The 71,761-nt window shown below is 33.6% G+C and overlaps 7 protein-coding genes across 8 annotated transcripts; 4 read left to right on the forward strand and 3 right to left on the reverse strand.

Annotated features, from left to right (window-relative positions):
• Window positions 1-6,280: 6,280 nt before the first annotated feature.
• Window positions 6,281-10,856, reverse strand: LOC116137096 (thioredoxin O2, mitochondrial-like). Of its 2 annotated transcripts, XM_031422784.1 has the most exons (7): window positions 10,512-10,856; window positions 9,308-9,373; window positions 9,165-9,215; window positions 8,944-9,023; window positions 7,985-8,029; window positions 7,317-7,411; window positions 6,281-6,645 (listed from the first exon to the last, which is right to left on the reverse strand). In XM_031422784.1, exons 1-7 carry the CDS (start codon window positions 10,747-10,749, stop codon window positions 6,636-6,638), a joined length of 585 nt encoding a protein of 194 aa, XP_031278644.1. In that variant the 5' UTR covers window positions 10,750-10,856; the 3' UTR covers window positions 6,281-6,635. The 2 variants fall into 2 exon arrangements, with proteins under 2 accessions (XP_031278644.1, XP_031278645.1); XM_031422785.1 differs by lacking the exon at window positions 6,281-6,645 and having other exon boundaries at window positions 7,313-7,411.
• Window positions 10,857-17,994: 7,138 nt separating this feature from the next.
• Window positions 17,995-25,572, forward strand: LOC116136937 (copper-transporting ATPase RAN1). Its single transcript, XM_031422617.1, has 9 exons — window positions 17,995-18,340; window positions 20,719-21,333; window positions 21,631-22,060; window positions 22,284-22,609; window positions 22,957-23,015; window positions 23,716-24,058; window positions 24,341-24,541; window positions 24,651-24,908; window positions 25,096-25,572. Exons 1-9 carry the CDS (start codon window positions 18,218-18,220, stop codon window positions 25,570-25,572), a joined length of 2,832 nt encoding a protein of 943 aa, XP_031278477.1. The 5' UTR covers window positions 17,995-18,217.
• An 8,655-nt stretch (window positions 25,573-34,227) lies between these two features.
• Window positions 34,228-35,084, forward strand: LOC116137155. Its single transcript, XM_031422839.1, has one exon. It carries the CDS (start codon window positions 34,334-34,336, stop codon window positions 35,012-35,014), a length of 681 nt encoding a protein of 226 aa, XP_031278699.1. The 5' UTR covers window positions 34,228-34,333; the 3' UTR covers window positions 35,015-35,084.
• Window positions 35,085-35,214: 130 nt separating this feature from the next.
• Window positions 35,215-35,553, forward strand: LOC116137079 (uncharacterized mitochondrial protein AtMg00820-like). Its single transcript, XM_031422768.1, has one exon. It carries the CDS (start codon window positions 35,215-35,217, stop codon window positions 35,551-35,553), a length of 339 nt encoding a protein of 112 aa, XP_031278628.1.
• A 15,046-nt stretch (window positions 35,554-50,599) lies between these two features.
• LOC116137102 (peroxidase 27-like) lies at window positions 50,600-51,899 on the reverse strand. Its single transcript, XM_031422790.1, has 4 exons — window positions 51,642-51,899; window positions 51,363-51,551; window positions 51,103-51,268; window positions 50,600-51,006 (listed from the first exon to the last, which is right to left on the reverse strand). Exons 1-4 carry the CDS (start codon window positions 51,861-51,863, stop codon window positions 50,600-50,602), a joined length of 984 nt encoding a protein of 327 aa, XP_031278650.1. The 5' UTR covers window positions 51,864-51,899.
• A 2,240-nt stretch (window positions 51,900-54,139) lies between these two features.
• LOC116136915 lies at window positions 54,140-55,713 on the forward strand. Its single transcript, XM_031422584.1, has 2 exons — window positions 54,140-54,890; window positions 55,686-55,713. The coding sequence occupies exons 1-2, from the start codon at window positions 54,140-54,142 to the stop codon at window positions 55,694-55,696; spliced, it is 762 nt and encodes a 253-aa protein (XP_031278444.1). The 3' UTR covers window positions 55,697-55,713.
• A 12,875-nt stretch (window positions 55,714-68,588) lies between these two features.
• LOC116137170 (APO protein 4, mitochondrial-like) lies at window positions 68,589-69,956 on the reverse strand. Its single transcript, XM_031422858.1, has 2 exons — window positions 69,626-69,956; window positions 68,589-69,312 (listed from the first exon to the last, which is right to left on the reverse strand). Exons 1-2 carry the CDS (start codon window positions 69,874-69,876, stop codon window positions 68,589-68,591), a joined length of 975 nt encoding a protein of 324 aa, XP_031278718.1. The 5' UTR covers window positions 69,877-69,956.
• Between the last annotated feature and the right edge of the window lie 1,805 nt (window positions 69,957-71,761).

Raw genomic sequence — 71,761 nt, forward strand, 5'->3', positions numbered from 1 at the left:
TTTGGCCATCGCTGACGGCCAGATCCACTATGGATCTGACTGAAAAATGTCAGATTGGTGAATTACCAGCCAGTTCCAGTCGTTTATACATTGTTGTGACAGATTCTAGTAACCACCGACGGTGGTTGCTAGAATCTGGCAATTATGGGTGGGTGGAGATATTTTTGTTAATTTTTAAACTTTTTTCTAGGGATGTTTAATTAAATTAATAAATTTAAGGGGTCTAAAAATAATTAATAAAATAGAATAGTATTTCCCAAATAATTAAACAAACAGATATTTTGAGAATATGATAGGGAATAGAGTATGAAAAAAATAAAACAAACGCACCAATAATTCTTTTGAAGCAAATATTGTACTCACATCACATGATGTGCTTCCGAATTCCTTTCTTTTTCTTCTTTTTTTTCAGAACCTACAATTGACATTTAGATGTCTTAACAAGTACTCTAGAAAAATAAGTGTACAATTCTGATAGAAAAATAAGTCTTTGGTTGGCCCCAAAATCTGTACCATCTTTTAAATTATTGAAAACTTTTTAGATTAGAATTGGCTTTGGTTTCAGTTGGATGCCATCTCAATCTCTAGAGAAAGCGATTCATGCAAAGAAATCGGAACATGTTTAAAAAGAAAAAGAAAAATGAAATGCATTACCACGATGTGGATCTTTAGATTCAGAACTTTGATTAAGCTGTTACACACCAAATTTCACTAAATCTTCTTAGAAAATTATGGTAGGTATATTAGTGGGATAAGATGAGAGTCTTGACCATGAAAAGCCCTAAGAATTGGGCATGTGAGGATCGGCCAACTTCTGAAACCATCGAGAGAGGCTTAGTATCCCGTTTGGTATCAAACCATATAAATATATATAGTTGGAATAATTTAATTATGAGTAGGAGATAGAACAAAATATTAGAGAGAAACTATAAATCTATTTATGTTAATTTAATGATTAAATTCATGAAAATAAATGCATATATTTTTTTACCTTAATCTATTCTCTACTTTCAAAAGATTTTGGATAAGTACAATCTGTATTATTTTATTCTTCCAAGTATATTTCAAGTCCCAATATATATCATATTTAATTACCCTTTAAAATCAATAAATTATTCATTTTACTAATTTAGCTAAAAATTGAAATTTGATATAAAATCTTTAAATAAAAAATTAAAGTTTCTTCTGATTTTTTTATTTTTTTTGAGTTGAAGCATGTCAAGTTTATAATTTGACAACTCTTCCTAATTAAGGCTAAATTCACTCCACCCCCTAATATTTATTACAATGTTTTAAAACCCCCATATCTTTAGAAAATTTTTATTTATTCTCCCATCTTTTAACATGATGATGATTGGCAAAAATATTTGCTCATGTTACCAGTATTATAATCTAGCGATCAATATTATTTTTTTATTTTGGAGATATCATCTAATATGATGTAGTCATGAAGTCATAATAATAATAATAATAATAAAACTTATAATAATTAATAAAAATATCGATCCAATAACATTACGGAAGATATATAACAAAACCTCGAACATTCTTAAACATCACGAAAGATACATAACAAAACCTCGAACATTCTTAATCGTTATTATGTGATTTTATATAACAAAAAAGACTATTCATAAACAGTGTGATGGGGAATGGTTGAGCTTAAAGTTGCCAATGATTGATTTGTTTGTAAAAGAAAAAGAAAAAAAAAGGGGGCATGCAGCCCCATGAAATCCTGCAAAATCTGAGAAGAACTAGTTGGCGATGAGCTGATGGACTTTTAGGAGACATGAAGAGAAGGGAAAATAAATTAATAAAGAGAAAAGGAAAAAAAAAATTTCCTCAAAAACATTTTCGGTAAAAATGAGTTTAATTATTTTCAAATACAATTTTCAGATATAAACTTTTAAACAGGAGTAAGATTAGCTTCGTTTTTTTAATTTTTCTATAGCTTATAATCTAAAAACAAATTGTAAATACAGTTTCTTGTTTTTGAAAATAACGGATGCAAAATGCCTTCTGAAATCATGTTTAACCCAAAAAAAAAAAAAAAAAAAAAAAAGGTCATTTGAACATTTTCCGAAAACAGTTTTCGGATACAATTTAAGAACCAATGTAGGATCACAAATCGACTTTTAATAGTTTTCATAGTAGTTTATATATCTATAGATTGAAACAGTTTTTAAATATTATATCAAAATATATTTTCAAAAACAGGTTTCATATACAATCTTAAAATTAATGTAAATCAAACCAACAACTTTAACTATCACTGGGTGATTCAACGGTCAATTAAGACTCTTGGATGTATTATTCAAGAGATTTTAAGTTTGATCTACTTGAGTTGTTAACAGAGGTGGTTATTGAGGGGATTTATCCGGTTGTCAATTTCAAAGTTTCGAGAGATTAATTGAGATATGCATAAACTGACTTGGATATCCTGATCACTAAAAAAAAAAAAAAAAACTTTTAAATACAATTACATACATACAACATACAGTGTCTTGTTTTCGGAAATAATGGAATAAATTACCCTTTGGGAGTATGTTCAAAGAAAATGAGTTAGGTGATTTTCGACTCCTAATCCTTTTTCACTTTTTTTTTTATATATTTTAATTTGAAAAACAATTTTTAATATAATATAAAGTATATATTTTTAATATGAAAAACATTTAAATTAAAATACAAACCAAACCGAGACAATTTTTCTTGATCTAAAATTCTAAACTGCAATCACAGCCCATCTCCAGCATACTCCCTTCACTTTGTCAGACTTTTAATTTCAACTTTGTGGCAGGTGCTTCAGAAGCAGGAGCCAGAAGCCAGAACCAGAACAGCTGGTTTGTCATACAAATACAGCAATAGGTCTTTTCATTTTCTCTCTCTTTCTTTCTTGGCGGCTTTTTTTTTTTTTTTTTCAGGATACCTTCTTGTTACCATTGGTTTTTTACAAGCTTTGTCTCCCCCATTTATTTATTTATTTTTTCATAATTTTGTTGACTTACTCTCCACTATAGTGCGTGTAAATTCGCCTCCTGACTATTGAAAATTCATATTTTTTTAAAATTTATTTATTTATTGAATTTGTTTTTAAGATATATGAGGTACAAGGCCCACGTTAGAACTTATCTAATCTTCAAAGTCACGGAATATGATAAATATCTCTCATACGACTCGAATACAAATTTTTTTAAGTATAGCTAACCCTAAGGGGGCGTTTGGTTCAGGAATGTTAGATTACTGGGAATGTTGGATTACTGGAAAGATAGATTACCTTGAAAGATTATTGGGAATCTTTAAGAAAATATGTTTAGTTAGTTGGTGGGTATGTTATATTAATATATTTGGTTATGGGAATAAATTGGTGGGTATGTTATTTAAATTACTAAATTGACCCTCTTTTAAATATTAATATAATATTATTTTTATTATTAATTTTTGAATAATTCTTTTAACCCCCAATATTTCAGATTTAGCTAAAACATCCCCACTTATAAATTTTTTTAATTTATGACGAAATCACCCCCACCTCCTACCGCCGCCTGCAGCCACAGCGAACCACCGCTGGAAAATTGCCGGAGCCCCTAAAAAAGAAGAAAATTCCGTGGGACGCTCCGGAAGGCTTCGTTATGGCCGTTTCCGGCCATATTGATGGCTGAAAACGGCCATATCAGGCCAGATTTGGCCGGAAATGGCCAGATCTGGTGGTTAACGGCCAGATCCCTGGCCATTATCGGCCAGTTCTGGACCAGGTCTGGCTGTTAACAGCCACGGATCTGGCCGTTAACGGACATGCTATACTAAAAAAATTAACGGACATGTCCAATAATTTTTTTAGTATAGCTAACCCTAATGGTTAAAGGGTTTGCCCTTCAACTATAAGGGAGAAATTATTTATTGAATTTTTCTAATCGATTAACGATGAACTTATAAGATTCAACCGAATTTAGTTAAACTCAAATTATAGTGGGTTCTCTTTAATATATATTTCAATGAACTAAAAAAATTGATAATATCTGTATTCCATATATACTATCTACATTATAAAAGGTAAATTTGGTTATCTATTTAAGCTTCTCTTTGATTCTTTAAATTTGGATGTCATATTTTGATTATTTTCCATGGTCCGTATTATGATTTTGCCAATTTATGCTTTGAAATATCTCTTCAGTGAAGGAAATCAATCATATAACATCTGTTATTGGCATGCTATACTTAAAATTCAATCACTCAAGGTTGAACAGATTCTCATTAATAAGACATATATGTGTCCATCCAATCATTTAACACATATCTACATACTAGACTTATGCACTTTTTCTGCCAAGACTATTCTTTTACTCTATGTAAATATATAGACATAGATCGGAGATGTGCATTAATGTTGACCATAATATTTTATAAGCTTATCAATTTCTAATTATCAAGGAATATCTCTATAATTTACTCTATCATTGGATACAAAACCTTCAACTAAACTCTAATATGTTCAACCATTTGTAAGCAACAAATATAAAGCAAATATGAGTATTTTTACGTTCTAAGGGATTAATTAAGGTGCGTGTAAGTTTATCCAGACACTAAATATGGATAAATTTCCTTGGTTATTAAGAGAAAGCCTTTTGTGCATCCAGTGGATATACAACTAGCCAATAAGAAAATAAATTACACTAATACGTGCAAGTAGAATATACTTATCTCGTCATCGGTTGATTGTATACACTAATGATACACAAAAGAGGAAAAAGAAAGACAAAAGAAAAAAAAAAAATTAATCCCAGAAAGTGGAGAGTGGAATACACACACAAGAGAATGAGATTGAAATGAGTAGAATTGAGTTATAGATCCATTAATTATTGGGGCATCCATGGAACCTTTCATTATAGAGCTTCTTCAACAGTGGTTACCTCCTTTCAACACTAAATCATCAACCAAGACATAAAGTAGAAGAGCATATAGCAAGTGACAGGAAATGGTTGCTCAGAAAAAAGGGAACAGAAAAAAAGTTTTTGCAAACCACATCTTCACCGATCACCACCGTCAATCTTTTTAGCAATGTAGGGTCATATATGACCCATGCTAGGTAGGATTTGAATTTTTTTTTTTTTCCCCCCCTTTAGAGTGATTTACATTTTTACCCCTTGTTTATAGATTAAGGACAAAATTATCCCTTATGTTTTAGAAACTAACTACATGACCCTCCTTGTTCATGAAACCTGAAATATCTCTATATTGTTGACTTACAGATAGAGCATGTACATTTTTACCTTTTTCTGTTGGTCAAGGAAATTTCACCAGCAAACCAAGGGTAAATACTAAATACTGCAAAACATCATATCAATTTAATGTTTAACGTGTCCATGAAAGGACAATATAATTCACTTATTATCGTCAATGTGGACATGTAAGAGTAGGGCCGATGTTGTACTAATCGAGAATGAGCTATATTTTTTTAAAATATTAGTATATTTAGTGTATAAAAGGGATTTAAAGAATCTAACTATGAACTTATAAATGAGAAACCAATACATATTATTAGGTATTTTTACGATGGTATAAAGTTTGGGATATATCTGGAAATGTATGACATAGACATTGTAGTCAAAAGTACTTGCAAAAAATCATAACAAATTGCGATGGGAATGGACCCAAAAACTGTCACAAAAACAGAAGTTTTCAGGCTCTATGATTGTCCCAATCCTTTGACCAATTGACTACCTGTTGCTATTCATCTTCTTCTGAAACTCTACTTGTAGGCCTAGCTCTAGCTGTATTCCCCATCTTCATCTTTAATCAATCAATTATTTTATTATTTTGATCTTCAACAGTTCAACTAGGTTGATGCCTTATCTTGCTACAACTAGTATCACTTCAATTCAGGGTTTATTTCTTTCTTATTTTCATGTGGGATTTTTATAAATGCCCTTCAATTTATTTTAAAAAAACTTCATATTCTTTTGTCTTGTTTTTTTGTTGGGTTGAAAGAATTTACAATCACCAATCTCTTGTTATAAGAAAATCTTAGTTTAAACTCATCTTTAAAGAGGCATGGTTTCCAGGGCCCAATGAGAGCCCATATCCATAACAGATAGGAGTCATATTTCTTAATTTTCATTTTATGTTGATATCTTTCATTATTATTATTTTTAAAGAAATCAATAAGATTTCATTAATAAACCCATGATAAAAAAAAAAAAAAAAATTGAAAATTGAGGCATATTCAAGAACATGATATATTACTTTCATAAAACTCTAATGAATGCATATAGTTGTTCTCATTTTCATAGCATTATTTCAGGGAAATGATACCGAACGCATTCTCAGATCACGAAACACAAAATAATCTTCTTGTTTTCATTTTTTATGACCATTTTTACCAAATCGATTTGGCAAAAAAATACCAAACTCTTCTAAATTCTTATTTATTCACTCTAAAGTATTCTTAAGTAGTGAATTTACTGATGATTAAGAACAACTCTGTATATAATGCCTTGAAAGGCCAAAAAAGAAAGCCAGCCTGAACAAAAGCAGTATCTTACCATCATTTCCTCAATCTTTCTGTCTTGAGAATATTACAAGCTCATCTAATAAGAAAATCTTTGCCAAAAGTACTTCTCCAGAACTTCTTTCTTCATTCAGTCCTTCCTGGAAAGAAATGTAGAAAGAAATGCTCAGAAAAAAAAATCAAAACCAGACAATTGCTAAAACAGCAACGATGAATCCGCAAAAACATTTTGTGATCAATTTAGGATGATGCAAGCTTAAGCCAGCAAATGTAATGCATAGGCCCTGAAGAAGGACCAGAAAAAAGGTAGAGAGAAGAAGGGAGAGGTAAAAGTCTTAGAGATATAAGTTCTGGCACTGAATCCAGAACAACAGAAATGACTCAACAAGGGGAAAAGTTTCTGTGTAATGGATGCACATACAACCAGCCATTGAGCGTATCAGTGTTTGCCGTGTTTGCAAACGGTTCGCTAAAGCATATAAAATTGTGAATTCCTGTCAACTACTTATGTAAAAGAGTATATGACCATTTTGTTTTTTAACAAACTCCTTCCAAAGGAGTTGAGCGTAGACATTGAGAAAACGCTGAAGTTAGCATTTGAGAATTCTTAATCGCTGATATTCTATTAAAGTTGATCTAGAAATAAGAAACAGTAGTAATATTTTATCAAGACTCAAGTTGCAACGACAAAGCCCGAATGCTAAGTACCTTGGTAAAAAAAAAAAAAATTAACACATGCATTGCATTAACAAACAGAAAAATGTATAATCTTGCGGTTCCACAAATGCAAAGCAGGAGGGCAAAGTTTTACTTGTAAAGTTTTTCCATAGTGTCCTTCAACCGTGCAACATCGGCACCAATTACTTCAGCTGCTTTTTCCCCATTATTAAAGAAAAGAAGTGTTGGCTGCAGCACAAGTTGAAAATTATTAAGAAATAATGAAGTGTGACTAGTTAGGCTAAAAATGAAATGGCCAACCAACATTCAGCAATGTCCATATTATTTAAAACCTGTAATTATGATGTCCTATTAAATTTCTATCCATCAAGAACACAAAGGATGGAACAAAAGATTATCATGTAATGATGAAGAAAAGAGCGCAGCAGCAAAAGCAGCTGTTATCTTCTTTTCATTGAAAACAAAATATAAATATTAAGGAAAAAACCAAAATAGGATATGATACAAATATAAATATATACTGAGCAGAACTTTAAAATTCTTGTCAATTAGCTCAGAAGATAATTTTTTCCTCCACTATTGTTAATATCATGTAATTACCTAAAAAGGGTGAACTTTGAAGCACATTTCTCCTTTGAGTAAAATGTCGATCAACGGATAAATACAACATAGAGAACAGTAGACAGTTCAAGATAAAACAAAAACAAATACACACTCACTCAAGCAGTCTGCTTCCTGAGGCTATACATGGAAATAATAATATTCAAACAGTAACGCAAAAGAAAGAAACAAGTTATTCACCACAGCAGTAATATTTAGCTTGCCCAATGTGCTTCCAAGGCCTTCCTGCAATAAAATGACCACATTAGTTCCAGCAACTTTTTTGAAGGACAATTATACTACTATCAAGTAAATAATCTTAAATCCTTCACAGGCAGCTTCACATTGAATGATAACTGAGACAGGGAAACTAGAATAACCAAGCTCCTAATGTAAAATTCATCACATACATTGCTTGCTATAGCACTCTCTAAATGCTGGGTTAAAGAAAGAGATTACAGAAGAGCTTTCAGCCACTCCAGCAGACAGATAAAAAAACTTGTTAGCCATTCATTATGAACAAATGATCATTGTTGAATATTAATCCAGGTACAATGATTTTAATGATGATTCCCAGTAGCAAGGATGGCTTTCTTAGGAGGAATATAGAATTAAAATAAAATATGTAAAAACTAATCTAATATGGTCTAAAACAATAACCTGTCTAAAGTATATAAACATCCAGTCCCAACCTTCAGTCCTATATAAAAAGTAATCAACCTCTCTAATTTAATAATTAATCATTTCATATTAGTCCCCAATACATGGGATAAATACAATTAGAATCAATCTAAGTAAAATCTAATTTTTCACAATCCTGTACTTCATGTCACAAGAGAACTTCCGTGAATGTATTAGGTTTGTGTGATATTAAAGAGTACTATTTTTACTGTGGGAATAAAAAAGATCCGCTTACTTTGCTGCACATAAGGTAAATAAATCAAAGGCAGCAACATGACAAAAAATCTATTAATTTTACAATATGTCTAATTTAATAATCTATACACTCACGATCCCAGCAACAGAAGGCAAAAAGGAAGTGTGAGGAGAAAATCATGGATAAATATTATTTACAGCAAATATGATATAGACCTCCCAATGAAAAAAAAAAGAAAAAAAAAAAAAATTGAACAATTATATAGCAGTAACACGGATCCTACCTGATCAATGTCAATCTTATATGTCTTTACATGGGGGTATTTCGCACTTAACTCTTCTATGACAGGAGATATAAACCTGCCTGCACAGTTAAATATACTTTTAAACAAGTTCAAGAAGGTCATTTTTACAACTGAAAAAAAGATAAATAGCTTAAAAGAGAATCAAAGTATAGTTTACAGTGTATCACTCCAGCCAAAAAACTAGAAAAACAAGAACTTACAGGGCCCACACCATACAGCAGTGAAATAAAATAATGCCGGCATAGATTCATCTATTCCAATGAAATAAAACAAAATTGTGAGCAACAAAATGTTTTTAACCGTTGAGCAATCATAAATTTCAAATACAGAAAAAGAAACAAACCTTTAGCTTTGCTAAGTGAAGTATTAAACTCTTCTCCTGACTTGATGAGGACAATATTGGAGGAACCTGAAATGATGTCCAATGCAAATCATTGACTTGGCAGTAGTTATAATCATTCAGCAACAGATCAACAACTTACTCCTATTTTATCAAACTTTTTATCAGTTATTCTTAAAACTTAGCACAAATATATACCAAAGATGGGAAAAAAAAAATTCACAAATAAAAGACAATCTAGGGGTCCGACTATTACAGATATCTGCAACTTAAAAGGCCCAAGTTAACTAAGCATCTAAGATTTTGAGCAACATTGTACCGCCTCAAACAATCAATGAGATCTGAATCACTCGTGAATATCAGGTATGATACAGATAATATAACAAGCTAACAAAATTCGAAATCGTTTCGGGACCGTACAATTAAAAAAAAAAAAAAAAATTAAACCTATTAGTGCAACTTAAATTGGAAATGTCTTCTCCTCTTTAAGATGCAAGTTCAACATCTCTTTGCCCAGAAATATATGACAATTTACAGGTATTATCACATATATCTACTAGAGAATAAAACCAAAAGCCAAAAATTCTCCACCGGAAGCATACTTTAGAGAAGATTACCACCAACATTTAAAATGGGATTACCATACATAATTCAACAATTACTACAGGCTTTAACATCTTTGAAAGCTGACGGATATATTCATGGTATGGAAGTTCTGTGATGATGCTGAACAGTCAATGATACCATCCGTTTCTTTAAAGACCTGATTGAGATAACAAAAGTACTCAATTAAAACATCCACTGAAGCCATTCAATTTCTTGGTTTTCCTACTCTATGATTGCAAATTATTCTAGCGAAAATAAATAGCTGGCAACTGAAACAAAAGGCACCCAAGTAAGCAATGCAAAGTAGCCATTAAATGTCTAGTAACTGGCAACAATGGAAGCCAAAAAACAAAAAGAAGACATAAAGCACCAAGTAAAACATACATTGAAGCCATTCAATTCCTTGGCTTTTCTACTATAAGACAGTCATATTCTCTAACAGAAGCGTAAAACTGGCACAATGGCAACAAACCAAAAAAAAAAAAAAAAAAAAAACCAGAAAACATGCAATGTAGCCATTCAATTATTGGTTTTCATACGTCTAAGCTAGCATATTATTCCAATAAAAATGAATAACTGGCAACAACATAACACAGGGTACCATCTGGGGATGAGCAGAGGGTTCTCTGGAGCTGAAAAAATGGGAACTTTTGAGTGGAGGAGGTGGAAATACCATGACTGGAAATGGGTATTTTGGGAATTACAGAGGTTGATGATGAGAATGATTTTGAAGTTGAAACTAGGGGTTTTTTCAGCTGTGATTGTGAAGAACCCAGAAATGAAACTGGGCGTTGAAGAAGAAATCTTCGCAACACAATTGAAACTGAATTGCCTCTCATTTTCTCTGTCGCCTGCAAAGCAAAATCACTGTTGAATTGTCTTCTACACTAGGGTTCTGGTGAGAGGGTTTATGCGTTTTGAGGTTCAGTTACTTCAGTAAGTTCCCATTAAGTTATGGGCTAGTATAAAAAACTTTTAATTTTTAGGGTCTTAATAAACAAAATTAAATTATTAGGGGCTTTTGAAAATACTTCACTCAACAAATTCTTGGCCGTCAAATTACATGTTCACCCAAATGTTCCAAAACATCATTTCTACACCATCTTCACCATGGCGGGCGTGTGTCAATTCAAACGCTCCCACTTACATCTTCTTTTATCATGGCGACCGACATACTAAACACAATCGATAATCATACCGTTGAGTGTGTCGAGTACGAAAAATTCAACTATCGTTTTTTGGAGTATCGTTTTTACTATAATCGTCCCAAAACAACTAAATAGAAAAGTCGGTAATGATCGAAAATGTTGTTGAAATTATATTTTGGTAACATGCAACAATACTTTGGTAACCTAAAACATCATATCAATTAAATATTACAAACAACGTTCAATATTATCAAAACATAATTACATGTTATAAATCGATAATACCACATTATACATTTCATAATTTTTGAAAACGATCTTTATAATATGAAAAGACATTACAAATGTTTTCTAAAATAATAAAAGATCTCTCTTAAAATTCTATAAAACTCGTAACAGTAACATTACCGTTATGGTACGGTAGTAAATCCCGCCAAATAAAGCATGGCCCAATTCAACCCAATTTGAATCCTAATTTGGGCCCAACATAGACTAGCCCACTAAACAGAAAGGCCCAAAATTGGGTCAAGTCTTAGATTTTGCATGATTTAGTATGTATAGTCATTGTCATGAACAAAGCTTTCAAATCTTAACTTTTTCAAAATCTCTAGATTTTACTTTGCTTTTATTTAATTTTTATTATATGATATGATATTGGGGCATCATATCATATCATATATGATTTTGCTTTTATTTAATATTAAATTAAATTATTGGTTTTGATTACAAGGCTTTGCATGTTGTTTTGTGCTTTAAACCTCTTTCCATTTGTGGAAGACTTATGGATGTCAATTCTCGTAATTGAAATCAACTGTTTTCTTCATCTTTAGTAACTCCAAATCTCTTCACTAACATTGAAAGATATAATTCTTTAATGGCACTAACATAAATAAATAATATTTATTTATGCGTCGAGTCAGTAAAACTTATTGAGTAGATAACTGATTATATTAATGATTATGATAGATAAAAGAGGAAACAATTCATTGATCGAGCATAAACATATAACTTTTTCTTATCGGTCATCAACCTTTGGTCCATACTTTTTAAAGTATGGAACAAGGACGGGTAACTAATCGTTAACTAAACAAAATACAAAATCAAAGTTGATTACCGATCATCAACCCTGGCATAGAAAAAGGATATTATAGGATAATTTTGTTTATGAATTTTGCATACCCTTTTCATTTTCCTTGCATTGAAATTGACAAATTTTCTAGTCGTTTACCATTTTTGAAAAATTTTAAACGGAAAAGAGAGTAAATGATAGGGAAAAAAAGAGAATATGAACCCCACTTTTACATGAAAATTATAATTTTGAATAAAGAATTATGTATTCTCTTTTTGTTTTTATATTTTTCTCATATCTTTCCTGAAGCAAAAACTTTAGTTTTAAATTAAGATAATTAGATACAAAATTACAAACAAAAATCAACCGCTAAAATATCTAAGACAAGTTATTTGAGGTTAACAAAATAAGTAATAATTTAAACTGGTTTATCGGTTGTGAAGATGATTAATTTCATAATTTTAAGCAATTTCTTTCTTTTTTTTTATTTGTGTTCAAACGAACATGTTTTCATTTTTCAAAACACTCCAAAAGTATTTTCATTATTTTCATATTTTCCAATCATTTTCAATATTTAAAAAAAAAAAAGAGAGAAAACATAAACAATAAATTCATAAAAAAACACACCCGTAATTTTTTTAACGACGTATACAACATATGCATTTCAACATAACATTGACATAAATGACTTGAAAATGAAGTTAGTAGGCAAGACCAAACCAAACCAACTCTCACCTAAAGAACCAACACCTCCACATTCATTAGATGAACCCATCACATTGCACATAAATTGTTTGACAAAATGCCAAGCAAATGCAAACAAATATATGATATATTGTTTGATTGCTTGCTTTCAACTCAACAAATTCTCTCTTCATTTGGTAATTGACTCTAACCTTAATTGCCCATAAACACCATATAACTAATCTTGAATTTGGTCACTGACCTTGCACCAAAAAACTTAACTAAACTCAACCATTGAAATTGACATTATTCTTTAAAATGACTAAACACCAACAAGTGATTGCAACATTTTCAATGGATTAGCTGTTTAGGGGAGACTTTCTTTTTACAATATCTTTATTGTATTTATTTATTTGAGTTCACCTAATTCATATTTCTCACATTATCTATTTTAACCTTTCCCAATCTTTGTACTTTGGTAGTACAACTTCAACAATAGATACACTCTCCAAAAGAAATATAATTTCCCAACTACATAAGGGAAATGCTATGTTGTTGGGAGTTGTTAGGCAATTTGCCAACAACTATTTTTAGTTTTTAAGAAAATTATGAGATTTATGAGTTATATCGATCCCGTAACGTTATCAGATTGTACTATGGTAGTACACAATTAAACCGTTTAATAATACTTGTGAAAAAATTTAATGGAAGAATTGATATGAAATTGGTGATTGTTGAAATAATGAATTTTAATGACATGAAACTAATTTTATATAGATAATGTAAGAATGTCGTACTTATAATATAGTCTATCAAACTTATAAATAATGTCTAAATCATTATATTTTTCATTAAAGATGAATTAAAATATTCTTTGATTATTATCTTTTATCACCCATCATCATTTTCATATCAAACTTCCAATTTTCGGACAGGTACCTCGAATATAGAAAATCACTTTAAAATATGTCATTTTCGATGATCCATAAATAAAACATTTATTGATAACATAATTTATGATTCTCATACGTACGTAATTTACATATTCGATAACATTATCAAACCACTAAATAAATAATTGTGACCTTCTAAATAACGAAAGAGTGAATCATACATGAGGTGGTCCAAAATTCAAATAATGCACATATGGATGCCAAATCATGCCCACATTTTACCCACAAAAATGGTGGAAACAATAAGGATATCCATTTTGATATGATGATGATTAGTTGGCTTTTTCTTTTTAGTGGAAGATTTATTCTTTCTTCTTCTTCTTTTTTTTCCTTTGTTTTTTTGCATTGGGTTAGTGGAGAAAATGTCATCTTTGCAATAAGAATATCCCTATAGTAAAGCTTTGGCTTGATGAAAATTTTGGATTCATTTCCTTGTTTGTTCTCTTTATTGACCAAAAAGAAAGTTTTGGTTATCCATGGAAGCTTTGTGTTGAGTAGTCAATTGTGATTAAAGTTGAAAATGAATGAAATTATAAATATATATACCTAAAACACTTAAATAAAGTTATTGAATGGTTTGTCAATTATAAGGGTACCCATCTCCACTGTAGTGAAATTGAGTTATTTGAAATTTTTAATTATATAAATAAATGACGTGGTTGATTAAAAAACAAAAAAAAAAAAAAGTTGTTAGCGTAGTTTACTTGTTATTTATATACATGGTTCGTATTCAAAATTAATCTTTGGTCAAATAAGTCTGTCCAATGACTTAGCGTGTAAATATTTACCTAGTTTACAAATAGACTTTTTTTTTGGTAATTGATTGTGTCTGAACAGCTTACAAGTACCTTAACTAGTTTCTCAAGACCTAAAGTTAACTATTGGATAAACTTTTAGTGACCATTCCTATATCTTATAAACAACTTAAAGGAATCGAACTCAATACTTTTAATAAATACATCCAAAATCAAACTCAAGATTTTTCCTATAATCTTATTAACAACTTAAGGAATCGAACTCAATACTTTTTGAATAATCATCCAAAATCAAACTCAAGATTTTTTAAATAATACACCCAAAAATGTCAATTGCACCACTCCAACACCATCAGAGGGATGGTTTATAAATAGATTTTCTTAATGCATTAGCTTCCTCAACGTTAATGACTTTTTACCCTCAATAATTGCAACAGAATAAAGTTTGGCTATACTAAAAGAAAGACTTTTTCAAAGGGAAAAAGGGGCTTCCCAAATTGTATACGCATAGCTTAAGCACAGGCCGGTCAGCCGCCTTTATCTGTCTATGTCTCTGACCGCTGTCGTTTCAAGAACAAAACTACCATACGAACGCTATTCTTTTACGCAAAACCAGCAACAAAATTTCACATTTCCCAGAATACCCTTTCAGTTGAATCTTATTTATTTATTCATTTCCCACGTAATCTTATTTAAACGTAGGTTCAACCAAACCCATCTTGCCTTAATTTAATCTAGTTTCCAATGTAATGTAGAACATGAACTAAAAAAAAAAAAAAAATTAGAAAAAATTACTTAAATATATAGACAGATTTTATGATAATGTAACGATATTGATATCAAAAAAATATAATGTTATAATATAAAATATCAAAATGAAAAACTCGTGAATTAATATAGAATTTAGACAGACTTATGTAATATTTTTATTCATGTTGACAAAGTTGGTGTTCTCTCTATTATAAGATATAATATATTTACAACTATTTAAACCGTATTTAATTTATACAAATTGAACAACGATTGTTTTGATAGGTTTGCGTTATTTTGATAACTTGATTTGATCCATTAGTAAAAAAATAAAAAAAAAAAAAAAAGAATGAATAAATAATTCTATAATCAGCATATTCCTTACTTTTTGATATAAGTCAAGATAAACATTTCAAAAAATTGATAAATTTTGATAAGTCGATATTATAAATCTCAAAATAAAATGTTAGAAAATGACCAAGAAAATTATTATTGATATCAATTAATAATAATGATGATATTGTTATAATATTTGATGAATAGTTTAAAGACACTTCAAAACTCCCCCACCATTAATTTGTGGCTGAGTTAAGTATAAACATTTTTGGTACCTAGAAATTAACCTAAAATTAATTGAATAAAGCAAAAGAATTTGATTTCTTGATTGTTGATTTGTTTCCCATTTCCTTAATAGTAGGGTTCGGTGAGAGTCCGATTTCGCACTCAGATTCATAAAATGAGTGTGAAGAATTTGATTATAACATATGTTATTTTTATTAATTCACAAACACAAGATGTATAATATACTTGAAAACAAGTGGACACTAATTATTTATCAAAAAAACTAATTTATGAAGTGGTGTTGTCGTTATCTCTAAATTATAATATTAATCTATTTCTACTTTAGTATGATTGATTGAAATCAATTTATAGACGATTTTGCGACTTTTATGAAATTGATAATCTAAAAATTAATCAAACTCTAAATAAAATGGGATTTTGACACGTGGCGAGCACCCACATAGAATTAGAATATACCGTCCTTTAAACAACAAAATTACCTCTAATGAATCAATCGATGTCAAAAGGATGAAAGAAAATTAAACCTTTTTAATGATAATCCAGTGAAAAAAAAAAAAAAATATAAATATGAATTAAAAAAAAAGGTGTTTCCAGCTGATTGTCCCACAAAACTCATCCCCATGTTAGTAAATAGTAACTAGTGCAAAGCCACCCAACACTTCTTTCACCAGGTAAGATTTTGTATTTATTGAATTATAAATAAAATATAAAATGAATAATTAATATATTTAATAAAATAAAAATATTGGATGTAAAGTATAGTTTAATAATTAAAATCCGACCCATATTTATATGTATTAACATATCTTTTTAATATCGTATTGCATTGATAAATTTTATCTAATGATGAATCTTTAAACTCTAAATACAAGAATCTATTATAACATTCTTATATGGTTATAATATTATTTCCGATAAATTACCTGATATCACCAAATATCTTTCTAATATTGGATTGCATATTCGATAAATATTTAATTAGTCGATGAATCTTTAAATCCTAAATACAAGGTACCTATATATATATATAACACCACGCGATCTCTACATCTCTCTGTTCAATCGGATATATTATTCCACAAAAAGATCTTGTCCAACATAAAAATTCCCTATATCTAATCAATTTCCACCATCGCCAAATTGAACATTTGGCAATTTCTTTTTTAGCAGACAACCGATATCTTTCTAATATGTGTACAAGTGTTGATAGATACCTAACCTATCCGAAAATCTCCACATATATATATATATATATCAACTGTGATTCATATTTACGAGGATATTTTACACATATGATTTCATTTGAAGTAAAAATTCTATATCTAATCATTTTTATTCGACATGGATTAAACATTCACACATTTCTCGCTTGCGTGACAAATTTCACTTCCTAATACAAGATTACCCCTAAATATAATATTTATCATCTAATTTTGAAAAATAAAATAAGAAATAGATATCATATGGTGTGGTTTGTTTTATTTGAGTAGATTTTTAAAATTGAGTTGGATTTTATTACAATAGAGGATTTGAATTTGAAAATGTGTGGTAAATATTATTTTAATCTCTTATATTTGTTAATTTAGTTAAACACCCTATAATAAAAGTTTTAAAATTAGCAAAAATATTCCACTTATCTAAATGCTTATAGTCGACAACTGGCTTCTGAGAATATAGGGTAAGTGAGAATTTTTATCAGTTTATAATTTATTTTTTGTGAGGTATTTAGTTTAATTATATCAAATCTAAGAGGTTTATAAATAGTGAAATTATAAAATTAGATTTAGAATAAAAAAAATAAATATATATTTTAGATATGATGAAATGTGATAAGGTAGGAATATTAAAAACAAAATAAAACTTTCATTTTGACTCGGCCCCCACAAAACCTCATGTGCAGTACAAAGACCAATTTGTTAGTACAACTCCAAAAAAAAAGAAAAGCAAAAAAAAAAAAAAAAAATCCTAACTTGTAAGAAAACCGAAATTCGAGGGGCAAAAAAGTAATTGAAGAAATCCCACCTTCTTTCTCTAGTTAAAAAATTGCTGTCTTCACCAGCTCCCTCGGAAACTTTCTCTCCCTCTTGTTTCTCTTTATTTTTTTTTCGTAAATCCCTCCATTTCTCTCTCTATCTAACTCTCCTCATAACCCTCCCTTAAAAGCCCTCCACTTCGCATGCTCAGTGGTGTCTTTTCGTGCTTTGAGATGGCGCCGAGCATCAGGGACTTGCAGCTCACCCGGGCAACGGGTCGCCCGGTCCGATATTGACATGGAGGACGTGAGGCTTCTGGATTCTTACGACGAAAGTGGGAAATTTGATGAGAATTGAAGAGGGTATGAGCGAATTCAGGTCCGTGTCACGGGGATGACGTGTGCCGCCGCTCCAACTCCGTTGAAGGAGCCTCAGGGCGGTCAATGGAGTGGTCAAAGCCTCTGTTGCTTTGCTGAGAAACAAGCTGATGTCTTTTATGATCCCAATTTGGTTAAGGTGAGGTAGCTTGAAATAGGCTGCCTTAGTTTTGAAAATAGATACAATTTGAAGTTGTTTTAGAGTTTGATTGGGTTAATTTATTTCTGGGTGATTAAGCTTGGTGGATTACGATAACGGGTTAGTGTTAGTTTGAAAATTGGAGCTTTATGTGTTGATGTTAAAAGGTGGTTACTTTGCTATAAAAAACGTTCGTGGGGTTTTTTTTTTTTTTTTTTAATAATTATCTGAGAAATGATAAATTATGTTGCTTTCATGCGTCTTAATTCGGGTTAGTTTGTTGTTTTGGAAGGTAGTGATGACTTCGATTTGTGGTTAATTTTCGTTGTGATTCATTGTTTTTGGTGCTAGTTTTTAAAAATTGGAGCTTAATGTTGTTAAAGGTATATCTTTTTTTTTTTTTTTTTTTTTAACTCTTTTTGATGATAAGTTAGTGTTGTTTTCATGTTCTTGCATTTGAGTTTGTGTTTTTGTTCTGGCTGTTGTGCCTTATGCGTTGGATCATGGATGGTGGGCTAGCGTATGCATTTTGAAAATTTGGAGCCGAATTAGCTGTTTTGAAGGGATGTAAAGTCTCATTTTCAGGTGTAAAGTTAGAATTGGTTGTTGCTACAAGTTGATTTAATCTGGTTAAGTTTTGTTTTGTTGTGGTTTTTTTTTGTTTTAGTTGGATCACTTTTTGGTGATTTATTGGATAATGGCTTAGTGTTGGCTTATGATTACTAGGTCCTGTCTCAGGTTTTTGATATAAATAAGCTAGTTCTGGTTTTGCTTGATCCTTGAAAATTAAATTAGGTTGGATGTTCATATGTGCTGCATTTCGATAAGTCAATCGTTTTATGTTTTAAGGTTGGAGCAGTATCTGGGTTTTTAGTACTGTATTTATGTCTTAGTTTCATGTATTCGATTTCGTTTTTAACGTTGACCAACTTTTTTCCACTTATTATTACAGGATGGATTGGACCATGATTTTGTTTATTTTCTAATATAAAAGCTCTTAATTGTAAATTTGGGTTAGTTTAGCTCATTTATCTATAGATGCTGGATAGGTAAATTGGTTGGGTTTAGCTCTTAGAAAGTAAAGTTTTGTGAGATGTCTTCTTTTTTGATTAGTACATTTGTCATAATCACATAGTTTTTGGATGAATGTCCAGTAATCGTGTTATAACTTGGTTTAATTTTTTGATTACAGGTAAGTTATGGGAATTTAATCAGAATTAAGGTTTCTTGAGCTGGATTTCCAGTTCATTTATTTTCTGTTGATGCCTCAATCTCATATGATTGTTTGATTATCTATGGATTATAATTTTTTGTCATGGATTGTCTTGCTTTGTTGCATTGGAGGTTGTGGTCTAAAGCTAATGTTACTTGTTACTGTTTAGTTTTAATCTTTAATTGGAGTAGAGTCGGTGTTGTCGATTGTTGAAAGAATGATTATGGATTTGTGTCTCTTGGATATTTTTGTCATCATGCTTGTATCCATGTGTGTGAGTGTGTGTGTGTGTGTGCGCATACGTGTGTGCTTGCATGCTTGCTTACATTTGGGTTACAGTCATGATTAATATTAGGATAAAGTTTTCCTTAATCATCAAAACTCTCTTTTTAACAGTTATTAATGGACTTGATGGTGTTTCTTTTATGTTTTTTTCTGTGTTTAACAGTTCTAGTGCAATCATGTTTAGCATTAGGCAAAAGAAAGTTACTTTTGTAAATCCTATTCTTTCCAAATCCCAAATCCCAAAGAACCAAAAAAAAAAAAACAAAAAAAAAAATGTAAGGTTACATCTTTCACTTCTCTTTGGCGCTATATTTTCCTTTTAGTCAAGTCAAAAGAGGGGAACGTCGGAGATAATATCAAACCTTTGAGACATATGATTTAGTAAAGTTAGTTAACTTTTTTTTTTTTCCCCTTCTTTGCCCCTTTGAATATGGTTAGTCATAGACCTTAGCCCAGTCCGGCTCCTTGTTCACCCATATAAACTGTTGTTAATGGAGACTAATGTCTTGAATTCCCAAACTAGACATTTAGTCGGGTGGGATGGAAGGGCAATGGTACGTGGATATGGTTTTGTCGTGAGAGGAAAGATTTTAAAGATTTATGCACAATTTTAAAACATAACATTTGGATTAGTATTGAAACTCTATGGGCATACAATCATATAGTTTATCATACTCCATTCGGGTTCTGTCTGGCTGTCCTGAATACATTTAAACACGTGCACTGATCATCTTCTATATCCACTTTCGTCCATGCGTGCTAGGGATGAGAGAATTTCTGGCTATCTGAAGAGTTATGCTGGCCTTTTGTTTTAACCATTGATTGTCTTCAAACATTGGATGTAGTTTTTTTACTGATATATCTTGACTGCTTACTTTAGGAAGAGGACATAAAGAATGCAATTGAGGATGCTGGATTTGAGGCCGAAATACTAACTGAACCAAGTACATCTGGTCAAAAGCCACTTGGAACGCTAATGGGGCAGTTCACGATAGGGGGTATGACATGTGCTGCCTGTGTGAACTCTGTTGAAGGTATTTTGAGGGATCTTCCTGGTGTGAAAAAGGCAGTAGTTGCTTTAGCTACTTCATTAGGGGAGGTTGAGTATGATCCTACTGTAATTAGTAAAGAGGATATAGTCAATGCAATTGAAGATGCTGGTTTCGAAGGTTCATTTGTACAGAGCAGTGAACAGGATAAAATAGTACTTCGGGTTACTGGAGTACTCATTGAGTTGGACGTTCATATCTTAGAAGGCATACTTGTCAACTTTAAAGGAGTGAGACAATTTCGCTTTGACAGAATATCAGGAGAACTGGAAGTTCTCTTTGATCCTGAAGTCGTCCATTCAAGATCTATAGTTGAGGGGATTGAGGCAGGAAGCCTCGGAAAGTTTAAATTACATGTTATGAACCCATATGCAAGAATGACTTCTAGAGATGTTGAAGAAACCTCACATATGTTTCAGCTTTTCACCTCGAGCTTGTTTCTCAGTGTGAGTATTTTCTTTCGTCCCCTCCTTACCTAACATACATAACTGCGACGTGTATTCTGTAAACATGTTTGATTGTGTGGGGCCCACTGAAAATTTTGCTTTAAAGAACATATAGACACCACATTTTGGCTTTTACCTTGATAAGTTCAGTAAGAGAAGGCATTAATTCTTTGCAGGAATTTAGCATTGTAAACAATCTCTTTATATTGTATTAAAAATAGATCATTAATATGTAGCTGGTTTAATAGATCTTTTTATTTCTATATTAACTTTTTGCTCTTTATGTATTGGGTCCAGATTCCTGTCTTTCTCATACAAGTAATTTGTCCTCACATACCATTGTTGGATGCCTTAATACTCTGGCGATGTGGACCCTTCCTAATGGGTGATTGGTTGAAATGGGTATTGGTGAGTGTTGTTCAATTCGTGATTGGGAAGCGCTTCTACATTGCCGCTGGCAGAGCTCTTAGAAATGGTTCAACTAACATGGATGTTTTGGTTGCATTGGGAACTTCAGCTTCTTACTTCTACTCAGTTGGTGCACTTCTATATGGGGCACTTACAGGGTTTTGGTCTCCCACATACTTTGAAACTAGCTCCATGCTTATAACTTTTGTTTTGTTGGGGAAGTATTTGGAAAGTCTTGCAAAGGGGAAAACATCAGATGCTATCAAGAAGTTAGTTGAACTTGCTCCGGCAACAGCACTGTTGGTTGTCAAAGACAAAGGTAAGTTCTTTTTCTTTCTTTTTGTCTTTTTCTGTCTTTTTTCTTCCCTCAAAACTGTGGTTAGAGTTTCGTTGGACTTTCATTATCTGATATTGAATGGTCAAATTTTAAGTGAAATTAATAAGGATGTCCAAGCACAGGATAGATTTATTTTGATCTACATGATGCCGAAAAATGGAATTCGAATTCAAAAACTGAGCAATATGATTTATTGGTTTTCTAGGAGGAAAGTTTATTGATGAAAGAGAAATAGATGCTTTGCTAATTCAACCTGGTGACACATTAAAGGTTCTTCCTGGTGCAAAGCTTCCTGCTGATGGTATTGTGGTATGGGGCACAAGTTATGTTAACGAGAGTATGGTAACTGGTGAGGCTATACCAGTTCCAAAGGAGATTGATTCGTCAGTTATTGGGGGTACAATAAATTTACATGGTGCCCTTCATATTAAAGCTACCAAAGTAGGATCTGATGCAGTTTTAAGTCAGATTATTAGTTTGGTTGAGACGGCTCAGATGTCAAAAGCTCCCATTCAGAAGTTTGCCGATTTTGTAAGTTCACATATTCAGTTAATTCACATCGTTAGTTTTTGAAATAGTTTGCCTTTCATATAGGCACAATCTGGACATTATTATATGTCAATCCCCTTTTCATGCTTTGGTTGCAAATGTGAATAATTAAATATGTCTTGAATGTAACCTCAGATATAGTAGATATATAGGAAAGATAATTTAATATTAATCTTGCTATGTAAAATGGAGATGGAAGAGTAATGCTGAAACCATCTGTCAAAAACATAAGCATCAGTTCTTATATTTTTAAATGTCAAATAAGTTATAGCTAACCGTTATAAACTCAATTTTTTTTTCTTATATCATGGTTTCTTTTTGACATGCAGGTTGCAAGCATTTTCGTTCCTACAGTGGTTGCTTTGTCATTGTTGACCTTTTTCGGCTGGTAAGTTCAAATAACATTTTTGAGCTCTTTCTTTTTCACTTAAAAAGTTCTTGGGATCAGTGGTGTCTCAAAAGTTAGATTCATCAGAATTTCTTGTGTTTATATTCTTGTAGCAAATTGAATTTAAACACAAAGCAAGTTGGCCATATCTTTGAACCTGTTTGCATGTTTTGGATTCACTTGACAAGTCTGTTAAAATTTAGCCTAATACATGAGGAGTTTCTGAAAGTTAAATTACTGCTGTTTGTGTCCTTTAACATAAGTTTAAGCTTTTGGGTTGTTGGTTACAATATCTACACTGTAATATTCTAGCATCTTCTCCTGATAGTAGATCTGTGAAGTTGNGTGTCTCAAAAGTTAGATTCATCAGAATTTCTTGTGTTTATATTCTTGTAGCAAATTGAATTTAAACACAAAGCAAGTTGGCCATATCTTTGAACCTGTTTGAATGTTTTGGATTCACTTGACAAGTCTGTTAAAATTTAGCCTAATACATGAGGAGTCTGTGAAAGTTAAATTACTGCTGTTTGTGTCCTTTAACATAAGTTTAAGCTTTTGGGTTGTTGGTTACAATATCTACACTGTAATATTCTAGCATCTTCTCCTGATAGTAGATCTGTGAAGTTGTTAGCATGTTTAGACCACCACCATGGTATAAACGTCCCGTTAATTGTATTTTTTTTCTTTTAATTGTTTGTAGGTATATTGGTGGAGTTGCTGGAGCATACCCAGAAACGTGGTTGCCTGAAAATGGCAATTATTTTGTTTTTGCTCTCATGTTTTCTATATCAGTAGTGGTAATTGCATGTCCATGTGCTCTTGGCTTGGCCACTCCTACTGCCGTCATGGTTGCAACTGGAGTTGGGGCTAATAATGGTGTTCTCATTAAAGGAGGTGATGCTTTGGAAAGAGCTCAGAAGGTTAGGTACGTGATATTTGATAAAACAGGCACCCTAACCCAAGGGAAAGCCACCGTCACAACTGCAAAGGTTTTCTCGGGAATGGATCGTGGTGAATTTCTTACACTTGTGGCTTCTGCAGAGGTAACTTCTGTTAGCTTGAGTAACCTTTTGCCTGTCCCATCTCCTCTTTTTTTGCCAAAGATCTTAAGTCTGCTATAAATTAGAGTGACGTGCTGCAACAGCAAGCTGCCCCGTTCAATTTAGTATTAAAAGGGATTCAGATCTTTGTTTTGATTTCTTTCTTGAATATATTTACTTAAATACGATTTAATTTTGTGGTACTAAAGGAGGGAAAACCTTTTTGAAATAGTAGGCAACAGAAGGCTGTCAACAAAAAGTAATATTTCTTCTTCCATTTAATAGGCTAGTAGTGAACATCCATTGGCAAGAGCAATATTGGAGTATGCACGCCATTTTCATTTTCTTGAAGATCCCTCTCCAACAAAAAATACCCAAAATCAAGGCAGAGTTTCCAATGTTTCTGGATGGCTTCTTGATGCGACGGAATTCTCTGCTTTGCCAGGAAGAGGCATACAGTGCTTTATAGAAGGAAAACGGGTTTTGGTGAGTTTTTTGCTCTAAAAAGATTGCTATTGACTGCAGTTTGAGGTTGAGAAATTTTCTCAATTATTTTTTGAGGTTCCTAATTGGAGGCTATATGTTTCCTGAACAGGTGGGTAACCGGAAGTTGCTGATTGCAAGTGGAATCACTATTCCAACTCATGCAGAAAGTTATCTTGTAGAATTAGAAGAAAGTGCACAGACAGGCATACTTGTAGCATGTGATGATAACTTAATCGGTGTTTTGGGGGTTGCGGATCCACTAAAGAGAGAATCTGCTGTGGTCGTGGAGGGCCTTATGAAAATGGGTGTGAGGCCAGTCATGGTGACAGGAGATAATTGGAGGACAGCTAGGGCTGTTGCTAAAGAGGTTTGTGTATAGTCTTCTATTTGTTGGAACTTTAAATGCCATTTTCGGAATTTTGACTTATATGATATTTCATTCCGGCTGTAATTAACTAATTATTGCTGGGAATTGGTAACCAATGTCTAACCTGTATTAAAAAAATGTTATAATTTGTTTGAAGCATGAATTAAAATTATCTGTTTTTCGGCAGGTTGGCATTCAAGATGTGATGGCAGAGGTTATGCCAGCGGGAAAAGCTGATGCCGTTCGTTCATTTCAAAGAGACGGAAGCATAGTAGCAATGGTTGGGGATGGGATCAACGACTCGCCTGCTCTAGCTGCTGCCGACATTGGTATGGCAATTGGGGCAGGTACAGATATTGCCATTGAAGCAGCAGACTATGTTTTGATGCGGAATAACTTAGAAGATGTAATCACCGCCATTGACCTTTCCAGAAAAACCTTTGCTCGTATTCGCTTGAATTATGTCTTCGCCATGGCCTACAATGTCGTTGCAATTCCTGTTGCTGCTGGCGCTCTCTTCCCGTCGCTAGGAATAATATTGCCGCCGTGGGTGGCTGGTGCATGTATGGCTCTCTCTTCTGTTAGTGTTGTATGCTCTTCATTGCTTCTTAGGAGATACAAAAAACCCAGACTTACAACTATACTAGAAATTACTGTAGAGTAAAAAAAGATTTAAAAAAAAAAAAAAAAAAACCCTCTAGCCATAGAAATGAAATTAAAATGGGATAAAATGATGTGATTGAATCTTAATTCCCAATTTTTTTGTACTTTTTTCTTCTATACTTCTTCATTTTCGTGGTGGGGTGTAGTACTGCCCCATTAAATGTAGGGATGGGGGTGTAATTTTCACCATCCCTTAAATGTAAATTGTTGGTTGTTGTACAATATCCTCATTATGCTCCTTTTTTCTCACTTGAATGAGATCCAGCCTCACTTTCTCCTCCCTCTCAAAAATCCATAGAAATTTTCTTTTGAACATATAATTTTGATTTTGTTCCAATATTTGGTTTATCTTTGTAATGGTTCTCATTTATTGTATGAGTGATTAGTCCGATGGTTAGATTGGTGATTGCTTTTACAAATTGTGCGATTAGAATTTCGGGAGCGAGTTGGGATTTTTGGAATTTTTTTTTTTTTGTTTTAGGAAAAAAATGATTTTATGCTTCTCTTTTAGTAGTTTTTGGTATATGCTATCGTTCGCAATGCGAATTCAGAGATTTCTTGATTTATATATAAAAAAAAAAAATGATTCTCGTTTAGTAGTTTTTAACCTAGTTAGTAAAAACCGTATTATATGCGAATTGTACGGACAACCGTATAATTCACGTATAAAACATGTGTATACGTATTTTGTAAAATCTGTCGTATAATTCGCGAATTTTTGAAGAAAAAAAAACAAAATCTCACACCCCCAAAACACTCGTTTTGTGGGTTTATACAAATTTAAAACAGATCTGGTTCAGTCATTCTTCTTCAGTTCTTCGCAGTCAGCAATACGCCCCAAACAACCATCAAATTCACCTTGAAAATGAACAAATCCATGAAAACATTAAACTAATAGTGAGAGAGGGAAAACAAGAATGAAGAGAAAGAGAAGAAATTAGGGAGGTGGCCTTGCTAGAGTTCGTAGTGGTTTCGAAAGATGATGAAGGTGGGGCGCTAGGGTTGTTAGATTTTGGGGATGAGGGAAGGTGCGTAGCAGGTGTGAATTATGAAAAATATTGGGGTGGAGGATTTTGTGGCGGTGGGGTGTGGGAGAAAGATAAAAGGGCTGGGGCAATTTTATTTATTTTTATATTTTTTTTTTCTTAATTATTAAAAATGGTTATTTATTAATTTTCATACTTTATTTTATTTTATTTTTATAAAACTTAACTTTTCTTTATTTAATAACCTAATTTTTAATAAAAATAAATTTTTAATAGAAATTGAAGATAGAGTTTAAGTGACTAATTTCCAAGTTAATGAAGGTAATTACCATCTATTTGTATTTTAGGGTTGTAAGTAATTTAAATTTATAATAAAATTTGTGCATACTAGACTAACGAATGTCTTTTAACCATTAAAACTAACTTAAGAATTTTAATAAGGGTGGGATGGAATTCGCCAAACTTTGGGTTGAGAAAATGTCATTCAGCCTATTAAAATATGTGACTCTCTATTATTTAATTGTAAAATAAAAATTATTTCTTATATTCAAATAAATAAATATACTATATAATCCAATTCTAACCAATAAATAAATATACTTCAAAATAGTTTGATTATAGTACTAGATTAATTTTAACCCTCTTATCCCAAGGCCTGAAAAGCAGAAGAGGGCTCATCACTCATCAGTAGAGTTAAAATTATCACATCTCATAACCCAATTCTGTTATGACTTATGTGTTTAATTTGACACTATAGTTGAATCTTGGCTAAATATTGTGTTTGAGTCTGGAGACTATAATTTGAATATCAGTTATATATTGTGTATTTGTGTTATTGGTTAATTGAATACTTTGCATTTGAAATATTATGTTGATTTTAACCAGGTAGTCCATAAAAGTGTTAAAACTAAGATTGATATTGCCGTATTTTTCAAAACGTATTATTGACAATACACCGTATTAAATCCGTATATACCCGTACCATATTTTTCCCGTATTCGAATTTTATGGCCGAATTTTTATAAACGTATTTTTTACTGTTTACCGTATTATACCCGTACCCTTTTTTTGCCGTACCCGTATTTACTAACTAGGGTTTTTGAGTTAATCGATTTGATCTTTTATTTCATTTCCGTTAGACTATAATAAATGTGTGATCATAAATTTGTGTTCTAATTTAAATTATAAATTTAAGTTAAACATACCATCCTTCATTTTTTATCTGATCGAGGGTGTCTGAGCCAGTTTATGTGTACCTCGACTAATCTTTCGAGACCCTGAAGTTACCGACCGGGTAAACCCTCCAGTGGTTACCCTTATTAACAATCGAAGGGAATCGAACTCAGAACTTCTTGAATAATACATTTGAAAGTCCTTATCATCTCACATGATTACTCAGGGTGGTTAATACCATCCATTTTTTTTTTATAATATAAGATCATTATTTATTGATATTAATTAAAAAAACAAAAAGTAGAAGATGACATTTGTAACACATAATGTGAGATTCATAAAAAGACGAAGAATACTAAATTTGTAATATTGAATGTAAAACTTGTAATGTGAAATTATAAAAAAAAAAATGTATTTGATTCCAATTGTGGGGGATTTTTTTTCTGCTTTATAATTTCTTGAGGAATTCTTTGCATCATTTGTTATCTACTTATCTATCAAAGCTCTGGAAAATGTTTGATTCAATTCAATGTTATTTGTATTGTGGCTTTGCGGTCAAATTGAATTGTCCAAGTCAAAAATACTATATTTAAATTTGACTGACTACAAGATTCTAAATTTATGTCCTCTATGAAGATAATGGTCCTCCTTTAGAGTCAATTGTCCTTTCTATTTGTTCATCTTTGACCAATTTATATCTACTAAGTTCTTTGTCATGCCAAACCTTAAGTCCATTCACACTACATTTTGATTTCATAATTTGTTTTCTTAAAAAAACAATCAAGAATACATCACAAGTATTATGTCATTGATTTTAATTCATTAATCAAGAAATTTTTGATGTATTCTACCTAGAGAATTATTATAATTTTTTATTTTAGTAATCGGGGTGTTTAGACAAATTTGTGTGTACTTTAACTAATATTTGAAGTTCATTGAACACTTTACAAGTCCAAAAGACTAGGTAAGTTACAATGTTATTATGTGTAGGTGGCACTAAGATTTTGAACCTAGAAACTCAAAAAAATAAGTAAACCCTATTGACCGTTAGATTAACATTTTGAGGTTACTCTACTTAGATAATTACTTTACCCTATGGGGTTTGGGTCTAGTAGTCCAAATCATATTTAACCGATGTTAACCTATGTTTGGGTAGAATGAGTGTGTGTATATATATATAGGCAGAATGAGTAACTCACTCGTCTTTGTGTAAAAAATGTTGTTTTAGAGTTTGAATTTGACTACCGATTGTAAATTTAAGGGGGGTAACCTCCTCAGGCGGGTTTAAGTGTTCTTTTTGTGTTCTACACTTATTTCCTATCCGTGGCCCTATATATACGAAGAGATTATGGAGAAATTATGAAGAAAAGATAAAAAAAAAAAAAGGTAGGAAAAAAGAGAGAACATTCTCTCTTTATTCTTGGAAAAGGAAAGCTTGTCAACCAATAAATCCTTTCAATGCTCTTAAGGTCACCTTATTTAATATAAAATTTTAAGCTATACTCAAATCATTGATCTTGATAAGCTTTGTGACCCTTTTTATTTTTATTTTGTAAAATTCTATATGAAATATTGGTCAATTTCCGTATCCGACGTTTGAAAATTTCAACAAATAATCAAAGATTAGTAAAAAATAACTAACTTTTCGAAAAGTAAAAAAATCAAAATTAGCGACTACTTACTGACCAATCTAGTTTTTGATTTGCATGTTAAAAACTTAAGATTTCTACATGTAAGACAATGTTGAATGCTCTATCAAACATGATTTTTTATTCCATTTACACGATATTTTATTGAGAAAATGACTTTTTCCCATCCAAGGTTTGCCTTAAAGACACTTTTTCATCCAAAAAGTTTCAAAATACCACTTTTCTACCCAAAGTTAATATTCTGTTATTACCTAAAGCCGATTTCGACGACAAAAATTCTCCCCGTCACTACCATTTGAACCTCCGGTCTTCTCTCTACAAAACATCTTTCACTCCGTCACCTGATTTATTGTTGATTATCGGCCACTACAAAGCTAGGGTTTCCTATCCTTAGTCGATTTTTGGCTAATTCTGGCACTGAATATTCAATCGATTACACCATTTGATCCACCAGCTTCTACTCTACAAAACCTCTCTTATCTTGGCTCCAGAGAACTCGCCGAATGCCGACTGAGAAAGTAAAGTATATTTTGCGTATTAACAGAATATAAACTTTAGGTGGAAAAGTGGTATTTTGAAACTTTTTGTGTAGGAAAGTGTCATTAAGGCAAACCTTGGGTGGGACTCTATTTTATTCTACTCTTTATGTAGATCAAATTAAGATCCATTTTGACTATGGTTTGTTGCCAAATGTGATTTCAAATTTTATATATATATATTTTAAAATATCATCTCAAACAAACATATCAAACGTACTTTGATTTTCACATCTTCTAAATATTATTTTAAGATAAACATGTCGAACGTGTTTTCGTTTTCTGTAAATGAATTCTTTTTATGTTTTTAATATTCTCCAAAATCACAAAGTTAATTTATAAAACATCATACTCTTAATTGCCAAGTCAATCAAGCAACAAACTTTTTAATTTAGAAAATGATGTGAATTGTTCAAAGGATTTTGATAACAAATCTCAAAGTCAAAATCATATCTACAGAAGACTTGCTCTACAAGATCAAGATTTTTATTTGTAGAAAAATTTAAAGGGTCCACCTAGTTTTCTTCATAAAATGCTTTCAAGTTGAATAATATGCAACTTACAATTTGGGTCATTTGTTAATGTTAATATATATATTAGGATTTTGACATTGTACTTANTTTTTAATATTCTCCAAAATCACAAAGTTAATTTATAAAACATCATACTCTTAATTGCCAAGTCAATCAAGCAACAAACTTTTTAATTTAGAAAATGATGTGAATTGTTCAAAGGATTTTGATAACAAATCTCAAAGTCAAAATCATATCTACAGAAGACTTGCTCTACAAGATCAAGATTTTTATTTGTAGAAAAATTTAAAGGGTCCACCTAGTTTTCTTCATAAAATGCTTTAAAGTTCACATTGGTATTTCAAAGAAATAATAAAATAAAATACAACTCAACATGTAATTGTCAAGTTGAATAATATGCAACTTGCAATTTGGGTCATTTGTTAATGTTAATATATATATTAGGATTTTGACATTGTACTTAAAAGTATAAGATGCTCAAGTACAAATATTGTACTTTTCAAAAATATTATGGTGATGTGTTAGCATGCTGATTGAATTAAATTCCAATATTTCTTATAAATCACAGGGAGATGTTGGCAAACATGTTTTCACTATTTTCATTTTGATATGTTGTTTTGAAAAATATACTTCAACTTATCTTTTGGGCCATGAATTTAATGAACGAATAAACCTTTAGTGACAATCATTATTAGCAAACGAGATGAATCAAACACAAAAACTCTTGAATAATAAATACAAGATCACCTATTCGACAAAAAGGAAAAAAGGAAGGAAGGTTTACGATCTCATTTCATCAGTATGCTAACATGATAAAATTGTCCATAAAATTATATATATCTCTCAAGATGAGTATGCAATCTATGACTTCTCTTCTTAAACTTCCTTGTAATTCCCTTCGTGAAGGAAACTTTTTTGTTTTTTTTTTGTTTTTTAAGTTTAAGAAGTTTGTGCCAGTGTGAATGCAATGAATAAATTAAAAATATATTATCAAGGAGAAAAAAAAAAAATTCCTGAAGTCAACTTCAGGTTTTATACATGAAAAGGTGTGAATATTAGTATAAACATTTTAATTATCTAATAACTAGAAGAAGCATCTACAAAGAACTTCTAGATCACATCAAAATAGAAAATAAAAAATGATGTATTATTTGTTTATAATATAGCTGGCATAGCAATTATAATAATTTCAATACTTAAAATTTGAAATTGACAAGAGTTGAACTTTCCATTGTGGAAATTGCAGGATTTGTCCTGAAGCATATGGGGTGGTTGAAGCAAAATCATGCAGATAATTTTGTTTATAATAAGGCTAAGCACAACTCTTCACCAGCATAAAAACAAAGATAAAATTAATTAATTTGCTAGATGAAAATGTGAAGATAATTTTACACGTTTAATTAATTAACAGAAGAATCAAGCAGGAATTCCAGGGTACAAATGTTTGGTTGGCATCATTCTTGGAAACATATACACTTTTGGGTCAAGTGCTTTTGCCTGTAGAAAGCACTTTTTAAACAAAGCTAAATACGCCTTTTTTTTTTCTCCTCCCATTTTGTATATGTATATCGTGCATGATATATGATATGTATATGTCAGTCAAATGCATATACATATATTGTATGCATAACATGTTGACACTCCCTGATTAATTAGATGTATATGCATTTGGTACACCAGAGATTTTCTCGATTGAAACAGAAATTAAATTTTTTTATTTTATTTTTATAATCGAGATGTTTGAGCTAACTTGTGTACACCTCAATTAATCTCTAGGGTCCATTGAAGACCATACAAGCCTAATATTCTAAGTAAGCCATAAATATGGTAGGTAACTCCAAGGTGATTTGAATCCAAGAAGTTAATAAAGGGAACAAATCTTCTTGACCACCAAGTCAACCCCTTGGGGTTCAATAAGTTTCGAGGATTAGTTGAGATGTGTGTAAGCTAGTCCAGACACAAATTATTGACCACTAGGCCAAACCCTTGTTGACTAGAATTTTTTTTTTTCCCCTTTTCACTTATATATTGTGCTATTCAATTGAAATGGAAAAACTCGGATCCATAGGATGCACATGTATATCATACATGATATGCATACACTCCCGGATTAATCATACGTATATGTATTTGTTACATCAGAGATTTTATTCAATTGTAATAGAAATTAACATTCTAACAGTGAAAGTGTTTTTGTGAGATTGACCTTGTTAATGGGTCAATTAGCAATGAAGAAAAGAATTTTGAAGTGCTACTCTTTGCCTGGAACATTCTGTAGAGGGTTGGTTTGAATCAATTCAAAATCAAGAAATTATGGTTAGGCCACTAAAATATGTAAGGGAAATGAAAATGCTTTCATTTCGTTTACAGGAAGCAAAAACAAAAGAAAAATGCTTTCATTTCCATTACGTAGTGAAAACTATCATGGGAAAGACATAATTTTCTTAGCACGTGTATTTGAAAAGTGGAAAATGAATCTAGACAAAAAAAAGGTGAGGCCATATGTATTCAAACACCTCTTTTAGGTACTTTGAAAAAGGATTGATATTGGAATATTGTTTCTTTCCAAAGTTAAAAAATAAAGAAAGTAATTCCTCAAAAATAAGGCATTATTTTCTCTAAAAAAACCAATATAAGAAATTTTTCTTAATTTATCATACGAGTAAAAAGAAATTTATACCTGAAATAAAACCAATATATCTTTGTGATATTTTCGATTTGTTTTTAGAAAACAATTTATATAAGACAATCTTACCAAATTATTTTGCCGTCCAGTTGAAATTAACCACATATTATATGTTAATGCGACTAATTTCAGTAGGATGATTTTACCTCGTGGGTAGATGATTTGGTCTTGTTTCTTAACTGGGTAACAGGAAAAAAATAGAGAAAAAATAGAAGAATTAAGGGAATTCCTGATAAAGAAGTTGTGTCTTCATCCTCAAATCCTAAATTGTGGCATGAATAGAGAGGTAAATTCAAGTATGGTATGCCACAAAGGAAAAGATAAAAAAATAATAAATAATAAATAATAAAAATGTGGTCAAAAGGAAGAAATCTGGTGGTTGTTGGGTCATATTTTCCATTCATTATTTTCTCTTTCTGAGTCTCTGTCACAACCCATGTGAAGCAAGATGCATGTTTATCTAAACTTCATCATCAAGAAATTAATGGAATAAGTGGTAGCTGGTAGCTAGCTACATCTAAGTTTTTATCAGAAGACAAAAAGTATTTTATCTTCTTTACACTTTTTAAATGTTTTTTGACCAAGACCCTCTCAAAAGCTTCCGAGCTTAAAAAGAAAAAAAGGAATTTTTTTTTTTTTTTTTTTTTTAATAGTAAGACAGATTTATAATGTCATTCATATGTTACATCTGTTAAATTTATACCACATATATTTTTATTTAATTATTCCCCCTTAACGAAAAATCTAAGAAAAGATAAAATCAAACCAAAATTTCATAAGGAATCAGTAAAATTTCATTTCTTAGTTTTTTGATACAAAACATTTTATTACTTTTATCTTGTAATAGTTTTTTACTGAACTGATATGTAGATGGCTTAGTATGTTAATTTCAGCTAAAGACTCACTCGGTCTTATGTAAGATAGACCCATCAATGAGGTATGCAATGATATGATCACCTCATTTGAAATTAACTAATTGTGTTGTTTCCTGGAAGCAGCATAACTTGGCTTTAAGTCAGTAGCTTTCACTCTCACTAGGAATTGTCAATAGTGTGCATATTTGCTTTGACCACATAACCTGTCACTATAAATCTACATGGAGCCACCAAACCTTTGCTTATTCTTTCTGTTACACAAAACGTCTCCTTAAATTAAGAGTTTAAAGACTGATATCACAACTCAAAAACCTCAGCGGAACCATGGCCAGTTCTGGTGAATGGATGCAGTTTTATCAGCGAAACCTGGAAGGAGATTCCGTGCCATTTTCTGATGCCACTTTGGTCACAAGAAGTAGCTCATCCGAGAACATTTTAGGCCCTGGAAACTTATGCTCAACAACTTCTGAGCCATTGAACCCGAAAGGGTGTGTGTCGAAACCCGTTCGGAGACGATCGAGAGCTTCGAAGAAGACTCCGACGACTCTCCTCAATGCCAACGCTAACAATTTCAGATCCCTGGTGCAACAATTCACAGGTTGTCCTAGCTCTGCACCCTTTTCATTTGGGAGCAAAAAGGGGCCAGTCAACCTGAGTTTTGGCCTTGGAAATGAACAAAATCAAAGGTATCAGACTTATGGGACGGCTGCTTTTGGCGGCAATCAGTTCTATTCACCAACAGATAATCAACAGCCACAGCAATTGAAACGACAGGCTCAGATATGGCAACAGCAACAACATCATCATCATCATCAGGGACAATTATATCAAGAACAACAACAATCTTTGGTGTCTTTTGATCATCAAAATGTTCATAATGAAGCTTTTTTAAATTCTAGAGTTAATAATAACATAGAGATTCCTGAAGGATTCAGCTTGGATGATATAGCTTTCAATGAGCTTGGCAGGGATGCTTTTGCAAATCAAGAAAGTCACTTCTTGTAAGGAAAATTTAGTGATCCAATTATTGAATCATTTTTTTTTTCTTTCCTCTTCATCAATATGTAAAATCAAAGTTCAANGAATGACTATGAAGTGCAATTGAATCATTGTACTGTTTTGTCATGCTTTCTTATAGGAGATGCTTCAGAAAATGAACCTAAACTTACAGTGAAGCTAAAGGTATTCTTGAATGGGAAGAAGCAATGCAAGATGAAATATCTGCTCTACACAAGAATTCTACGAGGGAGCTTGTTTGCAAACCAGAGGATGTTGTTGTACTTACAAGCAAATGGGTTTACAAGTTAAAGAAGAGAGTTGATGGTACTATTGACAGGCATAAAGCATGTCTGGTTGCATGTGGTTTTTCTCAGCAATATGGGCTAGACTACAAGGAAAATTTCAGCCCTGTTGCTAAAATGGTAACAGTTCGAACAATTATCCCCTTGGCTGCATACAAAGGCTGGAAATTTTGGCAACTAGATGTGAAGAATGCTTTTCTCTATGGGGAGCTAGATCGTGATTTCTTCACGGACCAGCTGTAGGGATTTATTCCTAAAGAGTTTCCTGAACATGAGTGTTGACTCAAGAAGGCGTTGTATGGCCTCAAGCAAGCTCCATGGGCTTGGTATGGTAAGATCGCTCAATACCTTGATTTTTGCGATTTCAAGTCTTTTGTTAGAGTTGGTGAACTCTAGTTAACATTTAGGTACCCATTTTTAAAGTGCATCGGAAGTTTTTACCAAATTGCTTAATGGTTATCAAGTTAAACACAAATCAATCATCCATAAACAATAAATGTAAAGCACGCCATCATACACATGGTTTGGCTAAAACCACTCTTAGCGTACATCCATAAGACCTTGTCCTGATTGAAGCAAATCCATTAAACAACAAACATTACAAGATATAGTTCAAAGTTGACTTTAGCTACAACAAAGAGAACTCCTTGTTGTAGTTACACTAAACACCACCCTCTAAATCTCTAACGTCTTGTTCCTCCAAGGATCTCTTCAAGCCAAGAACACACTCGAAGAACACTTGAGCTCCACCTAAGCTTCACATGCCAAGGCCACGCTCCAGCATAAATAATGGAACCAAGTTCCAGCTGCCATTCAATCAAGTATAAGAGATGATGAAAGTTTGGCACATAAACATAAGGTGAACCTTCGAGGAAAAAAAAAACTCTTTGAAAATTTCAAAGCACAAGCAAAATAAAATATCAAAGGTTAGCTTTACAAATGAGCAAGAATGAAGATGATATAGGCCAATTTCGTGCTCCCCAATTCTTGCCAAGTTAGCAAACAAGGGCTAACATATGTTGGTCCAAAACTGGAAAAGATTTCATCTATCTTTTAGGACCAAAATGGAAAAGATTCCATCTATCTTTTGGAACCAAAACGAAAAAGAGAAAAAGCTTATTTCCTTAGACCTAGGGGTGAGCACGGGTAGCGGGTAGAACTGGAACCTGAGGGTAGAATCAAAACTGGAATCGGAACCTACTCGGAACCGACACTGTGTGGGTAGGTTCCGGTTCCTTTTTTTTGGAACCGATACTGTGCGGTTCCAGTTTCGGTTCCTACATGTGGAGGACCTAGAACCAGAACTAAAAAAAAAAAGAACTTGCAACGAGTAACCGGCTTGGAATTTGCAGCGGGTACCCTGTTTTGGAACTTGGGCTGAAATGAAATATATGTAAAGAATGGGGGGTCTATTTTAATTTTACATATAAAATAATTTAAAATTGAAAAAGTTAAATTTTTATAATAACCTAATTAAATAAATATACAGTTATAATTATTACATATAAACTATACCATATAAAAAACTTTAATATATTAATATTAAAGTTTTGATTAATTAAGTGTACAATTGGAATTATGACCAATTAAAAGTGTTTTAATGTTATTAAAAGAATTATTTTTTTTAATAAAATAGTATATTTGATTGAATAATAATATAATATTTAGTTATTTACTTCAATTATCAAGTTCTAAGTATATCATTACATTATAGTTAAATGATTATTTAATTAATTATAAATTTATAACATTACATTAGTAATTTAGTGCATTACTTAATTAAATAATTAGAAATTTAATTAATTATAACATTATATTATAAACAAATGATTACTTAATTAATTATAACATTCCATTATAAACATTAGTATGATCNCGCACAGTAGCGGTTCCAAAAAATTGGAACCGGAACCTACCCGCACAGTACAGGTTCTGGGTAGGTTCCGGTTCCGGTTCTGGTTCTTACCCCCGGTTCCGGTTCTACCCACTACCCGTGCTCACCCCTACTTTTAACGCGTCTTGGCCACCTCTCTTTTGTTTCACAGATATTGGGTAAAATGTCCAGACCCATTTGAATCTGTTTAGAAAGAAATTGGGCTAAAGTGGAAGGCTTTATTGAATTGGGCCGAACTGTCCCAGCCCATTTTAAAAAAAGGGGTTTAAAACCGATAACGAGAAAACCGGTCCGGTTATCACCTAAACCGGAATTCGGTTTGGTTCAAGTGGAGGGTGAACCAGTTCGGTTAACCGGATTTTTTCACCCCTAAATTGATAGGTGTATATCACAAGGGCAAGAGTTGATAATCTAAATAAATTTGTCAAACTTGCAGAATTTATAGAACTTCAAAATTCTTCAAATTGAATATATCATCACACAACAAGGCAATTCCAACACTCAAAATTATTCAAAACTCTACAGAAAGGATAGTAAATTCATTCCAACTCTACCGATTTCCAAACGTTCTTCCAAATCTGTAAAGAGGTAAGGGAAGGAGTGAGCTTGACAAGTTAGCAAATAATCATAGAGGAAAAAAGATTAATACAGAATTTTTTTTTTAATATAATTAAGCTCTAATTGGTGTCATGAACAACTGCAAATCTTAAATAATAATGAATTGGGATTTTTTTTATTATTCTTTTACTAAATATAAATTCTCAATCATTCATTTTACTTAATCTAATGATAAAAATTTAAGTTAAATGCTGAGACAATAACTCCTTAGACGTTTAAGGTAAAAATTCTTCTGCTAATTACATATAAAGGCCTAAATAAGCATGACGTAAAAATCCTACTAAAGATACGATGATGAGGATGATAATCAAATTCAAAATCTAGGCAAGCTCCACAGACATTCAGATATCCAATGTTATTCGTAAACATTCAGAATTCTCAGAAATTTCAAAATAAAGCTTATATGCTTGATTCGATTTCAGTCACACAAGGGTAATAATACATTTCTCATACAATTTTCTGGTTCATTACTCATTTGTATCATCACTTCTTCAATAGGTCAACGATAAAATAAAAAATAGCTATGCAATGAAATGAAAGTATTTAAAATAATAAGCAAAAAGAAGATTGGAATACTCACCTGATTGGGCGGGCATTTTCTGTTGTAGCATACCCCATTAACAAGTGATGAGAATGCCAAATGTCATATTTACCCCCACTTAATGTCTAGTCTTTTATACTTATTTGCTGCCTAAATGTACTCATTATTATTCTATTTTGATTTAGGATGCAAATGGAGGAGTTAATTTCAAAACAGAACTAATTAAGTGAATTCGGACAGTTTCGACATTGTTTTGTAATCTGGGCATAACTCTCTCGTCTGAGCTCCGATTGAGATGATTCGAAATGCTTTGGAATGCTAAGAAAGAGATCTACAACTTTAATGTTTTGAGTTTGGAGAGATACTCACTGCATCAAGGTTGTAATCGAGCTTGAAATTGACGCACCTGCACTGCCGACGTTCTAGAACATTCTGTCTTGTCATGCAATTCAAATAGGTAGATTATTACAAGAAGTTTTGAAGACCTATTGCACGCAAATTACAGCTGGAAAACACCACTTTCCTATTTTATTTTAGGACTTTATTATTTTATTTCCAATTAATCAAATTAGGATAAATGTTACTTTAGGATATTAGAATATTTTGAGGAGATTGAGTTGAATTAGAAATAGAATTTAGATATTTTTAAAAGAGGGATCAGATTAGGGATTACAAGACATATCACACACGCCTCTCTCTCTTCTTTCTTGGGTGGATTTTCGTTTTTCCTTTGAATATTCGTGATGGCCATGAGTGGCTAATTTTTATAACTTGGTCGAAGGAAACAGAGGCCTTGGAATCAATAAACTGTGAGATCTAATCTATTTTTTGTGTTCAATTTTTGTGTTTGAATATTGGATGTTCTTCTGTGCCTAATTTTATGATTGTTGCATTTAATTACTAGGAGGCCTACTAGTTTATTAATTGTTGCAATCTACTGCTAAGTTAGATATCAAATCTGTAATTGTTTGATTCCTCTAACTTGTGAAGCAATTGGGGTTAATAATTTGCTGCGTCAGGAATTAGTAATCTTAAAAAGAACACTCGACTAAATTAAATACAACCGCTTGAGTTTGTGTTGTTTAATTTCGTCGATTTCTCTAATTCTTAAGGCTGCCACTAGATTAAATCTTTAGCGCTTGTCTAGGATTGTTTAGTGGTAAGATTAATCAAGATTGCTTGTTTCCTAATTAATTACAATTAAGGAGAGATAGAGAAATAGTTCCAACGGTGAATATTCAAAGTAAGAATTGATTTACTTTTGCATCAATGATCAGTTGTAAGATTCTGACGGTGGATGTTGACGGAGACCAAATTTCGTTATTTTGATTAATTTAGATTTGAATTGCTTTTGTTTTTCCTGAGATTATTTCTGTTTTACTAAAACCCCCCATCAGCCTTGCTCACATAACATAAAATACGGCTAGACACTATCCGTGGGAATGACCCTGACTCACACTACTACATGTGTTTTTAGTTTTAATTATGGATGCCCGCCAACAAGCCAATCAACAATCCACATCCAAAACCTATGACCTTGGTTTAGGCGACGGTGCCTCATCATCAGCACACTCTTTTGACAATGGTCTTCCACACAACCCCAAATTCCCAATATAGGAATATTCGTCAAACGTTGCAAACTGTTTCTCATGAGGTATAGGTCCTGTAAGTTGGTTATATGAAAGGTTTAATACAGCTAGAGAGTTCAAACTTTCTATGGTTATATGAAAGGTTTAATACAGCTAGAGAGTTCAAACTTTCTAATTCCATTGGAATCATTCCAACAAACTTATTTGAAGAGAGGTCCAACAACTCAAGAGCTGTCAAATTTGACAATGATGTAGGGATATGACCTGTTAGACTATTTCCAGATAAATTGAGCATGCGAAGAGCTGTCAAATTTGACAATGATGTAGGGATATGACCTGTTAGGCTACTGGTTGAAGGGATGCTGCCATAAAGCCAACTGCAACTAAGGTCAAGCTCAATCACATGACCGGTCACCGTATCACATGTTACCCCATCCCATAAGCAGCAATCCTTATCCTCTTTCCAGGACATCAATTTCGGATAAGAAGGAACCATTTTATCATAAGCGGAAGAAGCTGAAAGCTTCTTCAAGTAAAAGAGTTGCTTAAACTGGAGTAATGCAAAACTTTGGTTGTGAGAACAAAGTTTCGCAGAACACTGAGAATACAAGAGCAATAACAGGAGGCAGAAAATCTGACAAGACCATGTTAAGTACCAAGCCATTTTTCTATATGAAACCAGAGGAATGGATATATTTGTAAATGGAACGGAAATGGAGGGTCAGTATATATAGAACCCATTTTCAGCTGTCTTCTTTAATTAGTTAAATTTTTATTAGTCAATACAGAATCTGCAAAGAAAGTTTAATAGAAGCAATATTCCTTGAACCATTATAGTATGCAAGTTTTTTTCAATAATTCAAACCGAAAGTTAGATTCATGTAGCACAAGTCTTGGTTGTGCACTGAGGACTACGTGCTCATCTAGAAAAATATTATCTACTCTCACCAAGTCTTGGTCATACTCCATCAATAACCAAGTTTCATGGCCATGCACCGACTATTCCACTAATTATTTAGCATCAAGTCTCCGTAAATTATCTAGCATCTAAGTCTTGGTCGTAAATGTCTTATAAGATTAAAAGTCTTGGTCATGGAGTGAAGACTACTCCGTAAATTATCTAAGTCTTGGTCGTGAATGTCTTCTAAGATTAAAAGTCTTGGTCATGGAGTGAAGGCTACTCCGTAAATTATCTAGCATCTAAGTCTTGGCTGCGAATGTCTTCTAAGATTAAAATCATTTTCCACACGGTGCCCGAAATGATAAATTAATCTTCAAGTCTAGATTTCTAGTAATTTTCTCCCTCTATACTGTGTACATATTCAAGTCACCAGTAAATAATAAAGCCTTTTATTTTTTATTTTTTCTCCATGTATTGTTGAAAAATAATATAAATACAGCTAATTTTGTTGAATGGGGGGAAGTATTTAACTGTGTACATGAAAGCCACTTATACAGGCAACCAAAACAATATCACTGCTTCTGCAATGGTCCTATTTTTTCTTATTTCTTTAACATTTCAGATTTCAATGATATTAAAACAAAAGGGGGCCCAATAATCTTTGAGCGACAACACAGTGGAAAATGAATTCTAAACTCATTAGAAACCATAAAGTTCAAACTGAGGCTAACTTGTTATAATAACGCTTTAATGACAGAAGCAAACGATTTGAAAACATACAGGGACTCTGACGTAAAGTTAAAAATTATAAATCTTGTGATAGGAATCCACTCCCAAATTGATAGAAATTGGACTGAAAAAGTGACCATTTTATAGGTTTGAGTATAACTCTCTTTAAAAAATCGACTTATCAATAGAAGATGCTTAAGTCCTTATAAACAATACGCCCACCCATTTTTTCTCTCAATGTGAGATCCTAAATCAATTCGAGTGAATGATGGTCCCCCAGATTATATTCATATTATTTTTCGGGTATATTGTTTCTTTTAAAGTGACTTATCAAAATTACATTTCATTTTATTTTTAATAGATATTATTTTCATTATTATTTAATTTTTGAAAACTTAATTACTTTGTTAAAAAACATTATTCTAGTCTATTGATATTGAATAATGAATATACCTAATTTTGAATTTATATACTAATTTATTTTTACAACAAAAAAATAAATTAGATCACACTTATCTAATTTCATTTTTTATCGTCTTTATAAACAAACTTATATATCTTCCACCACACCCCCCCAATTTCAAAACAGCCTATGAGACTAATAGGAGCAAGAATCCAAAGAAAAAAAAGAAAACATATGACAATTGCAATTCTTATTATGACAAGTTCAAGATTTAGGTTTCTAAATTAAGGTATTAAATAGTATTAAAGTACCAATTAAGAAAAAAAAAATTAAGCTAGATATGATGATAGTGAAGAATTATGAAATAAAGCTCGGCTTCTTGCTTCTCTTTGGGCTTTAGTGTCTAAAGAATTCCAAGATTAATCTTTCTTCTGGGTTTTGAAGGGTTAAGTCTTTCACTTGATCATTAGTGTTGTATAGAGAAAGGGGCACTGTGCTTATTAGCTGATTTTTTGGGCACTAACGGCTGTTGTATAGCTTTTGTTGCTCATTTATTTTATACTCTTTGTGGACAGTTGGCCCCCTCTACAGAGTGTCGCCATTGCCGTTCGCCAACGCCGATTTCTTCCACTAGTTTGATCTCTCCGATCCGGCCAAACTTCAACTCTCTTTACATAGGTATTTTCATTCATCTTCAGTATTGAAAAGTGGATTAGTTAATATTGATAAAGATACGAGACGTGGTTTTAAAACTAAACAAACAATTAAGCTTTGTGTTAGTATGATTAGGATCATGAAGTGAAGTGCTCTAATCATTATCTCCATAAATACACAAAGTGGGTTTTCAAATCACTTTTATTATCATTACAGTAATTATGATGTTGATTCTAAGCATTATTGCATTAACGGTTTTAGAGCTTTATTGTCTTTGCATGGGCCATGCTAAGAACTAGTTTGATGAAATCTCTTGGAGTCAAGGAGTGAAAGCAATACGATTGGCTAACAGTTTTAGAATTGTGAATATACAAGTCCTAGGGATCGAAACGCTGTATGGCTGGCTGTAGTTTGACAACTGAGTGCAATCATAATCATCCCAATAAGGGTTTAAATAACTATTTATACTTTATATAAGTGAACAAACGCAAGGCTCAAAGCTTCTTCTTTGATATTATATTTATATTCTTTGTTGGCGTGGCTGGACTGTTTTCCCTTTCCCACCCAAGGCAGCTGCCAAACTTTGGCGCTTGAGTATTTTTTCCTGCAGGTTTGGTCTCCTACCTGGTTGTTTGATGGTTGGATAGGCTGGTGTTTTGTCTGCAGTCTTTGATGGCTAGGGCTTGGCAGCTAGATGTTGCTTTGATTGGGTGGGGATTTGTGATTGTTTTGTCTTGTGGTGTGGCTGTTATTTTGAGCCGCTTTAGTGACATTATTTTACATTATTGTAAATCAGTTTTGTCCCTTTTTTGTGTACGCTCCTCCCTATTTTTGTTAAACATTATTTTACATTCTGTCTTTTATTATTCAACATTATTTTACATAGTGTTTTTGCTTCACATGGCATGACTATCATGCATTGATTGAACATTTGAACTTAATAATGGGCTATTTTAATTTTTAATATAGCATGGATTTTTGTTAATTATTTATATTAATACTTTTGTTCATTCTTTTAGGTTTCAACATGTCAACTGAAAATTCTTTTCTTGTTAAACAAAAAAGTTTAAACGAGGCCTCCAATCAATATTTTGAGGCATCCAAAAAATTGACACATTTAGATATTGATGAACCGACATGTTTAGATAATCCTTCTACAACACCTCTCCAGAGCCTCCCTGACAATGCTTGGGATGGTATAAGGTCTAAATCTAGATCAGTGGTATGTCAACATTTCAAGAAAGTAAAAGTTGATGGCAATGATAAGGCAGAGTGTAACTATTGTCGTAGACAATTAGTTGGCGGTGCTAAAAACGGGACAAGGCACTTGCATGATCATTATAAAATTTGTCCAAGACAAAAGTATCAAGATCTAGGACAAAAGTTGCTTGCAGATTCAAAGTCAAAGGTGACATTAGGCACTTATCATTTTGATCAAGAGGAGGGGAGGAAGGACCTAGCAACTATGATAATTCTACATGAGTATCCTCTCAACATGGTTGATCATTATGGATTTAGAAAATTTTGCAACACTATTCAAACATTGTTCAAGGTTGTGTCCAGAAACACTTAAGACAGACATATTGAAGATTTATGATGTTGAAAAGCATAAGACAATGAATTGTTAAACAAAACACATGGTAGAATTGCTATCACTACGGATTTGTGGACTGCCAACCACCAAAACAAAGGATATATGACCATCACAACACATTTTATCGACAACAATTGGGTGTTACAGAATCGACTCATAAGGTATTATCTTTTTATGTTTTAATTTTCTAATTTCTGAATACATTGTTTTAGCATATTAATATATTAATAATGTATAATTAATGGTGCAGGTTTGTATATGTGCCTTGCCAATATACTAGAGATGTCCTTACTAAGGTGTTGAAAGACTGCTTTTATGAGTGGAACATTGATAGAAAGTTGTCGACGTTGACAGTTGATAATTGCTCCACCAATGATGCAGTTGTCGGAGATCTGTTAAAAGACCTTCCATGTGTCTCACTTATGCTACGGGGTTCATTGTTTCATATGCGTTGTTGTGCGCATATCTTGAATCTAATTGTTCAAGATGGCTTATTGGTGATGGGAGAAGTGATTGCAAAAATTCGTGAGAGTGTTGCTTATTGGTGGACATCGCCCAAAAGAGTGCAAAAGTTTGATGAAGCGGCACATCAAGAGAGCATTGAAAGTACGAAGAAGTTGGCTCTAGACTGTAAGACTCGATGGAATTCAACTTATTTGATGCTTGAGACTGCATTCATTTACAAAGAAGCATTTATTCGCTTACAGCTTGGTGAGCCACAATATAATTGTTTGCCAACAGAGGAAGAATGACAGATGGCAGAACAAGTGAGTTCAAAATTAAAAGTATTTTACGATGCCACATTATTGTTCTCTGGAACACAATTTCCAACGTCCAATGTTTATTTCCCAAAAATTTGTCAAATTAAATTGGGATTGTTTAGTTGGCTCAAATGTGATAATGTTGTGATAAGGAATATGGCAAAAAAAATTGATGACAAATTTTCAAAGTATTGGGATGTGACTCATGGTGTCATGGGAGTAGCGATTATTTTGGATCCTAGATACAAAATGAAATTGTTCGATTTTTTCTTTCCTAGGATCTATGGAGAAGATGATCAATAGCAAATTATGAGAATTCGAATATTTTTTTTAGATCTATTTTCTGGGTACATTCTAAGCAATGCAGTAGGCAAAAACATCCTTTTTACATTAAAACATCTTCTCAAATGACTACTTAAAGTGAGGACCAAGAGTTCATTAATGATTTTGAAATGTTTGTAAATGAAGACCCAAGTGCTATCAAAAGGAAGTCAGAACTCGAAAGTTATCTTGAGGAGAAACTATTGCCTAAGACTCCTGACTTTGACGTATTGGGTTGGTGAAAGGCAAATGGGTCAAAATATCAAATCCTCCAGAATGTTGCTCGAGATATCCTTTCTATTCCTATCTCCACAGTTGCTTTTGAGTCTGCAATTAGCACTAGTGGGAATGTAGTAAGTCCACATCGCAACAAGCTTCATTCTCATACATTAGAGGCATTGATGTGTTCTCATAATTGGTTATGGGGGTATATAAAAGGTAATTAGATCAATTTTTTTTTTCTTACAAATTTTTGAAACATATTAACATGTGTTTACTTTATTGTGTATCTTTGATTCTTATGTTAGATAACCAATCATACTCAACAATTTGTGATGATGTTGATGCGGACGAAAAGGAGGAGGAAATATGATGATAGTGAAGTTGTGGCTGCTGCGCAAGTGCTGATGTGATTTCATGGGTAAATTACCTTTTTTTTTTTTCTATTGTTGTTATCATGAATTATTTGCTTTGATTGTATAAAAAAAAACCAAGTAATAGCAATTCATGTTTGATTGGCTTAATGTTTGTTTTATGTTGGCTGCCGTGTTGGTTATATAAAATGTTTGAGTTATGAAAATACTTTTTAAAATAGAAATCTGCAAGTTTAAACGAAATAATTGGTGTTTCATTACACTATTTTTTGGCTACCATGTTGGATTTTATTTTAATGAAAGAATTGGTGGTGTTTTTTTTTTTTTAAGGTAAAGGTAGAAGAACCTTTTGCTCTTGCATTAAAAGATGAAGCAGCTGAAGTTTCTAGTTTACATGCTGAACCTAAAATGATCATGTTTTAGTTGATGTTGTCCAATGTTCATAAGGAGAATTCAGGGAAAAGTTCAAATTATGTTAGTAAAATAACTATGTTTAAACGATTAATTTAAGTGTTTGTTATTGTGACAAGAATTACTATGTTTAAGTGATTAATTTAAGTGTGTATCATGTGGATGAGAATTATTTGTCTTTGGTAATGCTCAAATTTATGTTTATGTAAAATTAACAGGACGGGGACGGGCCAACAGTCCCCAGGGGTGGAGGAAGGGGGAATTCTTGTCATCCCCGTAATGGGGATGGGGCGGGGGTGGGGAGTGATTTTGAGGGTGGGGATGGGTACGGTGAATGAGATCCCCGCCCCACCCCGCCCCATTGCCATGCCTATTCATTAATGATTAATATTTGACTTATCAAGAGTATACTATATATGTACAATATAATTAATTACATTTATTATGCGTCACGTTTGATCATACGTACATACGAATATGTATTCCCTCATAGAGTGCTACGTTTATACATACAATAATTAATAATTAAAGAAAATCAAATATAAAAAAAGCATAATAAAATTATATATATTCTTTATAAAGCACAACGTTTATGAGAAAGGATATATACATATACACACGTGAAAAATTAATTAAAAGAAAGAATAATATAACACGTGAAGAGTATAGATATACATAAACGTAAAATTATTAACAAGGAAAAATGTGATAAAATAGATTCATATGGCTCATAATTGGCTAAACAACATATTCCCACCCAAGTTGAGCGAAATCCTAAGCTAATACTCTTGGTTTCATTTATTATAAATACCTACCCTTAAATTAACACAATTTCCTTTATTTTAACAGTAAAAGGGCAAATTGGTCTTTTTATTTTCCTCTTCCCTTTCCATTTCTTTCCCTAGTACGCCTCCTCCACCCATGTTCTTCTTTTTCCCTCTACACCTCCTCCTCCCTAGCGCCTCACCATCCCAACCCACTACCCCCCCGACCACCTTGACTACCCTTTTCGCCGTCACCCTTCAGCTCAACTGTCGCACTCCGCCAACCTCTTTCCGGTAGTCCCATCACCAAAAATCTTAATCAAGCCCACCATTTAACTCATCAAAGAGCCCTCTCCAATAACCCCATGCTTTTCGTCCCCGACTTCTCACCTTTCAACACCGATTTAAGCTCCCTCTCCCTAGGGTTTCTATTTTGTTTTTTGTTTTTGCTTTTGTTTTTTGTTTTTCTTATTGAAATGGTGTGATTTTTGGTGGTTGCTATTGGGTTTGGAATGGGGTGATTTGGCTGACTATGGTGGTGGTTTGGACACTGTGGTTGTTTTGGGATGGGGTGGTTTGGACACTATGGTGGTTTTGGGATGTGGTGGTAGTGGTTTGGCTGGCTGTGGGATTTGGAATGGGGTATAGTTTGGATGGCTATGGTAGTGGTTTGGGATGGGTTGGTTTGGAATGGGTTGTGGTGGTGGTTTGGCTGGCTCGGGTGATGCCGTGGTGGTTTGAAATGGGGTGAAGGGCAATTTAGTAATAGCATCCGTTAAAACCCAACAGTCACTCACTGTGTTAATTTAAGGGTGGGTATTTGGAATAAATGAAACCAGAAGTATACTTAGTTTTTAGCTAAACCTTGGGTGAGAATATATCGTTTACTCTTTATAATTTCACATATATCAGGGTATATCTAAAATAGAATTTGAAAATTTTGACTATACAGAGAATAAACAGTATAGATTTCTCTAAAAACAAAAACCCAAAATTATTATATCTTAACTGGCATGTTAAGAAAAAGCACAAAATATTAAAGATTATATTAGCACTAGATAGTGTACGGTTTACACTGTATTCAGATACAAATTATTCAAAACAAAAATTGAATCCCACCTCAATGAAGAAAAGTAATCAAATGAATTACTCGATCTTCATTTCTGAAATTGTTGGATGCATCCAATATTTTTGAATCAATTACTAACTCACAATTTAATTATTTGTAACGATTAAAATCTAAAACATATCATAATAATGTAAAATGCCTTTTACAAGGCTAAATATAGAATTTGAAACTTAATTACATACCTGAATAAGTAGTCCTATATATTGTAGATCTCTGAGAAATCGCTTAGTGCCTGAGAAATCTTCAAGAGCAAAATTAATTAACAGTTAACACAAGAGGATAGTAGAGCTGTAAATAAACTAATTGATAATCAAGCAAGGGAATTTATTTTATATTTTATATAGGAATTAACGATTTGGGTCGCAAATCCGAGTTAATCTTCACACAATTTGTGTAGAATCTCAAGTATAATGAAATGCTTAATTATAGAGTATGTTAATTGATTAAATAATTGATAATTGAATCTCAAGTTTTAATTAAAAAGAGGTGTAATTAAATTCTACTTTACCTGGGAAAACCTCTGTATGGGACTATGAGTAATGCTTTATCTAATGGTTTAGCAGTAGGCAGTTACACAAGCCGCCACCCAATGTATTAATACTCACTCGTCAAGCAAGAAATGGGTTAACCAGGCCTACTGCCAGATGGACTTTCACATGGATTCCATTTGTTAATTGTTTTAGGGCAGTAATAAATGTTTGTACGAATAACAATACAATAGAACGTCCTATAATGATATTTTATATAAAAATAACTTTATTGTAGTTATAATAATTTCTAGTATGCACTTGTACTAGTTATAAATAAGAATAAATTTTATATTCTAATTAATACATTATAATTTTTCTAGATCTCGTCCTAAGAAACTTGCCTCTACATAATAATATTTATATGCATATTACAAAAAATATATACTATGTTACATTAAAGATTTAAAATGAAATAAAATATTTATCTAAAGTTGTTTGAGACAACAATTTATGTTTTAGAGTTGTTACCACATCTTTTATCTTACGGATACATAATAAGCCACTAGCATGAACACCTTCTTATTGAAGCCAAAATATTTCTAGTTCTCAAGCAGATTTAGAGTTTCTTGGCATGAAATTTTTGATATTTCCATACTATTATCCTTAAGATTACCTATTTCCTCTTCTTGTCTAATTCCAGTAATGATTTCTTTTTCAGTTAAAACATACACGACTTGTTGCTCATTTAGATTATTAAAGAAGACATTAATATCCATTTTATTAGTATAGTGAAGTTGTCAAATCTGATCACTCAATTTGATAGTGACTCTTTGATATCTATTTCCGTATTATCCTAATACTACTAAAATAATGAATTGAAATCCTAATATTACTAAAACATGAATTATAAAATCAAAAAATCAAAACAATAATTCTTTTAACTTTAATTTTATTAGAAATTTGGATATCTATATTTACATTTTCATTATTTTTTTTAAAAAAAGGCCTACCCTTGATCGCTTGTGGTCAAACTTGTGGTTTTTTTTTTTTTTTTTTTTTACTAAGGGTGTCCAGGCCAGCTTGCGCGCTCATCTCAACTAATCTCTTTGGGTCCTGAAGTTAACAACCGGATAAATCCCCCCAGTGGCTACCCTTATCAATAACCTAGGTAAATCGAACTTAAGACCTATTGAGTAATACACTCAAAAGTCCTAGTTGACCATTGGACCACCTAGTGATGGTTTACCGTATCATCATTATCAAGTGTATTTAATCAAACTTTTATGACAATAAATCAAGGAAATTGAGATTCATGTTTTAGAGTATCTTTTAAAGGAATATTTTTGTTGGTTAGATCTCTTACTCTAGTATAATATTTTTTTTATTAAATATCCTCAATTGATTCTGGAGGATTTGTGTTTGAGAAGGGATAAAATGAGGTTAGGTATGAGAGAAGTTTAAAATATTAAAAATAAAATTCTGGCATATAGTATGAAGGATTGAAAATTAAGCAACTAATTGATAATCTGCCTTCACGAAGACACATATATGGAAGGGACAACTTTGTTGATTTTTAAGAAATCAATAGCAGTATTAATGGATTTGATTACAATGTTTTATTAATTTTTATTTCATTCTTTAAGCCTCCAAGTTAACATATTCACAGATAATTAAAATAATATTTATTCATAGGAAAAAATAATAATTGAACAATACATTACACGAAAAAGAGAAAGGCCCAATTAACAAGATGAAGGCTCTACACGAGCTATTACAAATCACATTCCGCAGCCTTTTGGCTCTGAATGTTGGAAAACAAAACTCACACAACCGAATGCAATAAACTTGGTTGCTAATTATATAATCACAAGTTGATTTTGGAAAAGAAAAACAAAATATATATTTCAATGCCTTTTATTAATTAACAAAAGCGCATTGTTTCCTGATTTCACCAGCTCCACCAGTGAGAACTCCTATCTTCCCCATCTTCACCATGGACTTGGCAAAATCATTAGCAAAGGAAGAACCATGTGTAGCAGCCTGAAGTTTCACGTAATTTCTTGTGTATTCGTCATTGAGAAGAGCTGCATCAGACTGGAAGAGCCCTCTTCTTTTCGATACAAGAGTGTAGTAATCTTCATCAAATGTTTTGAAGCTTCCAGGGTCCATCTCAACAATGGTATTGACGTCTTCAGGCTTGCATTTAACCCTCAAATGTGCTGCGTACTTTGGATCCAATGAAGGGTCTGCGTCACCATTGCCAGTGAAATTGTACAAACGTCTAGTGAATGAACTGCAGTGAGATACCCCAATCGTGTGCCCTCCTGTATACAAAAACAGTTACCCTGGCTTAATTAAATTCTACTCTCTTGATAAATATAAAGATAAATAACGAAGTGGACTTGTATTAAATTAATTACCTGATAAAACAACAAGGTCTTTTACGTTTAAACCCTTTGCAGCAAACATTTGTTTGAGTAAAGTTATATTGGCGAAAGGAGGAGGTAAGTTTGGGATAGTCTCTGAGGCTAATGACACTCTTCCATCTCTTCGTCCGGTGGGAACATCCCAGTATGGTCCATGAATCTGAACGAATAATTAATATCGATTTATTAAACCAATCAAATGGTGCATATATGACTTCTAATTACTTCATTAATCAATTGTGTTAGTTAAATACCATCGAAACTGCATCACGAGCAACCATGGCTAAGATGTCAGCACAAGAAACCACACCAGGACACTTATTTTCTATTGCAGATTTAACTGCATCAATAACGTCGTACCCTCTTAGACTTGAATTGGGAATTCCGTCTTTTTCAGCTTTGTTGTTCTTTGTAGAATCCAGTAGCACAGAACCATCACATCCCTGGTTGCAGAAGTAATCTTGTTAGAAGTGCTTAGACTTCATGACAACGTAACAATAAATCACTATATATAATTTATAATATAGACTTACTCTGACAAAACAATCATGAAAGTGCAGCCTTAATAAAGCAGCTGCAAGACTTGGAGCACGAGAAATGTATCGGTATGCTGTTTTAACAACAATATCCTCCATGTTGGGGCAAGTCTTTTTGTAGAATCCCAATTTCAAGCTCTCTGCATTAGTGAGGTCTAAGAGAAGAAGACAGAGGGTCAGTTGAAGAAAGAGAAATGAAAGCAGTTTCTTGATAGCCATTGCTGTAGCTAGAGAGAAATTTTTGAAGTTGATTCTCAGCTCGAAGGTGGTGTGTAACATATGGATTACTTGTACGCTTTTATAGCAGAGCTCTTGCCTCTTGAAAGTTTCATTGACAAACTGTCACTAAACTAAAAAATGTATAATAATAACTTTATCATAAGGTCAATAACTTAAGAGCTGACCTTCAGACATTTTAGAAAGATCAACTTAAATAGTTTACATTATTTTATGGCTCATCCATTTATTTTTAACGACTTTTTCATTTATAATTACACAAATATATGTATATAAAACATTAAAACCAACTAAGATTTCAGATGTACTTGGCGTGTCTTGTAAGAAACAACATGTTTTAAAACTAAATTAAAACTAAGTTGTGGGTAGTTGAGCACAGTTAATTTAGAGGTCGGTCCATATAGAAGAATAATACTATTGCACGTTGAGCAAGTGTTCTTAAACTAGAAAAGGAAATATGAAGACTTGAAATAGCTTGACCTGGTAAGTGGTAAATGCTTAAACATGAGCCAGCTCAAAGAATCTTACAATTATAATAATCATATTCCAACTTGACATTATAATTTCCCCATTGGTGGTCAATGAATTAATTAACATTTTTTCAATCCAACAAAGACATTGTTAAATTGTATATGCATATATAATTGGAATGAAACGACGAGTTCCACGTGCAGACATCTTACTAGATGTTGTTGGTTTTGTATATGGATTTCGTGGCTAGTCGAGAATGATGAATGGAAAGTAAAGAAAGATGGCGTTATTTGCATCAACATGTAAAATATAAATGAACCAATATTTACATGTTTATCATGGAATTTGAAGCTTAATCATGACAACACCAACTGCCCCTGAACGAGGACGATTGCTTTCTGGTTCTCAGTGTGAAATAGAGAGTTTTAAGTCAATATATAATATGGGTTTTGGATAAATGAAAAAATGAAAAAACAAGATTACAACATGTAATGGCAGAAATGTCTCAGATTTAAATATTTAATTAGCCTTCACACGTTTCCTTACTGGCCAACTTGTTTAGACAAATGATATTATACTATAAAAAACCAGTTATGGCTTCTCTCCTTCATTTCCTTAGCTCAAATAAGAAAAAGTCTTGGATAATTAGATATCATCTGTATAACAAATATTATCTTACTATTAGTTCACCTATCATAACGATTAACGATTATTTATTTTATAATAATTAAAAATATCTTTGACGTACGACTCATGGATTTATTAACTTGTTCTATTGATGTATCGTGTGCACAATCCTGTAGAGCCTTCTCCAAACCAAGCTAATCACTCAATTATAAGCTGGTCTGTAATCAATTTATCAGAAGATTCATCATTTGAATCATAATATATAACCAACAGCTCTCATTTATTTGCTAAAAATATTTGCTGGTTATTTCCTGAGTATACTACTACTTTAGCTCAGCTCTAATTAATCTGCGGCTTATGATTACTAAGTTTCATTCTGATGACAAAACCTATCTTATTCATCATCCTTGTTCAAAGCACATTTATAATTAACTTTCCATGTTCAAATTTGATCTTATGTATGTATGCATGTAAAATGCTACCCTTTTGTATCTGTTCGAAGTTGATATGCTAGCACAGTAGTACTGTGATGTCCTTGCAATACCACCAAATCAATTTCTGACTAATATTTCCGCAGAATATTGTTTCATTACTCACTTTGAATATGGTTGGATAATGTGAATGTATTTGTAAGCATCATTTAAATATTATTGGCATATAATTTTAAAATTTTATTGTGTTAAAGTGTTATTTCATATGTAATTCTCATTTATTTTATTTCAAAATTATTAAAAAATAATGGGTGCCTACTGCAACCAAATTAACATGTTTATGCATTTATGGGTTTGCTCATGTGAATGTAGAAGGGAGTTGCTGCATGATTATTTCACAAGTGAGTATTGCATGAAATCATGCTCAAAACAAATAAAATACCTTCAAAATAAATTAAACATGAAAATAACTCATTCAACAAACATGACTATCACCATTAATTTACTTTCATATTCCTCCTCTTCCTTGGACTGGACTCATTATAATTAAGCGACGCGGATTCTTTTCACAGTGTCAAATATCTCACCCGAAAACAAAAAGTAATGGAATTAATTTGCTGCCATATTTAGTCATCTTTAATTAATTATCTCATATTCTGATAAGTTGCTCTTATCTTTTGACAATTCAACAGAGCAAGAAGGAAAGTTCCATTTAGCAGCACAATCATCATGAGGATTATTATTGTTGCATGGGAACATGAATTTTCCATTGAAGTGGGTCACCAAGAACCCGTCCTCGAAATCAAAAGAAAGATAGAACAAATCCTCGGCATCCCGGCGGCTTCTCAAGCTCTAGCTGTTTCTGGTTGGGAGCTGGTTGATGGACTAGACATGGAAGACTACCCAATTGTCACTGAAGGTACCAAAATTGACTTAACTTTTAAACCCACATTGGAAAATCCATATTTAAACCAGCAAAGTAAAATCCAAATTATAGTAAAATTTTCTGCCAGACAAATTAAGATAGCAGTTGACAGAACTGAAACTGTCCGTAGCCTGAAAGAAAAAATCCACATCATTGATAGTACTCCTATTAAAAGAATGTTACTTTTCTTTTCTGGGATAGAATTGGATGAAGATTTTCGCAATCTATCCGAATATGGCATCCGTGAATCATCTGAAATTATTGTGTACTTGAAATCGATGAACCGTGGAAGGGATGATCCTCCAACAAGGAAGCTCAGTATAATAGTGCAAACAGCTTCTAGCTTGCTTAATGGTGCTAGCATTCCTGTAGAAATACAAGATTCAAGTACTGTTAGAGACTTGAGGGAAGTGTTATTGAGCAGAAAAATTCTTCCGCAAGAGGATTATTTATTCATACACAAGCAAAGGATCATGCGTGACAATTGTAGCCTCCGGTGGCACGGGGTCGAAAATGGGGATATTCTCTATGTGTTTAAAGGAACTGTCAGTCGAGGTGGGAATTAATTTTATGCTTGAAATTTAAGAAAGGTCGTATATAGGAAGTTTATTAGTAAGTGTAATTTCCAGTTACGTGGTAAGTGTCTTCTTCATAATTGTTTTTTAATCATATTATTAAACAAATTCAGTGATTTATTAATAGAAAAGCCTGGCTTTTCAAGGTTTTAATTTTGATAATACATTACAATTTACAATTTCTGGAAAGAGGAATTTATGGAATGCAAATCTTAATAAAAGGTAATAAATCCATGATTTTAATTTGAAAATCTCTGTAGATTCATTATTATTCACTTAAATAAAATATTATCACTTGCTATTAAGATAAGGATAAACCTTTAGAAAGATCAATAACCCTAAGTTACTGTTTTATCTAAAAGATATTTTTCCGAAGTTGTAGACTTCCCCTTTGAAAAGGAAAATTTTCACTGATCCTGAAAATCAAGCAGGGTCCGTGTTTGAGTAAAACGACAAAATTTTCATTTTTTTTTTTTTTTTAAATATGAACTGACATAAAGTTCCCGTCTCGCATACGTGAACGACATATCGGCAGTTAGTTCTGTCGAAAACATTATGTCTGGTCCAATTGCATATCATTCTTGTATCTTCATACACATCTCATAGTCATAGCCAATATAATTCTGCTGATAATTCAATCCGCATACACTTAAAATTATATATGTTTATATAATCAATGAAATAACCAGAGACCAAATATATATATAAACATGATCAAAGCAATAATAAACAGTAAGTAATCTCATCTAATCTGCTATTAATTTCTTTCTAGTAGCGAAGAACTAGGCCTACGCCGATAGAGAATCTGGTAAAGTACAGACAAGATGTTGAGAGGACCCATCATCAATCGGGTTGAAAAAGAGATAGATATGAGATCCATCTTTGACCCCACAATCAACCAAAGAGACTTCATCTTGATCTTGGCTCATCAGATGGCTTTTATCATTGTCCAGCAGTAGAATGAGACGGTCACAAGGGAGCTTTTGCTGGGTTTCAATCTCTTTCTTTAAATCAGCAACGGTGGCATCATTTCCAACTTGAATGTAGAAGAGTGTTCCTGTCAATATCTCCACCACCACCTTCATTGTTAAGATCGAGTTAAATGAAATCATTGTCATTTGATTTGAGAGAGAGATATAAGGAGATCTGGGTTTGAAGAATTCAAGTGTAAGTGTAACTTGGAAAGGTGTTCACGTTTGCGGCATTCTAGTTTCATGCTTTTGATATGGGGATTTTGGTTTTATTTGGGCAACTTAATTAACTGTTGCCATATGTTAACACTTGCCATAATTTGAAACAAAACGTATAAGGCATTATTAAGGCTACACTACGGAAAAACAAAGATTTGAATAATTTATATAACAGGAAATAAACAAAATTTATAACTATTTAAAGCCTATATTCTCCCTTTGGTCATAGTAGAAATGGGAAGTTTTCATATTAACAGTGATTGATTTTATTGTTACATATTAGTAATGATAGGCGCAGTATACAATTCAACAAATATATAGTCATAAATGATAATTTTACCTGGTAAATTTTTATCTTGAAAATTAACCATAATGTTAGGGTGAATTATCCTTTTGTAGACCATAAAATTTACAGTTACGGAAAGAGATCTAATCCTATGAGATTGAGGCCACTGACAATCTGCTAAACCTGCATACAAAGCAAACAAGCGCAAAGCTTACGTATACATCAGTGTGGTGTCTGCCGTAGGCACTCCGACGCTCAAGTCAATAAGGCTGAATGAGGCTATTTAGTGAGGGCTAAGGGAAGGAAGGATTACCGGAAGTTTAGTTGAAAACTAAAACTACGACGTAGGTGTATAGCTTTTAGGAGCAAGAGCTTAGGAGCTAGTAGGTGGTATTGAGATTGAGATTGAATGTTTAATAAGAGGCATGACCTCTCTTTATATAGTGGTCATAGGATCTTTAAATCCTAGTAAGACTTTGAATCCATATTGGTAGAGTTCTAGTAAATAGGAAAGACCTTAATTTACTTGCCTTTTCAGGATTGAAAGTCCTAATTCACATACGATACATTATCTTGAATAAATTAGGGTAAACCCAAATAGGAAGTAGATGTATTAGTATTTCAGTAGGATTCTGAATCCTTAGAAGTTACCATGGACCAATGGGCCTAGCCCGCCTAGGGCTAGTGGTGATGCCCAAGGCGTTGGGTTTAAGCCGTGGGTCTGGCCCATGACATGAACTTTAACGTAGGACCAATCGGAATTGGGCCATGGCCTTGGGCCTACACAGTAGAAGTTACTTGCTTGGTCTTGATAAGGCCCAAGACGATTTTTAGCCCATATAATTAGCCCCCCACTTTCTAAGTTAAGGAGTACTTAGCTTGGAAAGTAATCCGTTTGAATGTAGATTAACTAGGTCGATTGACGGTGTCCCAGGTTGAGCGAGTGTACCCTCGGCCGAGTGAACGTGTTCTGTGTTGAGGAATGATGCAAAGTGCCTCTATCATGTATGTCCCCACTCGGTTGACTGAGCCGAGTGGGAGGATGCAAGGTGCATCCTTTGTAGATGTTCCCACTCGGCTAACCAAGTCGAGTGGGAGGATGCAAGGTGCATCCTTTCATTGTTTTAAAAACAGAACCATTCCTTGACTCGGTCAAGGGCTGGTTCTCGGTTTGACCGGTGTACAACACACCATCCAAAACAATTACTCACTTCTTATATTTATTATTTATTTTTCTCTCTCCCCATCAAGGTTTTGATGTCAACATGATGACATCAGCCAAAAACCAAAAAAAGTTTAAAAAATGCAGATTTTGATGACATTCTTGATTTTTGTCGATTCCCTAGCAACCAACAACAACAAAGATAAATGTTAGCACTTATCTTATACTCTTTAACCAATGAATTAAAAAATTGCAAATAAATTTGGGACATTGCATATATGAGAAATAGCACACTGCAATGTGCCAAAAATTGTAGTATGTGAATTTGCACACTGCAGTGTGCATTTGCACACTCTAGTGTGTAAAACTGTGGTTTGCATTTGCACACCCATTTTTGTACGCTGCAGTATGCAAAACTGCAATGTAAAAATGCATTGCACACCTATTTTTGGACAGAGCAGTGTGCAAATGCACATTGTAGTCCATTTTTGCACACTACACATAACCAATCAAACCAGTCATTTTTGCACACTTCAATTCTCAAACACAATCAATCTCACACCAAACAATGACCTCTCTAATATCAACTTTCAAACGCACTTCTTTAATATCAAACAATCTCTGTGACTCTATCTCAAACAATCTCACAGCAAACAAAAGTTACAAAGAACAATAACAATAACAACAATGAAAAACACAAACCTCATAGGAGCTGTCGAAGATCGAAGAAGAAGTAGCTATCAAAGCCAAAGTTCGAAGATCAGAGATTTAGAAGTCATCCAAGGCCCGAAGATTGAAGATTGGTTGAAGATTTTGATGATTGAAGATCGGAATCAAAGAACCCAAAGTTGAAGAAGCAGATTTCACTGTTTGGTTTTTTTATTTTTACTTTTCTGTTGGGTTTTGTCGAATGAAATTAGGAAAGGGAGAAAAGGGTTTTAATTTTAATTATTCCCTTTTTGTTTTACTGTAACAGACCCGGTTTATATTGGTTGGACCGGTGGTTCATCACAAAAAAAACCGGTCCAACTACTGTTTGAAGTGAGTCAATTAATGATTTTGGTTTTTTATGTGAACCGACCTGGTCTGGCCATCGGTTCTCGATCGAACCTGTTCAACCGATCGGGTTGGGCCAAGTTTTAAAACCATGCTCCCCATCACTTTTTTCTCTCTCTTGGTCACTTTTTTCTCTTTTCTATCACTTTCCACCCTCTCGACTGTAACTTTTTTCTTTCCTTCCTCTTTCTCTTTGTCTCCTCTTTTCTTTCTTCGTCCTTCCTCTCCCCCTTACTTCACTTGACGGCCAAGAAGGTCTTAGCCGCCGCAATCTGGCCAAACGAGATCCAAATCGGACTGGCCACTTCTCCCTTCCCTTCCTCTTACTTCTTCTTCATCACCGTAACAAAGAATCAACCCAAAATCAAGGTTTTTTTTTTTTTTCTTTTTGAAATAGAGAACCAATTTTCAGGCGGTCTAGTTGGACCAGACAGTTTTCACATTTTATTCAGTTTTATAGCAGGTTAAAGCGGTTTTTCAAATATAATCGGGTTTTATATTAACTTAAATCGGACACCTATCCGGGTCCCGGTTGAGTCGGCTGGTCAAGTCTGGATTTTAAAACAGAGATCCTTTGTAGATGTCCCTACTCGGATGATCAAGCCGAGTGGGAGGATGCAAGGTGCATCCTTTGAAGATGTCTCCATTCAACTAATTGAGCCGAGTGCGAGTGTCGTCTGCTTGTAAATTTTGAGTGGAGAGTTTCAACATTTCAAGAACTAGTCCTCAACTTGGGTCGACTGGGCAAGTCGATTTTTGTTTGAGTGTAAGCCGGTGATGTCAAGAGAATGAGATGCATGTAACATAGGGTTCTTATACGCTTTGAGTGGGAAAAAAAGATTCCAATTCTCGAGACGGTCTTATCAGGCGACATGTGTAAGGCTGAGATCTTGGTTTGATTTGAGCGGGAATTTGAAAGGTTAGAGCTCCCAAGATGTGATAGGACTTTTCCACGTGGCTTCATGCGAGAGGACGTGCATTTAATGCCTAGCAAACACTTTTTGTAAGGCATTAAATGTTTCACTTCAAGTTCATTTTCTCCATTTCAAATGCGAGAGAGAAAGCTTTGAAGAGAATTTTTGCAGAAGAAGAATTCGATGTCTCAAGGATTTTTCCCTTTTCGACCCACTTATATGACAATTTGCTTTATGCATCATCTTTTTAGTGTATTTCATCTTCCCTGTAGCTTCGTAATGCAATTTTAAGCTAGAATCTATAGGATTTTAGAGGCTATTTGTTAGAAAAGGGATTTCTAGGTTTCTATTGGGGGTTCTTTAAAGAAAAATCGAGAAGTGGAAAAGTTATGGAGTGTTGGTATTGTTCTCCTAGAAACCTTTTGAATTAGGGTAGATTTTGAGACGAGTGTTAGGTTGTAGGACGATTTTCTCAATCTTTGGGGTATTTGGGGAGTGTGTGGCTAAGAACGACTGGCATTTGAGAATTTTAGAGGAAAGAAGGTAGGATTAATTTATCTAGTGTCTCCATTCGGCTTGTCTCGGTGTTCCTGACCGAGTTGAGTGATAATCTTTAGGATTAGAGTGGTTTTGAGGATAGTTGAGGTTAAGTTTGCTTCGATCATTCAGTCAGTCAACCAAACCAAGTCGAGTGAAGTGAGAGTTGAAGTAAAGGTTTCTTCAATGTTGCATTCTAATTCAGGTGAGGCGAGTCAGACGGAGATGGAAATGGAAATGGAAATGGGAGATGAGTATCAAAGTGCTCCCACTATGGTGGTAGTGCTAGAAGAAGGTAATGTACCAATGGGAATACCCAAATGGGGCGTTTGATTCAGGGAATGTTGGGTTACTGAGAATGTTGGATTATTGAGAAGATAGATTACCTTGAAGATTATTGGAAATCTTTAGGAAAATGCGTTTGGTTAATTGGTGGGTATGTTATATTAATATGTTTAGTTGGGAGGAATAAATTGGTGGGTATGTTCTTTAAATTATTGAATTGTCCTCTAACTAAATATTATTATTATATTATTTTTTAATATTGATTATTATTTGGATTATTATAACCCCCCTATGTTTAAAAACTTAGCAAAAACAATCCCATAATAAAAGTTTAAAAAATCAACAAAGCACCCCCACCAACCCAGCCACTGCCGGCCGTCGGCAACCACCGCAGGCCCCCCGACAGTTAGCAATCTAACGGCGCACGGAAGGCAGGAAATGGCCTATGTGCGTCGTATGGCCATTTTCGGCTAGATGACAGATTTGGCCATTTTCGGGCAAATATCTAGCCGGAAATGGCCATATTGGCACATGGAGACCATTTTCGGCCTTTTGTGCGCCGTTCTGACGACGGCAGGTGGGTGGGGGTGGTGGCTTGAGTGGGCTGCAATTTGTTTTAAATTAAAGGTAATTTTGTCAAAAAAATTAATTAATTTGGGTGAAATAGTAAAAGCCATATTCATGTAAATAAATTTAAAAATAAGAGCATTATTGTCTTAAAATTTTATTAATAAGGGATATAATTGTAATAAAAAAAGATAACCCTAGTAATCTTAGAATACCTAAGAAAATGAAGGTAATCAAATTACCTCCAATATTACCAATAGTAACCACTATTAGTATTTGAAGATTATCAGTATCTTATATTACTTGACAACCAAACATAGTAATCAAGTAATATAAGATTACTTAACCTCAGTAATCTCCAATACCCCCCAACCAAACGCCCCAAAAGGGTTAAGTGTGGTTGTGGCCGAACCGACTCCCGCGGAGTCAAGTGGTGATGATTTTAATAGGCAAAAGGAGAGTGGGGAAGAGACTGATGAAGAACCAAGTAATAGTTTCGAGGACGAGCCCTCAACGAGTAGGAGTTTTGGGGGCGAGCCGAGTCGGCCAGGTGGTGGCATCCTACCAGTGGATTACCTTTCAAAGCTCAAGCAAGACGACTAATGGAAGATAAAGACCATGTATTATATACCTGACTCGGTGGAGATTAGGATTCCGAGAGATTATGAAAGGGTCGATTGAGACGTGCCAGGATGGATCGACATGTATGATATCTACTTCTACGATGGGTTCAGGCTACCGATTCTCTGGTTGGTCTAGGAAGTGCTGAATCACTTTATGATCATGCTTACTCAAATCATGCTGAATGGGTGAAGGTTATTGATGGCGTTGAAGCTTCTTTGCATAATGAATTGAGTGAGGTTTGGGTTGCAAAAGCTCTTTTACTCCTACTACCTTAAAGAGCATGACAAGGACAAAGGGAGGTACGCCATCACCTTGAAGCATGACCGACTCCACCTAGTGACATGCCTTAGGTCGAGTGACAAGAATTGAAAGGGGAACTTCTTTTTCTTAAAGGAAGAGAGGATTTTCGGCGAAAGGGGATAGGGCGACATCCTATTCACTTAGAGAGCCACGGGTGACTTATTTATTTGTCTTTGTACTTTGATGACTGAGTCTTATCTTCCATCATTTTGCAAATCTCTTGTTCAACAAAGCCAGGTCGAGTGGTGATGGCTACCTCAGGCATGTCTCTTAGTTAAGGACTAACTTACTCCACTGACTTCTGACCCAACAGATATGATGTTGCAGAAGCCTGTTGGTTTTGGATCTGGGGGAGGGGAAGAGCGATCTTTGTTATTCCTATCAGGGGTGTGAAAAAAAAAAAACAGTTAACCGAACCGAACCGATCCCAAATTTTCGGGTACCCGAAAATTCGAGTAGGTTTCGTGTAATTATTATGCGATACCCGAATTTTTGGTCCGGGTATTGGGTATTTATTTTAAGAGAACCGGGTACCCAGTTTTATTAAAAAATATATATAAAAAAAAAAAACCAATTTTTTAATATCTTTTTACTTTCAATTTTCAAAGGGTAAGACCGCAAGAGGCAAAACGAAGCCCCAAATACATTTGCCCTAAAAATTTAGACTTCATCTCTCTCAAATTTTTCAGTCAGGTCCTGCACTCATCTCTCTCAAATTCTCCAGTCTCCACTGCAAATTCTCCACTGATTTCTTCTTCAAACTTCAAATCTTCCTCTCACTTAGTCATTTTTCCCTATTATTATCATTTTTAACATAGAAACACTCCCGCTGCTTCTAAATTGTTCTCAATCATTCCGCTTTACTTTGCTCCATCACCTTTCTGCACTGCCGTCACTGTCGCTGCCGTTGGCTTGATTTTCAATTGCCATCTTTGAGGTAAATTTGCCCAGACTCTACTTCAACTCTTTTTCTCTTGCCGTTAACCCAAAACCCATAAATCTAATCATAATCAAATAAATAACAAACATTATCACCAAATGAATTCCAAAACTGAGCAAGTTTCTCATCCATTTATACGAATGCATGTGATAACAAAATCGTACTTAAAGTTTGTGATATTTACTGCTATTAATTATTCAGTGGTTAATATTTTGGTGATAACAAGCTTAAGTTTTTGTTGAATGCAACATTGGTTGCACATTACAATTTTACTAAATTTGGAGTTGTTCACTCAGTTTTCTGTCAATCGCCTGTTTGCTTCCTCAAGCCCGATTGTATTGTTATTCTCAGCCTTCTTCACTGAAATTTGTATGAAAATATTCTTTGAATACAACAAGATTTCTCATTTCATTGACCAAGTATAGTACATAAACAACACTGATAAATTTCATAATCTTCTTTTTCAATAATGTGTAAATAAAAGTTTTGGCACTAGTCACCAGGATATAGCTCATCATGTTGGTGGAATCTTCAAACTAGTCATTGTGCGCGTTGGCCCTTTTTAGCAGATGTATTATTTAACTAGTTATGTAGCTGTAATCAACATTTGTAATGTTTTCCAACTATCCAATGATTTGTATTTGTTTGCAAAACATTTGATGTTTGGTGTATATTAAATCTTAAGTATTTAAGTTATTAAATTAAAAGTTGATGTAGTATATGGAAGGAATTGTATCTGCAAATTGAAATTTGAAATGTAAAAAATTAAAATTCATGCAAAGTTATGTAAAATTCGGGTACCCGAAAAACCAGGTACTCTAAAAAGCGGTTCGGTTTGCGGGTACTATTTTGGGTTCGGGTACTCGGTTTTTCGGTCAAAATCGGTTTGGGTACCCTGTTTTGCACAACCCTAATTCCTATGGTTCATGGTGTTCTTGCCTTTGTCTGTCAGCAGGTCTCGGAAGTGTTCCCTCTTTAGTAAGGATGCAACCTCTCTAACCTTAAAGCAATACAGTCAGCTATGTTATGGCCATGGCCATGGTCATGGTCATGGTGGAACTCGCACCAATTGGTAGTGTCCTTCTTGACGTCAAGGTTGAGCTTGGCCGACCACTTGACTGTTTGACCCACCCCCTTCATTATTGCTACCACTTAGGCCGGCTCGATACCCAGGTTGTACTCTAGGACTACGAATGGTGTAGAACTAGAGGGTTGGTTTGCAAGTCAAGCTGGTTGGTGGTCATACGGTCTCCTACTGTTTCTATTGGAGTCGCGTGATAAAGCTAGATAATTTGCTTAATACTGATGAGGTTCAGGGCTCCTGTCATTTCGATTTTGTCGGCAGTCATCATAGGGTGTGTATCTCCTACGGTTCATCTCGTCTTCCTCCAACCTAATCTGGATGATTGCTCAGGCTAGGGCATCTTCCATGGTGTTGCAACCGAGCTTGGTGAGATCTTTATAAAGTTCCCCTATCAAGGAGCCTCTTCTTGAAAGCATCCACTACTGTTTCAAGATTGCAGGATAAGACATATATCTTCTCTTTATTAAACCAACTGACATACTCTCGAAGCAGTTCACCCCATTTCTGATAGACCCGATATAGGTCATTTGATATCTTTTCTAATTTCTTGTTGTTGGCAAACTGATTGACGAAGGTGTCAATGAGCTGGCGAATGAACCCATGGTGTTGTGGGGGAGGTTGGTGTACCATTGTAGAGTCAGTCCCAAGAGGTTGGATCCGAAACTCTTGCACATGAAGGCTTCTCTCAAGTTTCTTGGTATTGAAGCGGCAAACATCCGCTGTTTGTATGACGCTATGTGGTCATTTGGGTCGGTCGTGCTATCGTAGGACCTCATGTTTGGAATGGAGAATTTGTGAGGCATCCCAGCTAGAGCTATGGAGTCAACAAAGGGTGAGTCGGCATAGCTATAGGGAAGACTTTTCTTGGTTGGGTTGAGGACTCCAGGTATACGCCTCATCATGGCCTCCATGTCGACAAGTTTCTTCGCCAGTATTTACTTAAGGGGTGTGGCGGTGGACAGGAGATCTACATTGATGGCTTGGTGATGGGTTTGTCTCCCATTTGGCGTATTAGGTCAAGCCGAGTCATAGGGTGTAGCTTGGTGGTTGGTTAACAGGGTGTTGGGTTCTCCGTTCATCCCTTTAGGATGAGTCATCCCGAGTGTAATAGTTTGGGTACTTTTGCCAACATGGATGGTAAAGGGGTAGTTTGGGAACCACTCGACCCATGAGGATGAGTCGAGCCGAGTGGTGTTTGGTAAAGGTGACTGCTCGACCAATAAGGAAGAGTCGAATCGAGTGGGACTTGGATATAGGGTGGATCACTCATATTGATGGGATGGTTGATGGTAGTGATATTTTGTTGTTGTTGGCTGGGGATGGTTTGAGTAATTTGGTCATCGGTGATTGATGGTTCAGCTGATAGGGTTCGTGTTTGCATGGCTCGATCAGTTGTGTTTGTAATGGCGGGGACCGAGCCCTCCATTAAGGATGATTGGAGCTTAGAAGACTGAGGGTCTGAAGCCGAGGATCTGGGGTCTGGGGTCATGAGAGGCTGCATGGAATTTACTAGGACACAGAAGCGGTTCTTTAGTATTTGGTTAATTAGGAAATTAAGAGTGTAGAATCGTGTTACCTTTTCCCGTAGGTTTTGGTTCTCGGCTTAAATGTTGGTGTTCTTAGCTCGAATGTTGATATTATCGACTTCCAATGTCATGACCTTGTCGGCGTGTTGCTGCATTAATGCAGAGAGAGCCTCGACCTTAGCTGTGAGGTCTGCTAAGGCATTGTCTGTGGTTTCAGTCATGTTGCAATTCTCTATAGAGTAGATTCCTGAATGAGAGTTGATTGCCAGAGGCCCCACGATGGACGCCAAACTGTAAATAGTAAAATCTATTATTACGGAAAGAGGTCTGATCCTATGAGATTGAGGCCACAAACAATCCACTGAACATGCACACAAAGTAAACAAGCAAGAAGCTTACGTAAACACCGATGTGGTCTCTACCATAGGCATTCTGACGCTCAAGTTAGTAAGGTTGAATGAGGCTATTTAGTGAGGGCTAATGGAATGAAGGATTACTGGAAGTTTAGTCGAAGACTAGAATGACGACATAGGTGTATAGCTCTTAAGAGCAAAAGCCTAGGAGCTAATAGGTGGTATTGCGATTGAATGCTTAATGGGAGGCATGACCTCTCTTTATATAGTGGTCATAGGATCTTTGAATCCTAGTAGGACTTTGAATCCGTATTGGCAAAGTTCTAGTAAATTTTCAAGATTGATAGTCCTAATTCACATAAGATACATGATCTTGAATGAATTAGTGTAAATCCAAATAGAAAGTATATGTATTAGTATTTTAGTGGGATTTTGGATCCTTAGAAGTTACCATAGACCAATGGGCCTGGCCCTAGGTGGGCTAGTGGTGAAACCCAATATGAAGAGGAGCTGGGTTTAGGCCTTGGGCCTGGCCCATGACATGAACTTTAACATAGAACTAACCGGAATTAGGCCACGACGTTGGGCCTACACAATAGAAGTTACTTGCTTGGTCCTGATAAGGCCCAAGATGATTTTTTGCCCATACACCTTTACCCCCTTTCTATGGGGGTAAATTATATTTAATTTGTGAGGTGCATTGCATATGCAATAAGTCCTAAAAGACATCCCAATTGATAATAGCAATTAAATCTCCATATGATCCAAACGCCCCCTTAGTGTTAATTCTGATTACTTTTACAAAGCTTTCAGATTAGATCAGTCATAGAATCTCAAAACCTCGAAGTTAGAAAGTAATTTATCACAACACGACATATATATACTAAGGAAAATGTTTTCCACTGAAGACTACTGCAACCAGAGGGTTTATTCAACCATCTTCAAAGTATATCCACATTCAACATGATCTGTGAATATGTACCACATGGTCCACATTATTGATCCGTTTACAAGTGCTAAAACACTTGTGAACTTGAGTGGAAATGGAATTGCAAGTCATAACACACTTGCAAATTCGGTTGAATAAAAAATAGTCAATCCAAGTCCTAAAACACTTGGTACATGGCATGCGGATCACAAGAATTGTAATTCAGCCCTAGCCCAAGGAAGGAAGCTAACCCAAGTTGTCCAAGAAGGCAAGTCAGATTTGGCCCAAGCTCAAGGAGAGGAATTAGCCTAAATTATGCAAGGAAACAACTTAGCCTATGTGTACAAAGGAGACATTTCGGCCCCTATGTGTACAAAGGAGACATTTCGGCCCAAGCCCATTCAAGCACAAATTCATCTAGTGAAGTTCAAGTCCAACAAAGAAAAAGCTCAAGCATTCAAGAGGTCTAAAACAACTAATTATCCAAGCCTAAAGAGCATTCCCATGCTATTTCACTTCGAGGCCACTTCAATGAATTCCAAGGCCTAAACACATGTACTCTTATTAGTAGGATTTAATTAAATATTGTTATGTTTAGTTAATTATCCTAGATGGCATATTTATTTCACTTAATTAGTTAATTACTCTTGTAATGCTATTATAAAAGCAATCTCTCTCTTATTTTATAAGGTTAAATAATGAAATAGAAATAAAACAATTGAGAGGAATGGTTTTTCTTTTACTTTGAAATCTTTATCAAAGTCTTGACAAGGGATTTAGTGGTGATTCAACTTCAAGTTGGTGGAGAGATTTTATGCTTGAAGATTCTTCTTGTCTCTATCCTTTACATACAAGTAGCTTGTGCTCTTGTTCTTACCTTGACCGAGATCCTTGTGGTTATTTTAGACTTATCCGAAATCTGGTTGAGTGTCTTGTGTTGTGTTTGAGCATGTTTGGAAGTTGAAATCTCTTGTTTGGTGAAATCGGGTTTGAAGTTGTGAAAGTTTTTTGCTTGGCCGAATTTTCTTTTTGTGTGAGTTTATGATGTTGTGTTGGGATATTCATGGTGGTTTTGCATCAATCATGTAAAAAAGATGATTGGATTTCACCACAGAGAGAAAATCATCAAACATTATTTTAAGTTCACCGTTTCCCCTCCGGTGGGAAAATTGTTAACAACAAAGTATCTTCTTTCCAAAGATCATCCGTTGAAGCATTACTTCTGCCAAAAATTGGGACAAAATTATGGCTGCCGACACTTACCTGCAAATATTTACTCAGTTCTTGTTTCTGTCACAAAGTTGGAGCATATCAACTGATATATTTTGATAAAGAAAGAATATGCTCACAAGTAAAAATTGATGTCAATAGCTTGCAAAATAGGTTTTTCTCAGTGCATGATTGATTTACACTAACATAAAAACAGAAATGAAGCATGGAATATAGATACAAAACTGCTGTTGGTGTGAGGCAAGTGCTAGATTCATAGCCTTAACCGTAAATTTGATAATTTCATACAGAACCATCCGTACTTCTGTGTGTCACAAACAAATTCACATAGAAGGATGGAGAGAGAGAGAGAGAGAGAAACACTATCTTAGGATCTCAACTCAAGGGTCAAAAACAGGGTTAATGCACTAGCCATGCAATATTATTAGCCAAGATGTAGACATAAAATCATTACTTTATATTGTTTCATCTCTGAATGAATTTATTCAGATAAAGAATGTTAAATTTGCTAACAAAATTTCTAGCTAACAGAGGCAAGATTCATCCAGAGATATACCAGATAAATTATCAAAAATGCGGATATGGAAGTGAATAAAGCTCTGCTCAATTGAGGTGGCAGTAAGTGATCAGAAAATTAAAATGCATCAGATCAACTCAACCCCCTTGAGAAGCAACTTGCAGATGGCGTGAATTAAATCAAACAGTTGCTGGTAGACCTTTCACCTTCATCATACAAAAATACTTAGCTGGAATAATTGCACCAGCCTGTGTGCACAGATCCACCACTGCTGGTGCATGCCCATAGTAGTCCCGTCCCTCATTCAAAAGTACAGGGGGATCCTGAGGCCGTCGCCGCCAAACAATCTTCCGAGGCACCAAATCATCTACTTCTGCCTTCTTCCAAAAGTGTGTTCCTCGCCAGCTTTCATATTTAAACACTCCACAGAGCCGAGCCTTGTGCCCAGACGGCCCAACATGAACTTCTGAGCAATGCTTACAAACTTTTGCTGGGTAAACCAACAACAATCTCTCAACACCAGATCTAACTGTCTCCCATGCCTTTAAGGTTCCATTGGCTATCAATGACAGATCTTCGGGTGATAAAGACTCTACTTCATTAACCCCTCTAATGGGACGATCAGAGTTACCAGCACTGGTGTGGAAATCTTCATCGTTGGGGTCAGCCCCTGCCTGCCAGCATAGCTCAACAACAGCAGGAACACGATCAAAATCAAACCGTTGGTTGTGCTGTATCACAGGTTGAAACATTCTCTGCAGGTGAAATGTTTCCACTGGAACAAGTACATCATTCAAACCACCACTGACCCATTCATGAACCCGATTCTTGGCTCGGCGCCTGTAACCATGACAAGTTTGAATCAAGTGACCTTTCTCTCCAATATATACTTCTGGACAGAACCTGCAACACAAGAGCATCTAATATTTTACTAAAAAGAACTAAGCTTAAAAACGGTGGCAAGTTGCGGCTAAACTATATGAATTCTCATTCAAATGATAAAATTGTCAATATATAAATGAGAAATTTCCCATAACGTGTCCATGCCACATGTCAAGCAATCTCAGCTACAGGTACAAAGCCTTTAAACCTCACAAGCTCTCAACCAAGGTAAAGCAAAACAATCATGCCCCGACACCCACAGTTGAAAACATTGAGATTATCGCAATACGTGACATAACAGCAAGAGGTGTTTGTTATAGAGACTTAAGCTTACTTGCAAGCCTGAACAGGAACAAGTTTCATAAGGGTGGAGATGCCTTGAATCAATAGAGCTCTGGCTTTAAGAACTTCCAGTGCAACAGGGACCATGCCTCGAACCGGATAGTCCTTGGCACGATTTTCAATTCTCTTAAGAATCATGGGTCTCAGCTTCTTCAAGTCGAATTTAGAACTGTAAAAACGAAGCCCACCCCACTCTCCCAAAACATTTATCCATAAATATGATTTCTTCCTCAAAGCCATCATAATAAATCTAACCTTGTCAACAATACTACTATCCTACTCTCAAATTTACGAGAAGAATAAATAATTTAAGAAATAAAATGGGAGATGATAATTATTTTTTAGAAGAGAATTTACATCGAACAGATGGTGTGCATAGCAGGAATCATACTACAGAGACTTGTAGTGCGGAGGTGGCAGAGTTGAAGATGAATCTGGGAGAGGAAAGATGAGTGAAATTGGAGGTATTAGAGACTAAATTTCGAAGGTTAAAATCACAGAAAGTTGAGAGCGGGAACTAAAAACAACCCGAAGTCCCCGAACAATAGGAAATTTCTGAGCACAGCATAGAGTCCATAGTGATTTGTGATTAGGATTTAGGACAGGACGGGTTGTTGGGATTCTGATTGGTGCTGCTAATGTTCTCAGTTTCTCACACATTAAGTTCATTGCATCAATTTTTAATATCATAAACTTAGTTATGGCGACTATTTAAAACCAGCACCACACATTTGCCAAGAAAAATTAACCGAGACTTGATTGAAACTATAAAGTGTAATAAACTTTTAAACCATGTCCGATCCCAAACAACAGATTAGTAAAACTTCCGCACTATAGTAGCGTGGTTTTGATACATTTCACTATACATCTTAATCTATTGTATTAAATATTAGATTAAAAAAATATTTTTTAAATATTTTCTTTATTTTTCTTTTTATTAATAATTAACGATTAATTTATTTCACTATTTATTTTTGTATATACTAATTAAGTATTGAAAAGATATTTTATTAAATAATAATAATTTTAAAAAATTATACTATTTAATAAAATTAAGCATTATTTAATCAAATAACATTATTTAATATAAAAAAAACATTACATCTAATATAAAATGCCACCAAAAAAAAAAAAAAAAAAAAACAACGCAAAAGTAAAATTTTATGTTGTTATTTTAGTTTATGTTGTATTTTCTTTTAATTTTAGTGTTTTTAAATTAGTGTTAATTTATTTAAGTTATTGTAGTTTATATTTACATTGAATGAAGTTTTGTTTTTAACTTTTCATCATTTTTAATTATATAATTATTATGAATTTATTATTATAAATATTAATATAAAGAATAATCAAATTAATATGAATACAAATTAAAAAATAAATAACAAAATAGGAAATAATACATGTTTTGTAGTAGATGAATAGTGTCACACCAAATTGGTGTGGATGAATAGTATTGCACCAAATTTGGTGTGATACCATTCGTTCACACTAATTTGTGTGGCTTTGGTGTTGGGTTTGGAACAAAATTTTCACACCATTTTGGGTTTTGGGTTGGAGATGCCCTAGACCATCTCAACCCATTGCCCCAATTTGGTGCAAAATTGCACCAAATTGGTGCAAAACACTATTCCATCTCCAACCCACAACACCAAATATACACCAAAAAGAATATTCTTAAAATATTCTTTAGAATATTCCTTTTTTTCTTTTATTGAATAATCAACAATTAATCTTTTTACTCTATTTTTTGTATATATTAATTAATATTGGGAATGATATTTTTATTAAATAATAATTATTTAAAAATTATACTAATAATAAAATTAAGTATTTATTAATCAAATAAACATTACATTTAATATAGAAAAACATTACATCATATAAAATGATACCAAAAAAAAAAAAAAAAAAAAAAAAACAACAACACAACAACACAAAGGAAAAATAATCAAATTAAATGAAATACAAATACTCAAATTTGGTGTAAAATTTAATACTCAAATTAACTTAACAAAATTAAAAACAAAAAAAAAGCAAAATTAAAATTATATATAATATTTTATTCGCGCTACAGGGCACGCCATTTTGGCGCGACACTGTAGCACCACGCCAAAATGGCGTGGTGCTT

Source organism: Pistacia vera, unplaced genomic scaffold, assembly GCF_008641045.1.
Source record: "Pistacia vera cultivar Batoury unplaced genomic scaffold, PisVer_v2 Contig320, whole genome shotgun sequence".
NCBI classification, from domain to species: Eukaryota; Viridiplantae; Streptophyta; class Magnoliopsida; order Sapindales; family Anacardiaceae; genus Pistacia; species Pistacia vera.

What these genes read in the sequence shown, in the direction of transcription:
- LOC116137170 (XM_031422858.1), bottom strand. Translation starts at nt 69,876, where the DNA reads ATGATGGCTTTGAGGAAGAAATCATATTTATGGATAAATGTTTTGGGA. An exon ending in GTTCCTGTTCAGGCTTGCAA is followed by an intron (nt 69,313 to 69,625) that starts GTAAGCTTAAGT and finishes CTTGTGTTGCAG; the next exon opens with GTTCTGTCCAGAAGTATATA.
- LOC116137155 (XM_031422839.1), top strand. Translation starts at nt 34,334, where the DNA reads ATGGCCAGTTCTGGTGAATGGATGCAGTTTTATCAGCGAAACCTGGAA.
- LOC116137079 (XM_031422768.1), top strand. Translation starts at nt 35,215, where the DNA reads ATGCAAGATGAAATATCTGCTCTACACAAGAATTCTACGAGGGAGCTT.
- LOC116137102 (XM_031422790.1), bottom strand. Translation starts at nt 51,863, where the DNA reads ATGGCTATCAAGAAACTGCTTTCATTTCTCTTTCTTCAACTGACCCTC. An exon ending in TTCATGATTGTTTTGTCAGA is followed by an intron (nt 51,552 to 51,641) that starts GTAAGTCTATAT and finishes TTCTGCAACCAG; the next exon opens with GGATGTGATGGTTCTGTGCT. An exon ending in AGACCTTGTTGTTTTATCAG is followed by an intron (nt 51,007 to 51,102) that starts GTAATTAATTTA and finishes TTTTGTATACAG; the next exon opens with GAGGGCACACGATTGGGGTA.
- LOC116136915 (XM_031422584.1), top strand. Translation starts at nt 54,140, where the DNA reads ATGAGGATTATTATTGTTGCATGGGAACATGAATTTTCCATTGAAGTG.
- LOC116136937 (XM_031422617.1), top strand. Translation starts at nt 18,218, where the DNA reads ATGACGTGTGCCGCCGCTCCAACTCCGTTGAAGGAGCCTCAGGGCGGT. An exon ending in GTTGGTTGTCAAAGACAAAG is followed by an intron (nt 22,061 to 22,283) that starts GTAAGTTCTTTT and finishes TTGGTTTTCTAG; the next exon opens with GAGGAAAGTTTATTGATGAA. An exon ending in TAGAAGGAAAACGGGTTTTG is followed by an intron (nt 24,542 to 24,650) that starts GTGAGTTTTTTG and finishes TTTCCTGAACAG; the next exon opens with GTGGGTAACCGGAAGTTGCT.
- LOC116137096 (XM_031422784.1), bottom strand. Translation starts at nt 10,749, where the DNA reads ATGAGAGGCAATTCAGTTTCAATTGTGTTGCGAAGATTTCTTCTTCAA. An exon ending in ATAAGATTGACATTGATCAG is followed by an intron (nt 8,030 to 8,943) that starts GTAGGATCCGTG and finishes ATTTTATTGCAG; the next exon opens with GAAGGCCTTGGAAGCACATT. An exon ending in AGCTAAATATTACTGCTGTG is followed by an intron (nt 7,412 to 7,984) that starts GTGAATAACTTG and finishes CTTGTGCTGCAG; the next exon opens with CCAACACTTCTTTTCTTTAA.